The 72,089-nt window shown below is 33.4% G+C and overlaps 2 protein-coding genes and 1 pseudogene across 2 annotated transcripts; 1 reads left to right on the forward strand and 2 right to left on the reverse strand.

Annotated features, from left to right (window-relative positions):
* The first annotated feature begins 26,055 nt into the window (after positions 1–26,055).
* LOC139894418 (uncharacterized) lies at positions 26,056–26,651 on the forward strand. The gene has a single exon (XM_071877701.1). It carries the CDS (start codon positions 26,175–26,177, stop codon positions 26,649–26,651), a length of 477 nt encoding a protein of 158 aa, XP_071733802.1. The 5' UTR covers positions 26,056–26,174.
* Positions 26,652–27,844: 1,193 nt separating this feature from the next.
* Positions 27,845–30,635, reverse strand: LOC139868202 (uncharacterized). The gene has a single exon (XM_071856535.1). It carries the CDS (start codon positions 30,592–30,594, stop codon positions 28,018–28,020), a length of 2,577 nt encoding a protein of 858 aa, XP_071712636.1. The 5' UTR covers positions 30,595–30,635; the 3' UTR covers positions 27,845–28,017.
* Positions 30,636–45,069: 14,434 nt separating this feature from the next.
* On the reverse strand, positions 45,070–56,598 carry LOC139894423 (AP-1 complex subunit sigma-2-like; annotated as a pseudogene).
* Positions 56,599–72,089: the final 15,491 nt, after the last annotated feature.

A 72,089-nucleotide genomic window follows, 5' to 3' on the forward strand; every position in this document is an offset into this window, starting at 1 on the left:
TTATTCTGGTTGGTTTCAAATCTCCAAGGTCTAGTTTAGCGTATTGTGAATACGGCATTAAATTTATACTAGCACCTAAGTCTGCCAATGCTTCTATTGAACTAAGACTACCCAGAAAACATGGAATTGTGAAACTTCCTGGATCAGATAGTGTTTCTGGTATCTTATTCAACAGCACTGCTGAACAATTAGCATTCATAGTAACAGCCGAGAGTTCTTCCATTTTCTTTCTATTTGAGATTAGATCTTTCAAGAATTTAGCATATCTAGGCATTCCTGAAATTACATCAATGAAAGGAAGATTTACATTTATCTGTTTAAACATATCCAAGAATTTGGATTGCTCGGCTTCAAGTTTCTCTTTCTTCATTTTACTCGGGTAAGGAAGTGGTGGTTGGTATGGTTTAACATAAGGTTTATCCTTAGCTGTGTTATCTTCATTAACCTTTTCAACTACCGGTTCTTTTTCCTTATCTTGATCAGGTTGTGGTTCTTGTGGAGTAGGAATAGCTTCATCAGAAGTTACAGGTATTTCAGGTGGTTTAAGTGTTGTACCACTTCTTGTGGTAATGGCTTTAGCTGTTTCATTCCGGGGGTTAGCGTTTGTATCACTAGGTAGACTTCCCGGTTTTCTTTCACCTATTAACCTTGCTAGGTTACTTACTTCTTGTTCCAGATTTTGAATAGAAGCTTGTTGATTTCTAAATGCTTGAGCATTTTGTTCATTGGTTTGTTTTTGAGATGTGAAAAACTGTGTTTGAGTTTCAACTAGCTTCGTCATCATATCTTCTAAATTTGGCTTTTTATCATCGGTTTGTTGTGGTGGTTTATTCTGAAAATTAGGTCTTTGCTGGTTGTAAGTATTATTGGATACTTGTTGATTGCTAGGACCTTGTTGGTTGTTGTATGGAATATTTCTGTTATAATTCTGGTTTTGATTGTAAATCGGTCTTGGCGGTTGATAATTATTCTGATAATTATTTCCAGGCCTTTGGTTTATGTATGAAATATTCTCTCTTTGTTCCATTGTTAATTCAATACTGAGACAATCTTTTGTCAAATGTGGTCCTCCACACTGCTCACAACTAATTCGTATTGAGTGAATATCCTTAGTCATCTTTTCCATTCGTCTCTCGACAGCATCTATCTTTGCGAAAATGAAATCTAAGTCATGGCTAGAATCGGCTCTAGCTGCTTTAGATGATCTAACGATATCTTTTTCTTGGTGCCACTCATGTGAGTGGGAAGCAGTGTTATCAATAATTTTGTAAGCATCAGTTTCGGTTTTCTTCATAATAGAACCACCAGCTGCTATATCTATGTCTTTCCTTGTAGTGATGTCGCATCCTTGGTAGAATATTTGTACTATTTGACAAGGGTCTAAACCATGTTGCGGACATCCTCTTAATAACTTTCCATATCTAGTCCACGCCTCATATAGAGTTTCATTTGGCTTCTGTGTAAACGTAACAATTTCTGCTTGAAGTTTTACGGCTTTAGATGCAGGAAAGAATTGTTTAAGAAATTTTTCAACTAAAACATCCCATGTATCAATCGCCCCTTCAAGTAACGATTCCAACCAATCTTTGGCTTCTCCCTTTAAAGTCCAGGGAAATACATGATATATATCTGTTCATCCTCCACTTCTCGGATTTTAAATAGTGTGCAGATCCTATTAAAGGTACGTAGATGTTCATTTGGATCTTCCTTCGGTGCACCACTAAATTGGCATTGATTAGTCACCATGTGTAGAATTTGTCCTTTGATTTCATAATCTGGCGCATTAATGTCTGGATGAGTAATTGCGTGACCTTGGCCAGTGCGTTTAGCTCTCATTCGGTCTTCCATACTTAAAGGTTCCAGATTCTCCATAATTGAATTTGTTGAATCGGAATCACTAGAGGATTCTGATTTAATGGTTCGTTCCTCAACAATCTCTGTTTGAATGATTGGTGGTTCCGGAAGAAAGTTTAGTGGTTCAGGATCTATGAATCGTTCCTGAATATTCTCCGGATTCTCAATTGTGAGGTCGGGTTCAAAAAATGGATTATCGGAAATTTGAACTGGAGTACTTGGTCGACTGGATGACGATTCTAAAGAAAAATCAACGGCAGTAATATTTGCTAAATGTCTTGATCTAGTTACAGGTGGTGAACGTACAAAAGGTGGTGAACGTCTTGCTCGGTGCATTCACTGAATATCCTATTAGTTTTAAAAAGGAAAGAAAAATTATAATAAGTTATCCAATCAATAGACTTTTCTGATTTTGCCCACGTTTCGAATAGCCAAAAGATGCAGCAGAGGGGCAGGATTCGTTTGGTCTCAATATAATTGAGGACTGTTTGGCTCCAATAACCCGGTCCACGTACAAAAAAACTATTACTACGAACCAGAAAATTTTGATGTCTATCAATTTAACCACTTAAAATAAATTTTCGTAATTTTAATAAATTTAGATAAGAAGTAGATTAAAAATCTATGTCCTAAAACTAGAATAGCGAGAAATAAGAAAGAAAAAGAGTTCGTCGAAAAAGGTCGGAAAAGAAAAATGGTTGAAAAATAAAAGGTGACGGAAAAATAAAAGAAACTTATAAAACTTAAAAATACTTGACTAACCTAACCTTATTACTACAACTAACTTAAAATTATAATCGCAAATTGAGATTACTAATTGGAATGATAATTGATACATAGTAAAAGGTGTCTAAAAATATTAAAGCTTACAGGAAAAACTAAATCCCAAATGGAAATAACTTAAAAAGAAACTAAAACTTAAAAAGGCGTCGCAAAATTCTAAAGCACCTAAATCTTAGTCTAAAGAAAAAGCACTTAAGGAATTCTACGGCAAAGCCTAAAAATCTAGAAGTAAAAATAACTATGGCAAAAACTAAGTTTAAAACTAAATATGAGCTAAAAATACAAATTTTACGTTAAAACGATTGAAAATGGACAAAATATAAAAATATACAAAAAGTTGTAAAAAGTACAATTTTTATAAAAATATTATTTTTATATTATTTTATAAAAGTATTAATTTAAATATATAAATAAAACTAATTAAAACTTAATATAACTAAATGATTAAAATTAAATATTAATTTAATTAAAAACCTAAATCTTAATTAATTAATTAATAATAATATTTATTACTCCGTATTAATTGCAGTTAGGGTTTCTGGCAGGCGTGTCAGAAAAAGCTCCGCGAGTCGCGATATTTTAAACAGCAAACCCCGCGAGTCGCGGGGTTCCAGAATTCAGCTGACAGGTTTAAATATTCGACGCGTTTTTCTTTTTTATTTTTTTTATTTTTTATTTTCTGTTTTAAATTTTTCTGTTTTATAATCTAAAATTTATATATAATAAAAACTTATATTTAAAAACTAAAATAAAAATAGAATTACTTTATAATTTTATAAATAAAAATCGTAAAACTAGATTTATATATATTTTTTATTTTTTTTTGGTTTTTATATTTATAAAATAAATTAAATAAAACTTATATTTTTACAAACTAAAGAAACTTTATAAAACTTAAATATTTATCAAACTCCTAAAAATATTTATATTTTTCTTTTTCTTTTTATATTTTCGAATAATTAAAACGTATTTTTACAAAAATGAATTTTAATAAAAGTTAACTAAAATTTTTTTTTTTTATATTAGCGTTGCGCTTCCGGCTTTTAAGAGATTCCCCGGCAGCGGCGCCAAAAACTTGATGTCGTGCGAGGTATATAGAAAATAGCTATTAATTTTTACAAGGAAATACTATTAAATACGATATAATTTTACACAAGATATTTATTTATTTATAGAATGGATATACTTAAACCTTGCTACAACACTTATAGGCAGTGTACCTAATCGTACAGTAGTGTAGTTTTTAGTAAGTCCGGTTCGTTCCACAGGGAATCTTTTTTAAACAAAGCTTAACGCTATATTAGTTTACTTTTATAAAAATACAAATATATATATATATATATATATAAGTAATATTATTATTATAAAGGGGGGTTTTTACCGTTTAATGACCGGTTTGTCGATTTTAAAACTTTAGTCACAGTTAAAACCAAATGTAAAATATTAAAAATAAATACAAGACTTAAATTAAAGCGTAAAGTAAATAACGATAATGAAATTGCGAATAATAAAAGTGCGATAAAATAAACTTGCGATAATTAAAAAGTACGATAATTAAAAGTGCAATAAAATAACAATAAAAATGCGATAATTAGAAGTGCAATTAAATATAAAATAAAGGAAATTAAATATAAAATAAAAGAATTATGCTTATTTAAACTTCCGTAATCATGATGGTTGACGTGTTGATTTTAGTTTTATGCCCATGGGTTAATTGTCCTTTGTCCTGGATTATTTAATATGTCCGTCTGGTTTTTGTCCATAACAGTCCATCAGTCATAAATATAAAGTGCGAGTGTCCTCGTCAAATTAATCTTATACCCGAAGTTAAATATTCCAACTAATTGGGGACTTAAACTGTAACAAGATTTTAATACTTTGTTTAATAATTACACCAGGATGTCGACTGAGTGTAATCCAAGGTTTTAATATTTTGTTATCAATTATACCAAGTGTCCTTGTACATAATTTCAGCCCTGTTTTAATTATTCTAGTGGCTATTAATCCATTCTCGTGTCCGGTTAAATGAATGATTATTCGTACATATAAATACCCCGCCCATCGTGTCCGATCGAGTGTATATGGTAATTTATAGGGACGCCCAATTGTAAATCTTTATATTAACATTAACAAACTATCATTTAGTTAAACAAATATAAAGCCCATTAATAGCCCATAGTCTAATTTCCACAAGTGTCGTTCTTTTGTCCAAACTCCAATTATGGTACAAAGCCCAATTACCCAATTTTAGTAATTAGCCCAACATCATGATTACTTCGGATTAAATAGGCATAATAATAACTTAGCTACGAGACATTAAATTAAAAAGGTTGAACATAACTTACAATGATTAAAAATAGCGTAGCGTTACACGGACAGAATTTTGACTTACACCCTTACAATATTCGCTAACATACCCTTATTATTAGAATTATAATTAAAATTAAAATTAAAATTAAAATATAAATATAAATATTTACGTAGTATTATGAGAGAAGAAGAAAAAGATGATTAAAAATGCTCAGAATTCGGTTGCTTTTATAGGGACTTTCAAAACTTGGGGCTCCGCGACTCGCGGCATTTTTGGCCTTCAAACTCCGCGAGTCGCGGAGATTGAAATTACAGCTCAGTCCAGTTTGGAGTCTTTCTTGCCGACGGTTTTTATTATTTATTGTAATATATAAATAATTATAAGAATTATTTAAATATTATATTATATTTATGTGCATAGTTGACTTGTAATTTTTAGTCCGTTGCGTCGAGCGTTGAGAGTTGACTCTGGTCCCGGTTCCGGATTTTCGAACGTCCTTGCGTACAATTTAATATCTTGTACTTTGCGTTTTGAATCTTGTACTCTTGTAATTTCGAGACGTTTCTTATCAATAATTGGAACCTCTTTGATTGTATTTTGTACTTTTGAACTTTTTGGTCGTTTGCGTCTTCAATTCGTCGAATCTGTCTTTTGTCTTCACCTTTTATTATTTAAACGAATATCACTTGTAAATAGAACAATTGCAACTAAAAGCTTGTCTTTCTTGAGGAATAATGCTATGAAATATATGTTCATTTTTAGCATTATCAGTACTTCACTTTGTCCTCTTCAGTACACTTACTTATGGCAAACACCGATTCGACCTTCTCGGTCCACCATTTCAATCCGATCGGTCCTTCAGTTCCATCAAATTCTAAAGGTTTGCAGGCAGTGAATTCTTTGTAGGTGCATCCTACAAGATTTCATGTACTGGTAGATCTAAGGTTATTGTTGGTATGTAGCGCAGCCTATACTGCGGCTATGTTTGAAGCTAGAAAAGTATGGAATTCCTCTTCATTCATATTCACGGTGTGTCGAGTAGTCAGTGCCATTTCCTTCAAAATAGTCAAATGGAACAAGTTAATCATACAGAATATTAAGAGTAGTTAATAGTATTTCGTAGCATAATATGAACTCATTTATAAAAGCTTTTTCTTAATATTAGCGTTTTATAAGTTTAAATTCGGGTAGTACCTACCCGTTAAGTTCATACTTAGTAGCTAATATACAATTCAACTACTACAATTCTATATGAAAAACTGATTATAATAATATTTCGCGTTCAAACTTTTATACAATATTTTACAAACTTACAATACCTCTTATTTTACATAAAGCATGAAATATAGCACACAATAACTTTGATACAAGATAGTTGTGAAGATAATTCTAGCTAGTACCCAAGTCGTTCAGCAAAGGCAATAAAGACACGTAATTCATACGTCCAGAAACAAGTCATGCATTCTGGTTTTACCAGGACTACTTCCCATCCTTGCTCTTGTGGAACATAACCGTTATGGCCGTTGATAAGACAGCGTGTTGTAACATCGTCAAAGGGACGAGGGTTACGTAATGTCCAACAGTCCCGTAACAATCTAAAAACCTCATTTCTTACCCCAATTACCGACTCCGTTACTTGTGGGAACGTTTTGTTTAATAGTTGTAGCCCGATGTTCTTGTTCTCACTTTGGTGAGAAGCGAACATTACTAACCCGTAAGCATAGCATGCTTCTTTATGTTGCATGTTAGCCGCTTTTTCTAAATCATGAAGTCCTATATTCGGATACATTGAGTCAAAATAATTTCTTAACCCGTTGCGTAAAATAGCATTTGGGTTCCCCGCAATATATGCGTCAAAGTAAACACATCGTAAATTATGGGTTTCCCAATGTGATATCCCCCATCTTTCAAATGAAAGTCTCTTATAAACCAAGACATTCTTGGAACGTTCTTCGAATGTCTTACAAACTGATTTCGCCTTAAATAGTTGTGCCGAGGAATTCTGACCGACTCTAGACAAGATTTCATCAATCATGTCTCCGGGTAGGTCTCTTAAAATATTGGGTTGTCTATCCATTTTGTGTTTTTAAACTGTAAAATAGGCAAGAGTTAGATTCATAAAAAAATTACTTATTAATACAAGCAATTTTTACATATATCATAAAGCATAAGCACACTATATTACATATATTACACCACACGAATACAACTATCTTATTCCGACTCGCTCGTTTCTTCTTCTTCGGTTTTGGTTCGTTTTGCCAAGTTTCTAGGGATATATGATGTTCCCCTAATACGAGCCGTCGTTTTCCACATTGGTTTAGAAAAACCTGGTGGTTTAGAGGTTCCCGGGTCATTGTTACAACTTAAGGGCTTCGGGGGTTGACGATACATATAAAGTTCATCGGGGTTGGAATTAGATTTCTCTATTTTTATGCCCTTTCCCTTATTATTATCTTTTGCCTTTTTAAATTCAGTTGGGGTAATTTCTATAACATCATCGAAATTCTCGTCGGAATCCGATTCATCGGAGAATTGGTAATCCTCCCAATATTTTGCTTCCTTGGCGGAAACACCATTGACCATAATTAACCTTGGTCGGTTGGTTGAGGATTTTCTTTTACTTAACCGTTTTATTATTTCCCCAATCGGTTCTATTTCCTCCTCCGGTTCCTCCTCCGGTTCTAATTCTTCTTCCGGTTCTGACTCTTCTTCTGGTTCCTCTTCGGGAACTTGTGAATCAGTCCACGAATCATTCCAATTTACATTTGACTCTTCATTATTATTAGGTGAGTCAATGGGACTTGTTCTAGAGGTAGACATCTATCACATAATATCAAACGCGTTAAGAGATTAATATATCACATAATATTCACATGTTAAAAATATATAGTTTCCAACAAAATTTGTTAAGCAATCATTTTTCAAGTAAACACGGTCGAAGTCCAGACTCACTAATGCATCTTAACAAACTCGATAAGACACACTAATGCAAAATTCCGGTTCTCTAAGACCAATGCTCGGATACCAACTGAAATGTCCCGTTCTTATTGAAATGTCCCGTTCTTATTGATTAAAAACGTTCCATATTAATTGATTTCGTTACGAGGTTTTGACCTCTATATGAGACGTTTTTCAAAGACTGCATTCATTTTTAAAACAAACCATAACCTTTATTTCATAAATAAAGGTTTAAAAAGCTTTACGTAGATTATCAAATAATGATAATCTAAAATATCCTGTTTACACACGACCATTACATAATGGTTTACAATACAAATATGTTACATCGAAATCAGTTTCTTGAATGCAGTTTTTACACAATATCATACAAACATGGACTCCAAATCTTGTCCTTATTTTAGTATGCAACAGCGGAAGCTCTTAATATTCGCCTGAGAATAAATATGCTTTAAACGTCAACAAAAATGTTGGTGAGTTATAGGTTTAACCTATATATATTAAATCGTAACAATAGACCACAAGATTTCATATTTCAATACACATCCCATACATAGAGATAAAAATCATTCATATGGTGAACACCTGGTAACCGACATTAACAAGATGCATATATAAGAATATCCCCATCATTCCGGGACACCCTTCGGATATGATATAAATTTCGAAGTACTAAAGCATCCGGTACTTTGGATGGGGTTTGTTAGGCCCAATAGATCTATCTTTAGGATTCGCGTCAATTAGGGTGTCTGTTCCCTAATTCTTAGATTACCAGACTTAATAAAAAGGGGCATATTCGATTTCGATAATTCAACCATAGAATGTAGTTTCACGTACTTGTGTCTATTTTGTAAATCATTTATAAAACCTGCATGTATTCTCATCCCAAAAATATTAGATTTTAAAAGTGGGACTATAACTCACTTTCACAGATTTTTACTTCGTCGGGAAGTAAGACTTGGCCACTGGTTGATTCACGAACCTATAACAATATATACATATATATCAAAGTATGTTCAAAATATATTTACAACACTTTTAATATATTTTGATGTTTTAAGTTTATTAAGTCAGCTGTCCTCGTTAGTAACCTACAACTAGTTGTCCACAGTTAGATGTACAGAAATAAATCGATAAATATTATCTTGAATCAATCCACGACCCAGTGTATACGTATCTCAGTATTGATCACAACTCAAACTATATATATTTTGGAATCAACCTCAACCCTGTATAGCTAACTCCAACATTCACATATAGAGTGTCTATGGTTGTTCCGAAATATATATAGATGTGTCGACATGATAGGTCGAAACATTGTATACGTGTCTATGGTATCTCAAGATTACATAATATACAATACAAGTTGATTAAGTTATGGTTGGAATAGATTTGTTACCAATTTTCACGTAGCTAAAATGAGAAAAATTATCCAATCTTGTTTTACCCATAACTTCTTCATTTTAAATCCGTTTTGAGTGAATCAAATTGCTATGGTTTCATATTGAACTCTATTTTATGAATCTAAACAGAAAAAGTATAGGTTTATAGACGGAAAAATAAGTTACAAGTCGTTTTTGTAAAGGTAGTCATTTCAGTCGAAAGAACGACGTCTAGATGACCATTTTAGAAAACATACTTCCACTTTGAGTTTAACCATAATTTTTGGATATAGTTTCATGTTCATAATAAAAATCATTTTCTCAGAATAACAACTTTTAAATAAAAGTTTATCATAGTTTTTAATTAACTAACCCAAAACAGCCCGCGGTGTTACTACGACGGCGTAAATCCGGTTTTACGGTGTTTTTCGTGTTTCCATGTTTTAAATCATTAAGTTAGCATATCATATAGATATATAACATGTGTTTAGTTGATTTTAAAAGTCAAGTTAGAAGGATTAACTTTTGTTTGCGAACAAGTTTAGAATTAACTAAACTATGTTCTAGTGATTACAAGTTTAAACCTTCGAATAAGATAGCTTTATATGTATGAATCGAATGATGTTATGAACATCATTACTACCTTAAGTTCCTTGGATAAACCTACTGGAAAAGAGAAAAATGGATCTAGCTTCAATGGATCCTTGGATGGCTCGAAGTTCTTGAAGCAGAATCATGACACGAAAACAAGTTCAAGTAAGATCATCACTTGAAATAAGATTGTTATAGTTATAGAAATTGAACCAAAGTTTGAATATGATTATTACCTTGTATTAGAATGATAACCTACTGTAAGAAACAAAGATTTCTTGAGGTTGGATGATCACCTTACAAGATTGGAAGTGAGCTAGCAAACTTGAAAGTATTCTTGATTTTATGAAACTAGAACTTTTGGAATTTATGAAGAACACTTAGAACTTGAAGATAGAACTTGAGAGAGATCAATTAGATGAAGAAAATTGAAGAATGAAAGTGTTTGTAGGTGTTTTTGTTCGTTGGTGTATGGATTAGATATAAAGGATATGTAATTTTGTTTTCATGTAAATAAGTCATGAATGATTACTCATATTTTTGTAATTTTATGAGATATTTCATACTAGTTGCCAAATGATGGTTCCCACATGTGTTAGGTGACTCACATGGGCTGCTAACAGCTGATCATTGGAGTGTATATACCAATAGTACATACATCTAAAAGCTGTGTATTGTACGAGTACGAATACGGGTGCATACGAGTAGAATTGTTGATGAAACTGAACGAGGATGTAATTGTAAGCATTTTTGTTAAGTAGAAGTATTTTGATAAGTGTATTGAAGTCTTTCAAAAGTGTATAAATACATATTAAAACACTACATGTATATACATTTTAACTGAGTCATTAAGTCATCGTTAGTCGTTACATGTAAGTGTTGTTTTGAAACCTTTAGGTTAACGATCTTGTTAAATGTTGTTAACCCAATGTTTATAATATCAAATGAGATTTTAAATTATTATATTATCATGATATTATCATGTATGAATATCTCTTAATATGATATATATACATTAAATGTCTTTACAACGATAATTGTTATATATATGTCTCGTTTAAAAATCATTAAGTTAGTAGTCTTGTTTTTACATATGTAGTTCATTGTTAATATACTTAATGATATGTTTACTTATCATAGTATCATGTTAACTATATATATATCCATATATATGTTATCATATAGTTTTTACAAGTTTTAACGTTCGTGAATCACCGGTCAACTTGGGTGGTCAATTGTCTATATGAAACATATTTCAATTAATCAAGTCTTAACAAGTTTGATTGCTTAACATGTTGGAAACATTTAATCATGTAAATATCAATCTCAATTAATATATATAAACATGGAAAAGTTCGGGTCACTACAGTACCTACCCGTTAAATAAATTTCGTCCCGAAATTTTAAGCTGTTGAAGGTGTTGACGAATCTTCTGGAAATAGATGCGGGTATTTCTTCTTCATCTGATCTTCACGCTCCCAGGTGAACTCGGGTCCTCTACGAGCATTCCATCGAACCTTAACAATTGATATCTTGTTTTGCTTAAGTCTTTTAACCTCACGATCCATTATTTCGACGGGTTCTTCGATGAATTGAAGTTTTTCGTTGATTTGGATTTCATCTAACAGAATAGTGAGATCTTCTTTAGCAAAACATTTCTTCAAATTCGAGACGTGGAAAGTGTTATGTACAGCCACGATTTGTTGAGGTAACTCTAGTCGGTAAGCTACTGGTCCGACACGATCAATAATCTTGAATGGTCCAATATACCTTGGACTTAATTTCCCTCGTTTACCAAATCGAACAACGCCTTTCCAAGGTGCAACTTTAAGCATGACCATCTCTCCAATTTCAAATTCTATATCTTTTCTTTTAATAACAGCGTAGCTCTTTTGTCGACTTTGGGCGGTTTTCAACCGTTGTTGAATTTGGATGATCTTCTCGGTAGTTTCTTGTATAATCTCCGGACCCGTAATCTGTCTATCCCCCACTTCACTCCAACAAATCGGAGACCTGCACTTTCTACCATAAAGTGCTTCAAACGGCGCCATCTCAATGCTTGAATGGTAGCTGTTGTTGTAGGAAAATTCTGCTAACGGTAGATGTCGATCCCAACTGTTTCCGAAATCAATAACACATGCTCGTAGCATGTCTTCAAGCGTTTGTATCGTCCTTTCACTCTGCCCATCAGTTTTTGGATGATAGGCAGTACTCATGTCTAGACGAGTTCCTAATGCTTGCTGTAATGTCTGCCAGAATCTTGAAATAAATCTGCCATCCCTATCAGAGATAATAGAGATTGGTATTCCATGTCTGGAGACGAATTCCTTCAAATACAGTCGTGCTAACTTCTCCATCTTGTCATCTTCTCTTATTGGCAGGAAGTGTGCTGATTTGGTGAGACGATCAACTATTACCCAAATAGTATCAAAACCACTTGCAGTCCTTGGCAATTTAGTGATGAAATCCATGGTAATGTTTTCCCATTTCCATTCCAGGATTTCGGGTTGTTGAAGTAGACCTGATGGTTTCTGATGCTCAGCTTTGACCTTAGAACACGTCAAACATTCTCCTACGTATTTAGCAACATCGGCTTTCATACCCGGCCACCAAAAATGTTTCTTGAGATCCTTGTACATCTTCCCCGTTCCAGGATGTATTGAGTATCTGGTTTTATGAGCTTCTCTAAGTACCATTTCTATCATATCTCCAAATTTTAGTACCCAAATCCTTTCAGCCCTATACCGAGTTCCGTCTTCCCGAATATTAAGATGCTTCTCCGATCCTTTGGGTATTTCATCCTTTAAATTTCCCTCTTTTAAAACTCCTTGTTGCGCCTCCTTTATTTGAGTAGTAATGTTATTATGAATCATTATATTCATAGATTTTACTCGATTGGGTTCTCTGTCCTTCCTGCTCAAGGCATCGACTACCACATTTGCCTTCCCTGGGTGGTAACGAATCTCAAAGTCGTAATCATTCAATAATTCAATCCACCTACGCTGCCTCATATTCAGTTGTTTCTAATTAAATATGTGTTGAAGACTTTTGTGGTCGGTATATATAATACTTTTGACCCCATATAAGTAGTGCCTCCAAGTCTTTAATGCAAAAACAACCGCGCCTAATTCCAAATCATGCGTCGTATAATTTTGTTCGTGAATCTTCAATTGTCTAGACGCATAAGCAATCACCTTCGTTCATTGCATTAATACACAACCGAGACCTTGCTTTGATGCGTCACAATAAATCACAAAATCATCATTCCCTTCAGGCAATGACAATATAGGTGCCGTAGTTAGCTTTTTCTTCAATAACTGAAATGCTTTCTCTTGTTCATCATTCCATTCAAATTTCTTCCCTTTATGCGTTAATGCAGTCAAGGGTTTTGCTATTCTGGAAAAGTCTTGGATGAACCTTCTGTAGTAACCAGCTAGTCCTAAAAACTGGCGTATGTGTTTCGGAGTTTTCGGGGTTTCCCACTTTTCAACAGTTTCTATCTTTGCCGGATCCACCTTAATACCTTCTTTGTTCACTATGTGACCGAGGAATTGAACTTCTTCCAACCAAAATGCACACTTTGAAAACTTAGCGTACAATTCTTCCTTCCTCAATACTTCTAACACCTTTCTCAAATGTTCACCGTGTTCTTGGTCATTCTTTGAGTAAATAAGTATGTCATCAATGAAAACTATGACAAACTTGTCAAGGTATGGTCCACACACTCGGTTCATAAGGTCCATGAACACAGCTGGTGCATTAGTTAAACCAAACGGCATGACCATAAATTCGTAATGACCGTAACGTGTTCTGAAAGCAGTCTTTGGAATATCATCTTCTTTCACCCGCATTTGATGATACCCGGAACGTAAGTCAATCTTTGAATAAACAGACGAGCCTTGTAGTTGATCAAATAAGTTATCGATTCTCGGTAGTGGGTAGCGGTTCTTGATGGTAAGTTTGTTCAACTCTCGGTAGTCGATACACAACCTGAATGTACCATCTTTCTTCTTGACAAACAAAACAGGAGCTCCCCACGGTGATGTGCTTGGTCGAATGAAACCACGCTCTAAAAGTTCTTGTAATTGGCTTTGTAGTTCTTTCATCTCGCTGGGTGCGAGTCTGTAAGGAGCACGAGCTATTGGTGCAGCTCCTGGTACAAGATCTATTTGAAATTCAACGGATCGATGTGGGGGTAATCCCGGTAATTCTTTCGGAAATACATCAGGAAATTCTTTTGCGACGGGAACATCATTGATGCTCTTTTCTTCAGTTTGTACTTTCTCGACGTGTGCTAGAACAGCATAGCAACCTTTTCTTATTAGTTTTTGTGCCTGCAAATTACTAATAAGATGTAGCTTCGTGTTGCCCTTTTCTCCGTACACCATTAAGGGTTTTCCTTTTTCTCGTATAATGCGAATTGCATTTTTGTAACAAACGATCTCCGCTTTCACTTCTTTCAACCAGTCCATACCGATTATCACATCAAAACTCCCTAACTCTACTGGTATCAAATCAATCTTAAATGTTTCGCTAACCAGTTTAATTTCTCGATTCCGACATATATTATCTGCTAAAATTAATTTACCATTTGCTAATTCGAGTAAAAATTTACTATCCAAAGGCGTCAATGGACAACTTAATTTAGCACAAAAATCTCTACTCATATAGCTTCTATCCGCACCCGAATCAAATAAAACGTAAGCAGATTTATTGTCAATAAGAAACGTACCCGTAACAAGCTCCGGGTCTTCCTGTGCCTCTGCCGCATTAATATTGAAAACTCTTCCACGGCCTTGTCCATTCGTGTTCTCCTTGTTCGGGCAATTTCTAATAATGTGGCCCGGTTTTCCACATTTATAACAAACTACATTGGCATAACTTGCTCCGACACTACTTGCTCCGCCATTACTCGTTCCGACCCCATTTGTTCCTTTCGTTCTATTAACCCCTGGTCCGTAGACCTCACACTTCGCCGCGCTATGACCATTTCTTTTACACTTGTTGCAAAATTTGGTGCAGAACCCCGAGTGATTCTTTTCACACCTTTGGCATAGCTGCTTCTGATTGTTGTTGTTGTTGCGGTTATTATTGTTGTTGGGATGATTGTTGTAGTTACTGTTGTTGTTGTTGTTGTTGTTGTTGTTGGGCCATTTGTTGTAGTTGCGATTGATGTTGCGATTGTTGGGATAATTGTTGCGATTATTGTTGTAATTGCTGTTGTTGTTGTATTGGTGATTCTTATCACCGTTTTTCTCCCACTTTCTTTTGACTTGCTTCACATTGGCCTCTTCAGCAGTCTGTTCTTTAATTCTTTCTTCAATCTGGTTCACGAGTTTGTGAGCCATTCTACATGCCTGTTGTATGGAGGCGGGCTCGTGTGAACTTATATCTTCTTGGATTCTTTCCGGTAATCCTTTCACAAACGCGTCGATCTTCTCTTCCTCATCTTCGAATGCTCCCGGACACAATAGGCACAATTCTGTGAATCGTCTTTCGTACGTGGTAATATCAAATCCTTGGGTTCGTAACCCTCTAAGTTCTGTCTTGAGCTTATTGACCTCGGTTCTGGGACGGTACTTCTCGTTCATCAAGTGCTTGAATGCTGACCACGGTAGTGCGTACGCATCATCTTATCCCACTTGCTCTAGATAGGTATTCCACCATGTTAACACAGAACCTGTGAAGGTATGCATAGCGTACTTTACTTTGTCCTCTTCAGTACACTTACTTATGGCAAACACCGCTTCGACCTTCTCGGTCCACCGTTTCAATCCGATCGGTCCTTCGGTTCCATCAAATTCCAAAGGTTTGCAGGCAGTGAATTCTTTGTAGGTGCATCCTACACGATTTCCTGTACTGCTATATCCAAGGTTATTGTTGGTATGTAGCGCAGCCTGTACTGCGGCTATGTTTGAAGCTAGAAAAGTACGGAATTCCTCTTCATTCATATTCACGGTGTGTCGAGTAGTCGGTGCCATTTCCTTCAAAATAGTTAAATGGAACAAGTTAATCATACAGAATATCAAGAGTAGTTAATAGTATTTCGTAGCATAATATGAACTCATTTATAAAAGCTTTTTCTTCATATTAGCGTTTTATAAGTTTAAATTCGGGTAGTACCTACCCGTTAAGTTCATACTTAGTAGCTAATATACAATTCAACTACTACAATTCTATATGAAAAACTGATTATAATAATATTTCGCGTTCAAACTTTTACACAATATTTTACAAACTTACAATACCGCTTATTTTACATATAGCATGAAATATAGCACACAATAAATTTGATACAAGATGGTTGTGAAGATAATTCTAGCTAGTACACAAGTCGTTCAGCAAAGGCAATAAAGACACGTAATTCATACGTCCAGAAACAAGTCATGCATTCTGGTTTTACTAGGACTACTTCCCATCCTTGGTCTTGTGGAACATAACCGTTATGGCCATTGATAAGACAGCGTGTTGTAACATCGTCAAAGGGACGAGGGTTACGTAATGTCCAACAGTCCCGTAACAATCTAAAAACCTCATTTCTTACTCCAATTACCGACTCCGTCACTTGTGGGAACGTTTTGTTTAATAGTTGTAGCCCGATGTTCTTGTTCTCACTTTGGTGAGAAGCGAACATTACTAATCCGTAAGCATAACATGCTTCTTTATGTTGCATGTTAGCCGCTTTTTCTAAATCACGAAGTCCAATATTCGGATATATTGAGTCAAAATAATTTCTTAACCCATTACGTAAAATAGCATTTGGGTTCCCCGCAATATATGCGTCAAAGTAAACACATCGTAACTTATGGATTTCCCAATGTGATATCCCCCATCTTTCGAACGAAAGCCTTTTATAAACCAAGGCATTCTTGGAACGTTCTTCGAATGTCTTACAAACTGATCTCGCCTTAAATAGTTGTGCCGAAGAATTCTGACCGACTCTAGACAAGATTTCATCAATCATGTCTCCGGGTAGGTCTCTTAAAATATTGGGTTGTCTATCCATTTTGTGTTTTTATACTGTAAAATAGACAAGAGTTAGATTCATAAAAAAAAATACTTATTAATACAAGCAATTTTTACATATATCATAAAGCATAAGCACACTATATTACATATATTACACCACACGAATACAACTATCTTATTCCGACTCGCTCGTTTCTTCTTCTTCGGTTTTGGTTCGTTTTGCCAAGTTTCTAGGGATATATGATGTTCCCCTAATACGAGCCGTCGTTTTCCACATTGGTTTAGAAAAACCTGGTGGTTTAGAGGTTCCCGGGTCATTGTTACAACTTAAGGGCTTCGGGGGTTGACGATACATATAAAGTTCATCGGGGTTGGAATTAGATTTCTCTATTTTTATGCCCTTTCCCTTATTATTATCTTTTGTCTTTTTAAATTCAGTTGGGGTAATTTCTATAACATCATCGGAATTCTCGTCGGAATCCGATTCATCGGAGAATTGGTAATCCTCCCAATATTTTGCTTCCTTGGCGGAAACACCATTGACCATAATTAACCTTGGTCGGTTGGTTGAGGATTTTCTTTTACTTAACCGTTTTATTATTTCCCCCACCGGTTCTATTTCTTCATCCGGTTCCGATTCTTCTTCCGGTTCCGATTCTTCTTCCGGTTCCGACTCTTCTTCCGGTTCCTCTTCAGGAACTTGTGAATAAGTCCACGAATCATTCCAATTTACATTTGACTCTTCATTATTATTAGGTGAGTCAATGGGACTTGTTCTAGAGGTAGACATCTATCACATAATATCAAACGCGTTAAGAGATTAATATATCACATAATATTCACATGTTAAAAATATATAGTTTCCAACAAAATTTGTTAAGCAATCATTTTTCAAGTAAACACGGTCGAAGTCCAGACTCACTAATGCATCCTAACAAACTCGATAAGACACACTAATGCAAAATTCTGGTTCTCTAAGACCAACGCTCTGATACCAACTGAAATGTCCCGTTCTTATTGATTAAAAACGTTCCATATTAATTGATTTCGTTGCGAGGTTTTGACCTCTATATGAGACGTTTTTCAAAGACTGCATTCATTTTTAAAACAAATCATAACCTTTATTTCATAAATAAAGGTTTAAAAAGCTTTACGTAAATTATCAAATAATGATAATCTAAAATATCCTGTTTACACACGACCATTACATAATGGTTTACAATACAAATATGTTACATCGAAATTAGTTTCTTGAATGCAGTTTTTACACAATATCATACAAACATGGACTCCAAATCTTGTCCTTATTTTAGTATGCAACAGCGGAAGCTCTTAATATTCACCTGAGAATAAACATACTTTAAACGTCAACAAAAATGTTGGTGAGTTATAGGTTTAACCTATATATATCAAATCGTAACAATAGACCACAAGATTTTATATTTCAATACACATCCCATACATAGAGATAAAAATCATTCATATGGTGAACACCTGGTAACCGACATTAACAAGATGCATATATAAGAATATCCCCATCATTCCGGGACACCCTTCGAATATGATATAAATTTCGAAGTACTAAAGCATCCGGTACTTTGGATGGGGTTTGTTAGGCCCAATAGATCTATCTTTAGGATTCGCGTCAATTAGGGTGTCTGTTCCCTAATTCTTAGATTACCAGACTTAATAAAAAGGGGTATATTCGATTTCGATAATTCAACCATAGAATGTAGTTTCACGTACTTGTGTCTATTTTGTAAATCATTTATAAAACCTGCATGTATTCTCATCCCAAAAATATTAGATTTTAAAAGTGGGACTATAACTCACTTTCACAGATTTTTACTTCTTCGGGAAGTAAGACTTGGCCACTGGTTGATTCACGAACCTATAACAATATATACATATATATCAAAGTATGTTCAAAATATATTTACAACACTTTTAATATATTTTGATGTTTTAAGTTTATTAAGTCAGCTGTCCTCGTTAGTAACCTACAACTAGTTGTCCACAGTTAGATGTACAGAAATAAATCGATAAATATTATCTTGAATCAATCCACGACCCAGTGTATACGTATCTCAGTATTGATCACAACTCAAACTATATATATTTTGGAATCAACCTCAACCCTGTATAGCTAACTCCAACATTCACATATAGAGTGTCTATGGTTGTTCCGAAATATATATAGATGTGTCGACATGATAGGTCGAAACATTGTATACGTGTCTATGGTATCTCAAGATTACATAATATACAATACAAGTTGATTAAGTTATGGTTGGAATAGATTTGTTACCAATTTTCACGTAGCTAAAATGAGAAAAATTATCCAATCTTGTTTTACCCATAACTTCTTCATTTTAAATCCGTTTTGAGTGAATCAAATTGCTATGGTTTCATATTGAACTCTATTTTATGAATCTAAACAGAAAAAGTATAGGTTTATAGTCGGAAAAATAAGTTACAAGTCGTTTTTGTAAAGGTAGTCATTTCAGTCGAAAGAACGACGTCTAGATGACCATTTTAGAAAACATACTTCCACTTTGAGTTTAACCATAATTTTTGGATATAGTTTCATGTTCATAATAAAAATTATTTTCTCAGAATAACAACTTTTAAATCAAAGTTTATCATAGTTTTTAATTAACTAACCCAAAACAGCCCGCGGTGTTACTACGACGGCGTAAATCCGGTTTTACGGTGTTTTTCGTGTTTCCAGGTTTTAAATCATTAAGTTAGAATATCATATAGATATAGAACATGTGTTTAGTTGATTTTAAAAGTCAAGTTAGAAGGACTAACTTTTGTTTGCGAACAAGTTTAGAATTAACTAAACTATGTTCTAATGATTACAAGTTTAAACCTTCGAATAAGATAGCTTTATATGTATGAATCGAATGATGTTATGAACATCATTACTACCTTAAGTTCCTTGGATAAACCTACTGGAAAAGAGAAAAATGGATCTAGCTTCAATGGATCCTTGGATGGCTCGAAGTTCTTGAAGCAGAATCATGACACGAAAACAAGTTCAAGTAAAATCATCACTTGAAATAAGATTGTTATAGTTATAGAAATTGAACCAAAGTTTGAATATGATTATTACCTTGTATTAGAATGATAACCTACTGTAAGAAACAAAGATTTCTTGAGGTTGGATGATCACCTTACAAGATTGGAAGTGAGCTAGCAAACTTGAAAGTATTCTTGATTTTATGAAACTAGAACTTTTGGAATTTATGAAGAACACTTAGAACTTGAAGATAGAACTTGAGAGAGATCAATTAGATGAAGAAAATTGAAGAATGAAAGTGTTTGTAGGTGTTTTTGGTCGTTGGTGTATGGATTAGATATAAAGGATATGTAATTTTGTTTTCATGTAAATAAGTCATGAATGATTACTCATATTTTTGTAATTTTATGAGATATTTCATACTAGTTGCCAAATGATGGTTCCCACATGTGTTAGGTGATTCACATGGGCTGCTAAGAGCTGATCATTGGAGTGTATATACCAATAGTACATACATCTAAAAGCTGTGTATTGTACGAGTACGAATACGGGTGCATACGAGTAGAATTGTTGATGAAACTGAACGAGGATGTAATTGTAAGCATTTTTGTTAAGTAGAAGTATTTTGATAAGTGTATTGAAGTATTTCAAAAGTGTATAAATACATATTAAAACACTACATGTATATACATTTTAACTGAGTCGTTAAGTCATCGTTAGTCGTTACATGTAAGTGTTGTTTTGAAACCTTTAGGTTAACGATCTTGTTAAATGTTGTTAACCCAATGTTTATAATATCAAATGAGATTTTAAATTATTATATTATCATGATATTATCATGTATGAATATCTCTTAATATGATATATATACATTAAATGTCTTTACAACGATAATCGTTACATATATGTCTCGTTTAAAAATCATTAAGTTGATTTTAAAAGTGTAGTTAGAAGGATTAACTTTATTTGCGAACAAGTTTAGAATTAACTAAACTATGTTCTAGTGATTACTAGTTTACCACTTCGAATATGATAGCTTTTTTATGTATGAATCGAATGATGTTATGAATATCATTACTACCTTAAGTTCTTTGGATAAACCTACTGAAAAAGAGAAAAATGGATCTAGCTTCAACGGATCCTTGGATGGCTCGAAGTTCTTGAAGCAGAATCATGACACGAAAACAAGTTCAAGTAAGATCATCACTTGAAATAAGATTGTTATAGTTATAGAAATTGAACCAAAGTTTGAATATGATTATTACCTTGTATTAGAATGATAACCTACTGTAAGAAACAAAGATTTCTTGAGGTTGGATGATCACCTTACAAGATTGGAAGTGAGCTAGCAAACTTGAAAGTATTCTTGATTTTATGTAACTAGAACTTGTAGAATTTATGAAGAACACTTAGAACTTGAAGTTAGAACTTGAGAGAGATCAATTAGATGAAGAAAATTGAAGAATGAAAGTGTTTGTAGGTGTTTTTGGTCGTTGGTGTATGGATTAGATATAAAGGATATGTAATTTTGTTTTCATGTAAATAAGTCATGAATGATTACTCATATTTTTGTAATTTTATGAGATATTTCATGCTAGTTGCGAAATGATGGTTCCCACATGTGTTAGGTGACTCACATGGGCTGCTAAGAGCTGATCATTGGAGTGTATATACCAATAGTACATACATCTAAAAGCTGTGTATTGTACGAGTACGAATACGGGTGCATACGAGTAGAATTGTTGATGAAACTGAACGAGGATGTAATTGTAAGCATTTTTGTTAAGTAGAAGTATTTTGATAAGTGTATTGAAGTCTTTAAGTCATCGTTAGTCGTTACATGTAAGTGTTGTTTTGAAACCTTTAGGTTAACGATCTTGTTAAATGTTGTTAACCCAATGTTTATAATATCAAATGAGATTTTAAATTATTATATTATCATGATATTATCATGTATGAATATCTCTTAATATGATATATATACATTAAATGTCTTTACAACGATAATCGTTACATATATGTCTCGTTTAAAAATCATTAAGTTAGTAGTCTTGTTTTTACATATGTAGTTCATTGTTAATATACTTAATGATATGTTTACTTATCATAGTATCATGTTAACTATATATATATATCCATATATATGCCATCATATAGTTTTTACAAGTTTTAACGTTCGTGAATCACCGGTCAACTTGGGTGGTCAATTGTCTATATGAAACATATTTCAATTAATCAAGTCTTAACAAGTTTGATTGCTTAACATGTTGGAAACATTTAATCATGTAAATATTAATCTCAATTAATATATATAAACATGGAAAAGTTCGGGTCACTACACTTATTGATTAAAAACGTTCCATATTAATTGATTTCGTTGCGAGGTTTTGACCTCTATATGAGACGTTTTTCAAAGACTGCATTCATTTTTTTAAAACAAACCATAACCTTTATTTCATAAATAAAGGTTTAAAAAGCTTTACGTAGATTATCAAATAATGATAATCTAAAATATCCTGTTTACACACGACCATTACATAATGGTTTACAATACAAATATGTTACATCGAAATCAGTTTCTTGAATGCAGTTTTTACACAATATCATACAAACATGGACTCCAAATCTTGTCCTTATTTTAGTATGCAACAGCGGAAGCTCTTAGTATTCACCTGAGAATAAACATGCTTTAAACGTCAACAAAAATGTTAGTGAGTTATAGGTTTAACCTATATATATCAAATCGTAACAATAGACCACAAGATTTCATATTTCAATACATACCCCATACATAGAAATAAAAATCATTCATATGGTGAACACCTGGTAACCGACATTAACAAGATGCATATATATAAGAATATCCCCATCATTCCGGGACACCCTTCGGTAAATTCCGGGACACCCTTCGGATATGATATAAATATTATCTTGAATCAATCCACGACCCAGTGTATACGTATCTCAGTATTGATCCCAACTCAAACTATATATATATTTTGGAATCAACCTCAACCCTGTATAGCTAACTCCAACATTCACATATAGAGTGTCTATGGTTGTTCCGCAATATATATATAGATGGGTCGACATGATAGGTCGAAACATTGTATACGTGTCTATGGTATCTCAAGATTACATAATATACAATATAAGTTGATTAGGTTATGGTTGGAATAGATTTATTACTAACTTTCACGTAGGTAAAATGAGTAGTTTTTATCAATCTTGTTTTACTCGCTATTTCTTCGTTTCTAATCCGTTTTGAGTGATTCCAGTGGCCACGGTTTTGTATTGAACTTAACTTTATGAATCTAAATAGAAAAAGTATAAGTTTATAGTTGGAAATACAAGTTACAAGTCATTTTTAAAAGAGGTAGTCATTTCCGTCGAAAGAACGACATCTTGATGACCATTTTGAAAAACATACTTTCACTTTGAGTTTAACCAAGCTTTTTGGATATAGTTTCATGTTCATAAGAAAAATCATTTTTCCAGAAGTATAGCTTTTAAATCAAAGTTCTTCTTAGCTTTTAATTATCCCAACCAAAACAGCCTCCGGTTTTACTACGACGGCGTATATCCAGTTTTATGGTGTTTATCGTGTTTTCGGGTTTTAAATCATTAAGTTAGCATATCATATAGATATAGAACATGTGTTTAGTTGATTTTAAAAGTCTAGTTAAAAGGATTAATTTTATTTGCGAACAAGTTTAGAATTAACTAAACAATGTTCTAGTGATTACAAGTTTATAACGTTGAATAAGACAGCTTTTTATGTATGAATCGAATGATGTTATGAACATCATTACTACCTCAAGTTCCTTGGATAAACCTACTGGAAATGAGAAAAATGGATCTAGCTTCAAAGGATCCTTGGATGGCTTGAAAGTTCTTGAAGCAGAATCATGACACGAAAACAATTTCAAGTAAGATTTCCACTCGAAATAAGATTGTTATAGTTATAGAAATTGAATTAAAGTTTGAATATGATTATTACCTTGTATTAGAAAGATAACCTACTGTAAGTAACAAAGGTTTCTTGATCTTGGATGATTACTTGGAATGGATTTAGAAAACTTGGAAGTAAACTTGCAATCTTGGAAGTATTCTTAATTTTATGAAACTAGAACTTTTGGAATTTATGAAGAACACTTAGAACTTGAAGATAAAACTTGAGAGAGATCAATTAGATGAAGAAAATTGAAGAATGAAAGTGTTTGTAGGTGTTTTTGGTCGTTGGTGTATGGATTAGATATAAAGGATATGTAATTTTGTTTTCATGTAAATAAGTCATGAATGATTACTCATATTTTTGTAATTTTATGAGATATTTCATGCTAGTTGCCAAATGATGGTTCCCACATGTGTTAGGTGACTCACATGGGCTGCTAAGAGCTGCTCATTGGAGTGTATATACCAATAGTACATACATCTAAAAGCTGTGTATTGTACGAGTACGAATACGGGTGCATACGAGTAGAGTTGTTGATGAAACTGAACGAGGATGTAATTGTAAGAATTTTTGTTAAGTAGAAGTATTTTGATAAGTGTCTTGAAGTCTTTCAAAAGTGTATGAATACATATTAAAACACTACATGTATATACATTTTAACTGAGTCGTTAAGTCATCGTTAGTCGTTACATGTAAATGTTGTTTTGAAACCTTTAGGTTAACGATCTTGTTAAATGTTGTTAACCCAATGTTTATAATATCAAATGAGATTTTAAATTATTATATTATCATGATATTATGATGTACGAATATCTCTTAATATGATCTATATACATTAAATGTCGTTACAACGATAATCGTTGCATGTATGTCTCGTTTCAAAATCATTAAGTTAGTAGTCTTATTTTTACATATGTAGTTCATTGTTAATACACTTAATGATATATTTACTTATCATTTAACATAATTAACCAAGTGTATCAATCTCTTAATATGATTCATATGTACCTAGTAAGACGTTATAACGATAATCGTTATATATATCGTTTTCGAGTTTCTTAATTTAATAGTCTCATTTTTATGTATATAACTCATTGTTAAAATACCTAATGAGATACATACTTATAATAAAATCATGTTAACTATATATATAACCATATATATGTCATCTTATAGTTTTTACAAGTTTTAACGTTCGTGAATCACCGGTCAACTTGGGTGGTCAATTGTCTATATGAAACCTATTTCAATTAATCAAGTCTTAACAAGTTTGATTGCTTAACATGTTGGAAACACTTAATCATGTAAATAACAATTTCATTTAATATATATATAAATATGAAAAAGTTCGGGTCACTACATGAGGCATACCCAATGACCACCCAAGTCAATTTACCTTATGATGGTTTCCAGGGTTTGTGTTGTGTGGAGTCGTAAGTCTGGATTGTCTCAAATGTTTCAAGTGTATGGTTATAATTGTGTTTAGTGCTTGGTTAGTTTATTCAATGTAACGAGGTCAGGTTCAATTGATAGTTTAAAAAATAATAGAATCTAGTCAACCATCAACCATACTTGTTTAAATATAAATAGCTCGATCTATTATAATTTAATGAACTTTTTACCGTCGTTAACGTATATAAAAATGTTAATAATTATTGATGTGACACTTTAAAGTCGATACGTAATAGTCATATACATTACTTTTATGGCAATAAGTAAATAATAATAATAATAATAATAATAATAATAATAATAATAATAATAAATCATATTTTAATTGATGTTTTTCAATAAAAACCTATCAAATAAGTAAAAGGAACATAATATAATATAATCATCCAAGAATGCAAGAACACAATCCAAAACGCCTAAAAGTTTAAAATTTAAAAGTAGTATAAAAACTTCAAAACTTCAAGAGTGAGGGGGACGGAATGGTGAATCAAGATGTTCTTTCTTCTGTTACATTTCTCTTTCTATGTTGAGAAGGTGATAAAGATTATAAAAAAAATGTCTTGTCTTACGCCATTCTCTTTAATTACAGAGTACAATACCCGGTAGTGAATAGTAGTAATAATTTATCAAATAAATTCATATCCTGAGAACAAAATCTTGTTTAGCAATGGGTATTCTTTTTCTGTATTACCTCTTTCATTTACGAAGCATCTGTAATGTAATCTTGTATCAACTTTGTAAGAATCTTGAAAACCCCAATTCGCTTTTAGGGATTTAAGATTGATGGTGAGTAATTCTTGGTTAATGGGCTAGTGAAATGTTGTATTTGTTAGTTTTTTTTTTTTTCTTCTTTGTTTTTCAGATGAGTGATTAGTTGATGCAGAGTAATTCATGAGAGTTTTGTTCTGCAAGATCCATTGTCCTTCATTCATATGTTTCTGCAAACCATCAAATGCTTCTCATATTTACCATTCTGGTCCTTTGAAATTGAAAAATTCACATAATGCCCCATCTACTCCACCATTAGTTGTAAGTGTTGATCCATCTGATCATCATAAGAATCATGTTGAAGAAATTATTGAAGTCCATGATAAAGAGATTTTTGAGGAAGATAGAAAACTAGAATTAGAGATTGAGAATGTTGTTCATAGAAGTTGTATGAAGAACAAGGGAGATTTGCAATCAAGATCACAAATTGATAGAAAGAAAGTGCAATGGATAGATAGGTCAGGCAAACAACTTGTTGATATCAAAGAGTTTGAATCCAGGTTAGCGTCTGTACTTGTCTTGTTTAGTTGTCTTTTTGTAAATGTGGCATTTGAGTTAATGTTGCTTTATAATCATAAACAAACAATTGGATATTTTTAGATTCTAGAATAAATTGTAGAATTGTTTGAGGATAAGATTGAACAAAGGACTGATCACTGATTAATGTTAAAAGATCAAATCAAGATTAGTTCTGTATTGGGGTGATTGTGGAATCTATCAGCAAAGAAGTTTGATTAATCAAGTGTGTGATAAGTTGACTATTTAACATTTTAGCACCTAAATACTCAAATTAAAGTTACTGTATTTTACTATACTCAAACATGTGAAACTCTGCTTGAAAACCAAATAACCAGGTAATTAATAGTCACTTAATTATATTATTAGTAAAGTGTTTGAAAATGAAAATGTTAACCTTTGTTCGAATTTCTGTTTTACGCATCAAACTTTATAGATAGTACTTTACGCATCAAATTTTCAGTTATTGGTATTGTATGTATCCAATGACTTTTTCAACGGGTGACCAGCATTTTCTGCTGACGCTGCATCCATAGAATCCTACACAATTAAAGCTGATGATGCATCACCGGTAAACAAAGTAGAAGATAACAGATTCATAAATATTAAATAACGAATGTTTGATAATGGAAACGATTAAAGATGAATGCATACTATAGGGTTTTGGGTAAAGTCACATACATTTTCAGACACTCAACCCTTCTTTAAAAACGCAATGCTAAACACCTCTAAAAACATTATACTAGCACTTTACCCCTGTGTTGGTATGATGAATGTTGTATTGTTCGACTCTTTTTAAGACAGTGAAACAGGAGACACAGATAACAACGCTTGATTTTGCACGATTCTTTGATGCTTAATCATCCATCTCCATGTTTATAAATTAAGAAAAGATTTGCAGTAAGTTCATCCCTTCATTCACTTCAGTAAATTGGATATAAAAACCAAGCGTCCTGTAAATAGCTGAGTTCCATTTTTAGATTTTGTTTTCTAATTCTTGGCTCTTCGCCCTTATTTTTGTTATTAAAGAGCTTCCAAAACACTTAGTACTTAGGATGACAATGAAAATCATTGTAAAGTTTGCTGCTTTTAGTGTTCCTATTTTGTATTTTATTTACTTTATGAAGTATACTTCTGAGGGAAAATGGTAATATATGTAAGAAGAGAAACAAAAGCCGATTTCTTGCTAAATATATAAACTGGGAAGCGTACAATTCTTAGTCTGGTAATGAATTTTCATGTAAAGCTTGTTTCTTTTTGTTCTGTGTTTATTATTTTAACCAATGTTCTTGCTTTTATTAATTTACCCTTTTGAGTAAAATGGGAATTTATGCAAGAACAGAAACAGAAACCTATTTCTTGCTAATTGCTATGAACAGAAACTCTTAAACATACATTTTTAACTCGTACTATAAAGACTAGAACTTGAATTAGTTACTACATAATTTTATCAAACTTTGAATAATTTTAAATAGTCTAGTGAATAGCCCATGAGCAGCATTGATGAAATGAACCCAACCACAAAACCAACATAACCACCCTGCCACAAAATCCATGATTGTTCTTCGTTGTCATTCACTTCTTTTCCTTCCGACGGCTGCATATCCTCAGGACATATGATTCTAATCTGCATACCGCATAATCCGCTGTTGTTTGCAAAATAAATCAATTCGTTCATCGTGCTCATTTGTCCACCGACAGGAATCTTACCTGTCAGCTTGTTATTGCTCACATCAAGAAGCGTAAGCTGATTCAACTTCGACAAAGATTTCGGAATCAAACCTGAAATCTTGTTATGTGACAAATCCAACGTTTCTATCTCCTTCAAATCCCCGAATGTTTCCGGAATATTCCCTGAGATCTCGTTGTATGAAAGGTTGAGCAGTTTTAGGCCTTCTAGATTGCCTAACGTTGTTGGAACCTCACCGGAGATTTTGTTGTCCGATAAGTCCAAGAAAGAGTAGATATCGAGGTTTTTACTCGATAGTCCTTGAAACGTGTTCTTCCAGTTCAATATCAAGTCTTGAAATTCAATCGAGAATGAAAAAATGTCGACGGATGGTAATGCATCCGGAGTTTTAATCATTCGTTGTAAATTTCCCATCTCCGGTGGAATATTTTGTGTCAAATTGTTCCCGGAGAGATCAAGAATTCGAAGTGAACTCATGTTTGAGATTGTTTTCGGGATAAACCCTTGTAATGAATTGTTTCTCAAGCTTAGAACTTCAAGTGTCTGAATTTGAGGGATAACATCTTCAAAATTTCCAGTAATATCGTTATCATGAAGATCAAGATGTTCAAGATTGACCAAGTTACTTAAATTTCGAGGCAGCTCGCCGGAAAACTTATTCCCGCCCAAAGAAAGAATAAGTGTTTCCGTAGAAAAGGTCATCGGAATCTCACCGGAAAACTTGTTATACGATAAGTCAATGTATGCAAGAAGAGGGTTATCACTAAAAACCGGAAATTTCTCGCCTGAAAATTGGTTTCTTGACAAGTCTAAAAGAAGTAACCGGTAAATGTTGGATATAGAAATTGGAATCTGTCCGGAAAGATTGTTTCCGGAAAACATAAGAATCATGATCGCTTTGGCGTTGCCCAAATTCTCCGGCAACTCACCTGAAAAATTGTTTCTTGACAATGCAAGAATCGATAAACTTAAAGATTCGAACATGCGAGGCGGGAGTGATCCTGTTAGATTGTTATCTGAGAGAATTATGCTTCCTAAATCCATCTTGGCTAACCAATTTGGAAATGTTCCTTGCAATTGATTATCACTCAAATCAAGAAAACTCAATTTTGTTTGTGATGAAATCCATTCAGGAATTTCACCATAAATCTTACAAGAAGACATTGAAAGCTTTTCAAGATTACATTTTGGAACAATTTTTGCTTTGTTATTCCATATCAAGTTGTTACCTTTTCCACCAATGAATAGATTCTTTAAAGTCTTGATCTTGAATAACCAAGATGGTATTTCTCCATTTAACATGTTGTTTTTGAGCCTCAAAGTTTCTAACTTTGTCAAGTTTTGTACCGATGAGGGGATCGTACCCGTTAACTTGTTTTTGCTTAAATCGATTGTCGACAAGTTCAGTGATTCGCCTATTCCAACGGGAATTTGACCCGAGAAAGAATTTTCTGATAAATCAAACGTTTCGAGTTTCTTCATGTTCGAAACCGAAGTTGGGATTTCACCAGAAAACTGATTTGTTGCGAGGGAAATTTCGTGTAACTTTGTTAGATTTCCAACCGCTTCCGGGACTTTCCCCATAAAAAAATTCTCGTTTAGTTTCAATGATTCAAGATTTCGAAGCTTACCTATATCATAACTTAACCCACCTTCGAACGTATTGTTGCTTAGATCAAGAACACGAAGAGATTCTAGTTCAAAAAGTTGAGAAGGAAGCGAACCGTTAAATCGATTTGCACCTAACATTAAAGTTGTCAAGTTTTGTAAAAACCCGATTTCTGGTCCTAGCTCGCCCTCGAGTGAGTTAGTACTTATGTCAAGGTAACGTAAGCTCGTTAACTCGAAGAGTTTAACCGGGATCGAACCGTTAAACTGGTTCTGCATCATGTCAAGATGAACAAGACCGGTGAGGTTACCAAACCCGGTTCCCGAAATCTCTCCCACCAATGAATTCATCGAGATATCGAGTAGTTTCAATGAACGAATCTCGAAAAGTGGAGTCAAGATATCAGAGAAGACTGAAACCGGAAATAAAGGAACAACGGAGTCTAGGTGAAGTTCGGTAATAGTTCTAGGTTTGTTTCGAGTTATGGTGCATTTGACACGGGCCCACGAACAACAATCGGTTTTGGGGTTCCATGAATCGAGTTCTTCAAATGGAATGAAATCGGGCGAGTTGGGATCAGAGTTGGAGTTGAAGATGGTGGTGAGGGTGGATTTGAATTGGAGGAGTGATTGTTTTTGATGAAGTGGGCAAGAGAAGGATGGGGATTGAATAGAACCAAGTATGAACAAAAGTGATAGCATTGATAATGGTTTTGTTAGGGTGCCCATTGTGCTTTGTTTTTTTTGTTAAAATTAATTTGATGTGTGTTTGTTCCTGTATCTAGTGATGTGCTGCTTTTCTTGAATGAATATATAAGTGTAAATAGGTATGAAATTTGCAGTTGACTAGTTCAAGTCAATGGGTAGTGGTAAAAATAGTACTAGGAGTTGAAATTTGAGGATGAGTGGATCCCAAAACATGTAAACTCTACTTTAATAATTGATTGATATTGATATATATTTATTTAGCATTAATATTATTCTCTCTCTTTTATGAAAAGAAAATCATAGATGAAATTAGTTAAGCATTGGTTAGGTTGCTTAGTTTTGTTTTGATATTTTGACTAGACATGAAAATTGTCAAACTATAGCAAGCCTAGCTTAATCTGTTTTCTTTGATTTTGATCAAGTACACTTCTATAATTATTTATTACTCGTATTTGATTGATTTGTATATAATAATTGATAAAAATTGATTTGCGTATAAAGTTGCAATAACAATCGATAGATATACACATATATCTAAGAAAAACTAAATAAATTTATACGATGCTTTTTTTACAAGAGAAACTAAGAAATAAGAAGATCAGACCGAATGAAGTAAACGATATGAGTCAACAAGAAACCGAATTAAAATATTATTCCTTTTTGTACAGATCTCTAGGCCCATATGTTGACTTTGCTGTTATCTTTAAGGTTAGACAAAATTGGAACTATTCGAACATGTAAGTTTCATTGTATTTATCTATACTATCGACATGGTATATTACAAAAACTAGTGCAAATACTCGTGGAATCACGACATTTTAAAAGAATTTTTTTTAATGATACATTATATGATCAACATGTAAATAAACTATCATCAAGTTATAAGATAGAAAACAACAATGTTTAAACAAATATTTGAAAGAACGACAATTAAAATCATGAATCTAAAAGCATAATCTTGAGTTACAAAACGTAAACAAAAAAATGTAAACCATCTTAACAATTCATTACTTACAAAAATTATCACATTTTCTTTGTAGTAACAACCTCATTACTTTTCAAGTTCACCGCTTTATATTCAAAATAAAATCTCAAAAGTACTTATTTGAGAGCATCAAGTGTAGTGACCCGAACTTTTTCGAACCTTTCTATGATTATATGTTTAATGAAAACTATATTTACATGATTAAATGTTTTCAACATGTTAAGCAATCAAACTTGTTAAGACTTGGTTAATTGAAACGAAAATTTTGTAAACGTCTGATTACCCAGTTTGACCAATGATTCACGAACGCTATAAGTTGTATATGACATGATGATACATAAATGAATAAATATATATGTTTAACATGATATAATGATCATCAAGTATCTCATTAAAAATAGTAACAATAAGTTATATACTTAAAAAGGAGACTATTGACGTATGAAACTCGAAACGATACATATAACGATTATCGTTATAACCACGTCTTACTAAATATATATGAAGCATATTAATACATTGTTATATTATATATAACATGATAATATGATAATTAAATATATCATTAAGTGTATTAACAATGAACTACATAAGTAAAAACAAGACTACTAACTTAAGGATTTCGAAACGAGACATATATGTAACGATTATCGTTGTAACGACATTTAAATGTATATATCATATTAAGATATATTAATATATCATAATATCATGATAATATAATAATTTAAAATCTCATTTGATATTATAAACTTTGGGTTAACAACATTTAACAAGATCGTTAACCTAAAGGTCTCAAAACAACACTTACATGTAACGACTAACGATGACTTAACAACTCAGTTAAAATGTATATACATGTAGTGTTTTAATATGTATTCATACACTTTTGAAAGACTTCAAGACACTTATCAAAATACTTCTACTTAACAAAAATGCTTACAATTACATCCTCGTTCAGTTTCATCAACAATTCTACTCGTATGCACTCGTATTCGTACTCGTACAATACACAGCTTTTAGATGTATGTACTATTGGTATATACACTCCAATGATCAGCTCTTAGCAGCCCATGTGAGTCACCTAACACATGTGGGAACCATCATTTGGCAACTAGCATGAAATATCTCATAAAATTACAAAAATATGAGTAATCATTCATGACTTATTTACATAAAAACAAAATTACATATCCTTTATATCTAATCCATACACCAACGACCAAAAACACCTACAAACACTTTCATTCTTCAATTTTCTTCATATAATTGATCTCTCTCAAGTTCTAACTTCAAGTTCTAAGTGTTCTTCATAAATTCTACAAGTTCTAGTTACATAAAATCAAGAATACTTTCAAATTTGCTAGCTCACTTCCAATCTTGTAAGGTGATCATCCAACCTCAAGAAATCTTTGTTTTTTACAGTAGGTTATCATTCTAATACAAGGTAATAATCATATTCAAACTTTGGTTCAATTTCTATAACTATAACAATCTTATTTCAAGTGATGATCTTACTTGAACTTGTTTTCGTGTCATGATTCTGCTTCAAGAACTTCGAGCCATCCAAGGATCCGTTGAAGCTAGATCCATTTTTCTCTTTTCCAGTAGGTTTATCCAAGGAACTTAAGGTAGTAATGATGTTCATAACATCATTCGATTCATACATAAAAAATCTATCATATTCGAAGTGGTAAACTAGTAATCACTAGAACATAGTTTAGTTAATTCTAAACTTGTTCGCAAATAAAGTTAATCCTTCTAACTACACTTTTAAAATCAACTATACACATGATCTATATCTATATTATATGCTAACTTAATGATTTAAAACCCGAAAACACGATAAACACCATAAAATCGGATTTACGCCGTCGTAGTTACAACCGGGGGCTGTTTTGGTTTGGATAATTAAAAAGTATGAAAAACTTTGATTTAAAAGCTATACTTCTGGGAAAATGATTTTTCTTATGAACATGAAACCATATCCAAAAATCATGGTTAAACTCAAAGTGAAAGTATGTTTTTCAAAACATTCATCAAGATGTCGTTCTTTCGACGGAAATGACTACCTCTTTAAAAAACGACTTGTAACTTGTATTTCCAACTATAAACCTATACCTTTTCTGTTTAGTTTCATAAAGTCAAGTTCAATATGAAACCATGGCCGCTTAAATCACTCAAAAAGGATTAGAAACGAAGAAATGGCGAGCAAAACAAAATTTGTAAAAACTACTCATTTTAGCTACGTGAAAATTGGTAACAAATCTATTCTAACCATAACTTAATCAACTTGTATTGTATATTATGTAATCTTGAGATACCATAGACATGTATACAATGTTTCGACCTATCATGTCGACACATCTATATATATTTCGGAACAACCATAGACACTCTATATGTGAATGTTGGAGTTAGCTATACAGGGTTGAGGTTGATTCCAAAATATATATAGTTTGAGTTGTGATCAATACTGAGATATGTATACACTGGGTCGTGGATTGATTCAAGATAATATATATATCGATTTATTTCTGTACATCTAACTGTGGACAACTAGTTGTAGGTTACTAACGAGGACAGCTGACTTAATAAACTTAAAACATCAAAATGTATTAAAAGTGTTGTAAATATATTTTGAACATACTTTGATATATATGTACATATTTGTTATAGGTTCGTGAATCGACCAGTGGCCAAGTCTTACTTCCCGACGAAGTAAAAAATCTGTGAAAGTGAGTTATAGTCCCACTTTTAAAATCTAATATTTTTGGGATGAGAATACATGCAGGTTTTATAAATGATTTACAAAATAGATACAAGTACGTGAAACTACATTCTATGGTTGAATTATCGAAATCGAATATGCCCCTTTTTATTAAGTCTGGTAATCTAAGAATTAGGGAATAGACACCCTAATTGACGCGAATCCTAAAGATAGATCTATTGGGCCTAACAAACCCCATCCAAAGTACCGGATGCTTTAGTACTTCGAAATTTATATCATATCCGAAGGGTGTCCCGGAATGATGGGGATATTCTTAAATATGCATCTTGTTAATGTCGGTTACCAGGTGTTCACCATATGAATGATTTTTATCTCTATGTATGAGATGTGTATTGAAATATGAAATCTTGTGGTCTATTATTATGATTTGATAATATATAGGTTAAACCTATAACTCACCAACATTTTTGTTGACGTGTTAAGCATGTTTATTCTCAGGTGATTATTAAGAGCTTCCGCTATCGCATACTTAAATAAGGACGAGATTTGGAGTCCATGCTTGTATGATATTGTGTAAAAACTGCATTAAAAAAACTTATTTCGTTGTAACATATTTGTATTGTAAACCATTATGTAATGGTCGCGTGTAAACAGGATATTTTAGACTATCATTATTTGATAATCTACGTAAAACTTTTTAAACCTTTATTGATGAAATAACGGTTATGGTTTTTTTAAAATGAATGCAGTCTTTGAAAAACGTCTCATATAGAGGTCAAAACCTCGCAACGAAATCAATTAATATGGAACGTTTTTAATCAATAAGAACGGGACATTTCAGTTGGTATCAGAGCGTTGGTCTTAGAGAACCAGAATTTTGCATTAGTGTGTCTTATCGAGTTTGTTAGGATGCATTAGTGAGTCTGGACTTCGACCGTGTTTACATGAAAAATGATTGCTTAACAAATTTTGTTGAAAACTATATATTTTTAACATGTGAATATTATGTGATATATTAATCTCTTAACGTGTTTGATATTATGTGATAGATGTCTACCTCTAGAACAAGTCCCATTGACTCACCTAATAATAATGAAGAGTCAAATGTAAATTGGAATGATTCGTGGACTGATTCACAAGTTCCCGAAGAGGAACCGGAAGAAGAGTCAGAACCGGAAGAAGAATCAGAACTGGAAGAAGAATCGGAACTGGAAGAAGAAATAGAACCAGTGGGGGAAATAATAAAACGGTTAAGTAGAAGAAAATCCTCAACCAACCGACCAAAGTTAATTATGGTCAATGGTGTTTTCGCCAAGGAAGCAAAGTATTGGGAGGATACCAATTCTCCGATGAATCGGATCCCGACAAGGATTCCGATGATGTTATAGAAATTACCCCAACACAATTTAATAAGGCAAAAGAGAACAATAAGAGAAAGGGCATAAAGATAGAGAAATTTGATTCCAAACCAGATGAACTTTATATGTATCGTCAACACCCGTATTTCTTAAGTTGTGACAATAACCCGGGAACCTCTAAACCACCAGGTTTTTCTAAACCAATGTGGAAAACGACGGCTCGTATTAGGGGAACATCATATATCCCTAGAAACTTGGCAAAACGAACCAAAACCGAAGAAGAAGAAACGAGCGAGTCGGAATAAGATAGTTGTATTAGTGTGGTGTAATATATGTAATATAGTGTGCTTATGCTTTATGATATATGTAAAAATTGCTTGTATTAATAAGTATTTTTTTTTTATGAATCTAACTCTTGTCTATTTTACAGTATAAAAACACAAAATGGATAGACAACCCAATGTTTTAAGAGACCTACCCGAAGACATGATTGATGAAATCTTGTCTAGAGTCAGTCAGAATTCCTCGGCACAACTATTTAAGGCGAGATCAGTTTTTAAGACATTCGAAGAACGTTCCAAGAATGTCTTGGTTTATAAAAGGCTTTCGTTCGAAATATGGGGGATATCACATTGGGAAATCCATAAGTTACGATGTGTTTACTTTGATGCATATATTGCGGGGAACCCAAATGCTATTTTACGAAACGGGTTAAGAAATTATTTTGACTCAATATATCCGAATATAGGACTTCGTGATTTAGAAAAAGCGGCTAACATGCAACATAAAGAAGCATGTTATGCTTACGGGTTAGTAATGTTCGCTTCTCACCAAAGTGAGAACAAGAACATCGGGCTACAACTATTAAACAAAACGTTCCCACAAGTGACGGAGTCGGTAATTGGGGTAAGAAATGAGGTTTTTAGATTGTTACATGACTGTTGAACATTACGTAACCCTCGTCCCTTTGACGACGTTACAACACACTGTCTTATCAACGGCCATAACGGTTATGTTCCACAAGACTAAGGATGGGAAGTAGTCCTAGTAAAACCAGAATGCATGACTTGTTTCTGGACGTATGAATTACGTGTCTTTATTGCCTTTGCTGAACGACTTGTGTACTAGCTAGAATTATCTTCACAACCATCTTGTATAAAATTTATTGTGTGCTATATTTCATGTTATATGTAAAATAAGCGGTATTGTAAGTTTGTAAAATATTGTGTAAAAGTTTGAACCCGAAATATTATTATAATCAGTTTTTCATATAGAATTGTAGTAGTTGAATTGTATATTAGCTACTAAGTATGAACTTAACGGGTAGGTACTACCCGAATTTAAACTTATAAAAACGCTAATATGAAGAAAAAGCTTTTATAAATGAGTTCATATTATGCTACGAGATACTATTGACTACTCTTAATATTCTGTATGATTAACTTGTTTCATTTGACTATTTTGAAGGAAATGGCACCAACTACTCGACACACCTTGAATATGAGCGAAGAGGAATTTCGTTCCTTTCTTGCTTCAAACATAGCAGCAGTACAGGCTGCGCTACATACCAACAATAACCTTGGATCTAGCAGTACAGGAAATCGTGTAGGATGCACCTACAAAGAATTCACTGCCTGCAAACCTTTGGAATTTGATGGAACCGAAGGACCGATCGGATTGAAACGGTGAACCGAGAAGGTCGAATCGGTGTTTGCCATAAGTAAGTGTACTGAAGAGGACAAAGTGAAGTACGCTACGCATACCTTCACAGATACTGCGTTAACATGGTGGAATACCTATCTAGAGCAAGTGGGACAAGATGATGCTTACGCACTACCGTGGTCAGCATTCAAGCACTTGATGAACGAGAAGTACCGTCCCAGAACCGAGGTCAATAAGCTCAAGACAGAACTTAGAGGGTTACGAACCCAAGGATTTGATATTACCACGTATGAAAGACGATTCACAGAATTGTGCCTATTGTGTCCGGGTGCATTCGAAGATGAGGAAGAGAAGATCGACGCGTTTGTGAAAGGATTACCGGAAAGAATCCAAGAAGATATAAGTTCACACGAGCCCGCCTCCATACAACAGGCATGTAGAATGGCACACAAACTAGTGAACCAGATTGAGGAAAGAATTAAAGAACAGGCGGATGAAGAGGCCAATGTGAAGCAAGTCAAAAGAAAGTGGGAGGAAAACGGTGATAAGAATCACCAATACAACAACAACAGCAATTACAACAATAATCGCAACAACTATCCCAACAATTGCAACATCAATCGCAACTACAACAAACGGCCCAACAACAACAACAACAACAACAACAACAACAACAACAACAACAACAACAACAATCATCCCAACAACAATAACAACCGCAACAACAACAATAATCAGAAGCAGCTATGCCAAAGGTGTGAAAAGTATCACTCGGGGTTCTGCACCAAATTTTGCAACAAGTGTAAAATAAATGGTCATAGCGTGGCGAAGTGTGAGGTCTACGGACCAGGGGTTAACAGAACGAAAGGAACAAATGGTGTCAGAACGAGTAATGGTGGAGCAAGTAGCGTCGGAGCAAGTTATGCCAATGTAGTTTGTTATAAATGTGGAAAACTGGGCCACATTATTAGAAATTGCCCGAACCAGGAGAACACAAATGAACAAGGCCGCGGAAGAGTTTTCAATATAAATGCGGCAGAGGCACAGTAAGACCCGGAGCTTGTTACGGGTACGTTTCTTATTGACAATAAATCTGCTTACGTTTTATTTGATTCGGGTGCGGATAGAAGCTATATGAGTAGAGATTTTTGTGCTAAATTAAGTTGTCCATTGACGCCGTTGGATAGTAAATTTTTACTCGAATTAGCAAACGGTAAATTAATTTCAGCAGATTATATATGCCGGAATCGAGAAATTAAACTGGGTAGCGAAATATTTAAGATTGATTTGATACCAGTAGAGTTAGGGAGTTTTGATGTAATAGTTGGCATGGACTGGCTGAAGAAGGTGAAAGCAGAGATCGTATGTTATAAAAATGCAATTCGCATTGTACGAGAAGAAGGAGAACCCTTAATGGTGTACGGAGAAAAGGGCAACACGATGCTACATCTTATTAGTAATTTGAAGGCACAAAAACTAATAAGAAAAGGTTGCTATGCTGTTCTAGCACATGTCGAGAAAGTACAAATTGAAGAAAAGAGCATCAATGATGTTTTTGTCGCAAAAGAATTTCCCGATGTATTTCCGAAAGAATTACCGGGACTACCTCCACATCGATCTATTGAATTTCAAATAGATCTTGTACCAGGAGCTGCACCAATAGCTCGTGCTCCTTACAGACTCGCACCCAGCGAGATGAAAGAACTGCAAAGCCAATTACAAGAACTTTTAGAGCATGGTTTCATTCGACCAAGCACATCACCGTGGGGAGCTCCTGTTTTGTTTGTCAAGAAGAAAGATGGTACATTCAGGTTGTGTATCGACTACCGAGAGTTGAACAAACTTACCATCAAGAACCGTTACCCACTACCGAGAATCGACGACTTATTTGATCAACTACAAGGCTCGTCGGTTTATTCAAAGATTGACTTACGTTCCGGGTATCATCAAATGCGAGTAAAGGAGGATGATATTCCAAAAACTGCTTTTAGGACGCGTTATGGTCATTACGAGTTTATGGTTATGCCGTTTGGATTGACTAACGCACCAGCTGTGTTCATGGACCTTATGAACCGAGTGTGTGGGCCATATATTGACAAGTTTGTCATTGTTTTCATCGATGACATACTTATTTACTCAAAGAATGATCAAGAGCACGAAGAACATTTGAGAAGAGTGCTAGAAGTATTGAGGAAAGAAAAACTGTACGCTAAGTTTTCAAAGTGTGCATTTTGGTTGGAACAAGTTCAATTCCTCGGTCACATAGTGAACAAAGAAGGTATCCAGGTGGACCCGGCAAATATCAAAACCGTTGAAAAGTGGGAAACCCCAAAAACTCCGAAACATATACGTCAATTTTTAGGATTGGCTGGTTACTACAGAAGATTCATCCAAGATTTCTCCAAAATAGCAAAACCCTTGACTGCATTAACGCATAAAGGGAAGAAATTTGAATGGAAGGATGAACAAGAGAAGGCGTTTCAGTTATTGAAGAAAAAGCTAACTACGGCACCTATATTGTCATTGCCTGAAGGGAATGATGATTTTGTGATATATTGTGACGCCTCAAAGCAAGGTCTCGGTTGTGTATTAATGCAACGAACGAAGGTAATTGCTTATGCGTCTAGACAATTGAAGATTCACGAGCAAAATTATATGACGCATGATTTGGAATTAGGCGCGGTTGTTTTTGCATTAAAGACTTGGAGGCACTACTTATATGGGGTCAAAAGTATTATATATACCGACCACAAAAGTCTTCAACACATATTTAATCAGAAACAACTGAACATGAGGCAGCGTAGGTGGATTGAATTGTTGAATGATTACGACTTTGAGATTCGTTACCACCCGGGGAAGGCAAATGTGGTAGCCGACGCCTTGAGTAGAAAGGACAGAGAATCCATTCGAGTAAAATCTATGAATATAATGATTCACAATAACCTTACTACTCAAATAAAGGAGGCGCAACAAGGAGTTTTAAAAGAGGGAAATTTAAAGAATGAAATACCCAAAGGATCGGAGAAGCATCTTAATATTCGGGAAGATGGAAACCGGTATAGGGCTGAAAGGATTTGGGTACCAAAATTTGGAGATATGAGAGAAATGGTACTTAGAGAAGCTCATAAAACCAGATACTCAATACATCCTGGAACGGGGAAGATGTACAAGGATCTCAAGAAATATTTTTGGTGGCCAGGTATGAAAGCCGATGTTGCTAAATACGTAGGGGAATGTTTGACGTGTTCTAAGGTCAAAGCGGAGCATCAGAAACCATCAGGTCTACTTCAACAACCCGAAATCCTGGAATGGAAATGGAAAAACATTACCATGGATTTCATCACTAAATTACCAAGGACTGCAAGTGGTTTTGATACTATTTGGGTAATAGTTGATCGTCTCACCAAATCAGCACACTTCCTGCCAATAAGAGAAGATGACAAGATGGAGAAGTTAGCACGACTGTATTTGAAGGAAGTTGTCTCCAGACATCGAATACCAATCTCTATTATCTCTGATAGGGATGACAGATTTATTTCAAGATTCTGGCAAACATTACAGCAAGCATTAGAAACTCGTCTAGACATGGGTACTACCTATCATCCACAAACTGATGGGCAGAGTGAAAGGACGATACAAACGCTTGAAGATATGCTACGAGCATGTGTTACTGATTTCGTAAACAGTTGGGATCGACATTTACCGTTAGCAGAATTTTTCTACAACAATAGCTACCATTCAAGCATTGAGATGGCTCCGTTTGAAGCACTTTATGGTAGAAAGTGCAGGTCTCCGATTTGTTGGAGTGAATTGGGGGATAGACAGATTACGGGTACGGAGATAATACAAGAAACTACTGAGAAGATCATCCAAATTCAACAACGGTTGAAAACCGCCCAAAGTCGACAAAAGAGCTACGCCGACATTAAAAGAAAAGATATAGAATTTGAAATTGGAGAGATGGTCATGCTTAAGGTTGCACCTTGGAAAGGTGTTGTTCGATTTGGTAAACGAGGGAAATTAAATCCAAGGTATATTGGACCATTCAAGATTATTGATCGTGTCGGACCAGTAGCTTACCGACTTGAGTTACCTCAACAACTCACGGCTGTACATAACACTTTCCACGTCTTGAATTTGAAGAAATGTCTTGCTAAAGAAGATCTCACTATTCCGTTGGATGAAATCCAAATAAATGAAAAACTTCAATTCATTGAAGAACCCGTTGAAATAATGGATCGTGAGGTTAAGAGACTTAAACAAAACAAAATACCGATGGTTAAGGTTCGATGGAATGCTCGGAGAGAACCCGAGTTCACCTGGGAATGAGAAGATCAGATGAAGAAGAAGTACCCGCATTTATTTCCAGAAGATGAGCCAACACCTCCAATCGCTTAAAATTTCGGGACGAAATTTATTTAACGGGTAGGTACTGTAGTGACCCGAACTTTTTCGAACCTTTCTTTGATTATATGTTTAATGAAAACTATATTTACATGATTAAATGTTTCCAACATATTAAGCAATCAAACTTGTTAAGACTTGGTTAATTGAAACGGAAATTTTGTAAACGTCTAATTACCCAGTTTGACCAATGATTTACGAACGCTATAAGTTGTATATGACATGATGATACATAAATAAATAAATATATATGTTTAACATGATATAATGATCATCAAGTATCTCATTAAAAGTAGTAACAATAAGTTATATACTTAAAAAGGAGACTATTGACGTATGAAACTCGAAACGATACATATAACGATTATCGTTATAACCACGTCTTACTAAATATATATGAAGCATATTAATACATTGTTATATTATATATAACATGATAATATGATAATTAAATATATCATTAAGTGTATTAACAATGAACTACATAAGTAAAAACAAGACTACTAACTTAAGGATTTCGAAACGAGACATATATGTAACGATTATCGTTGTAACGACATTTAAATGTATATATCATATTAAGATATATTAATATATCATAATATCATGATAATATAATAATTTAAAATCTCATTTGATATTATAAACTTTGGGTTAACAACATTTAACAAGATCGTTAACCTAAAGGTCTCAAAACAACACTTACATGTAACGACTAACGATGACTTAACGACTCAGTTAAAATGTATATACATGTAGTGTTTTAATATGTATTCATACACTTTTGAAAGACTTCAAGACACTTATCAAAATACTTCTACTTAACAAAAATGCTTACAATTACATCCTCGTTCAGTTTCATCAACAATTCTACTCGTATGCACTCGTATTCGTACTCGTACAATACACAGCTTTTAGATGTATGTACTATTGGTATATACACTCCAATGATCAGCTCTTAGCAGCCCATGTGAGTCACCTAACACATGTGGGAACCATCATTTGGCAACTAGCATGAAATATCTCATAAAATTATAAAAATATGAGTAATCATTCATGACTTATTTACATGAAAACAAAATTACATATCCTTTATATCTAATCCATACACCAACGACCAAAAACACCTACAAACACTTTCATTCTTCAATTTTATTCATCTAATTGATCTCTCTCAAGTTCTAACTTCAAGTTCTAAGTGTTCTTCATAAATTCTACAAGTTCTAGTTACATAAAATCAAGAATACTTTCAAGTTTGCTAGCTCACTTCCAATCTTGTAAGGTGATCATCCAACCTCAAGAAATCTTTGTTTCTTACAGTAGGTTATCATTCTAATACAAGGTAATAATCATATTCAAACTTTGGTTCAATTTCTATAACTATAATAATCTTATTTCAAGTGATGATCTTACTTGAACTTGTTTTCGTGTCATGATTCTGCTTCAAGAACTTGAGCCATCCAAGGATCCGTTGAAGCTAGATCCATTTTTTTCTTTTCCAGTAGGTTTATCCAAGTAACTTAAGGTAGTAATGATTTTCATAACATCATTCGATTCATACATAAAAAGCTATCATATTCGAAGTGGTAAACTAGTAATCACTAGAACATAGTTTAGTTAATTCTAAACTTGTTCGCAAATAAAGTTAATCCTTCTAACTACACTTTTAAAATCAACTATACACATTATCTATATCTATATTATATGCTAACTTAATGATTTAAAACCCGGAAACACGATAAACACCATAAAACCGGATTTAGGCCGTCGTAGTTACAACCGGGGGCTGTTTTGGTTTGGATAATTAAAAACTATGAAAAACTTTGATTTAAAAGCTATACTTCTGGGAAAATGATTTTTCTTATGAACATGAAACCATATCCAAAAATCATGGTTAAACTCAAAGAGAAAGAATGTTTTTCAAAACAGTCATCAAGATGTCGTTCTTTCGACGGAAATGACTACCTCTTTCAAAAACGACTTGTAACATGTATTTCCAACTATAAACCTATACCTTTTCTGTTTAGTTTCATAAATTCAAGTTCAATACGAAACCGTGGCCGCTTAAATCACTCAAAACGGATTAGAAACGAAGAAATGGCGAGCAAAACAAAATTTGTAAAAACTACTCATTTTAGCTACGTGAAAATTGGTAACAAATCTATTCCAACCATAACTTAATCAACTTGTATTGTATATTATGTAATCTTGAGATACCATAGACACGTATACAATGTTTCGACCTATCATGTCGACACATCTATATATATTTCGGAACAACCATAGACACTCTATATGTGAATGTTGGAGTTAGCTATACAGGGTTGAGGTTGATTCCAAAATATATATAGTTTGAGTTGTGATCAATACTGAGATATGTATACACTGGGTCGTGGATTGATTCAAGATAATATATATCGATTTATTTCTGTACATCTAACTGTGGACAACTAGTTGTAGGTTACTAACGAGGACAGCTGACTTAATAAACTTAAAACATCAAAATGTATTAAAAGTGTTGTAAATATATTTTGAACATACTTTGATATATATGTACATATTTGTTATAGGTTCGTGAATCGACCAGTGGCCAAGTCTTACTTCCCGACAAAGTAAAAAATCTGTGAAAGTGAGTTATAGTCCCACTTTTAAAATCTAATATTTTTGGGATGAGAATACATGCAGGTTTTATAAATGATTTACAAAATAGACACAAGTACGTGAAACTACATTCTATGGTTGAATTATCGAAATCGAATATGCCCATTTTTATTAAGTCTGGTAATCTAAGAATTAGGGAACAGACACCCTAATTGACGCGAATCCTAAAGATAGATCTATTGGGCCTAACAAACCCCATCCAAAGTACCGGATGCTTTAGTACTTCGAAATTTATATCATATCCGAAGGGTGTCCCGGAATGATGGGGATATTCTTAAATATGCATCTTGTTAATGTCGGTTACCAGGTGTTCACCATATGAATGATTTTTATCTCTATGTATGAGATGTGTATTGAAATATGAAATCTTGTGGTCTATTATTATGATTTGATAATATATAGGTTAAACCTATAACTCACCAACATTTTTGTTGACGTTTTAAGCATGTTTATTCTCAGGTGATTATTAAGAGCTTCCGCTGTCGCATACTTAAATAAGGACGAGATTTGGAGTCCATGCTTGTATGATATTGTGTAAAAACTGCATTAAAAAAAAACTTATTTCGTTGTAACATATTTGTATTGTAAACCATTATGTAATGGTCGCGTGTAAACAGGATATTTTAGATTATCACTATTTGATAATCTACGTAAAGCTTTTTAAACCTTTATTGATGAAATAAAGGTTATGGTTTGTTTTAAAACGAATGCAGTCTTTGAAAAACGTCTCATATAGAGGTCAAAACCTCGCAACGAAATCAATTAATATGGAACGTTTTTAATCAATAAGAACGGGACATTTCGGACCACCATCCTTTAGGAGTAGGAACTCCTTCATAAACCTTAAACTTTGCAAGTGCAACTGCTCCACGCTTGGTCTTGTGGGGAATCATCCTACATTATACCAAAAAACATATTAGAAAACAATGCCTTAACCCTTAAAAACCCTTAGAAGATCAAATCATAACACATGTTAATATCAAAACAAAAACTCCCCATTCAACAACTCCATAATAAAACAATAAGACTATTACTTGGAATATTAAACAGCAAAACATCTTAATTAAAATAATTAATAATTAATAACAAAAAGACCCATTATCCTTTTTAATCAACATCAAAGGCACATACTTTAAACCATATCAAACACTGACCTAACTTCAATTTAAATTCATAAACAGGTCCAAACAGTATAAACTTCTGTAAACCATTTTTTTTATAGGCTAAAAGATATTATTACTCAGGCTATAAGTCAAAATTGTACACCAAAGTTCACTGGAGAATATTGAACAGGCTTCTATAAACCACTTGTTGATTTTATATATGATAATTCACAAATAAAATTACATACCAATTATGTACCTATCGTAGTTGCAATAATCCTTTTGTCTCACGTTTTTTTATTTATATACTTAGTGTGTCAAATATGAATAATAGAAATATTCTATTATATTTTGAATTAACTTATTTAGGGTTTTTTTTTAATGTATAATACATTCATTTTGGATGACTTTCAATTTCTTTTACCCATTGGCTTGTAAGTTATGTACTTGTTTGACCCGCCAACTATAAAGCAGAACCCAAATTAACCCATTTGTAATTAGTGGGCTGACATTTCAACCAAACCAAGATATATGCTTTAACATTTTTATTTTTACCTGTGCATCTATTAAGCGGTGAATTGCCTTCTTGCTTGATTCTTGAAGTTCGCCAGCTAAATATATTTCATCTAATACATAATAAGTCTTCAACACCATGAATAATAAGGAATTGATCAAGTGTGAAAAACCGTAAAGGACTACAAAAAGTATACAGCAACTAATATACATAAGAGTTTAGTAATGATGCCCATATTTAAGTCAATATCAAGTTGGGTCGAATTCATAAATATGCAAACCAATGAACACCAAGATATAAGAAAATATACCTTATGAAAATGGAAGATCAAGTCTAGCTCACAAACCTAGCAATAGATGTTTAAAAAAAGAATCAACATCCAAACAACAAAGCAAAACGTAGTTATGACATTTCATTCTTTAAAATTTTGGTGACTTACACTTCCAAAGTAATGATCGAGAGTTTCAACAAAATATTGAATAATTTCAAGGATCTCCAATTCATGGTCATCCTGGTTAACGCACATACAGAAGTACAGGCTGGCATATCTAAGACAGTCAAACACAAAAACTCTCACCACATGAAACTCCACATGAAACTGTTGACTTTTGGAAAATTGACAACCTGTTTAACCCATGCCACCCATTTGACCCATCCTTTTAGCATAACGTTTTCAATTTTGACCTGTTTGAGTTAAAACACATCCCAAAATTCACCTATTCAGTAGTAAATGAGTCAAAATTACCACCTCCAATGCAGATAGAAGGAAAAGATAGTCCAGTGATACCTCTTATAAACAACTATAAATCCTTTCCACTCAACAAAGTTGCAAAGCTTTGGGCCTCGTGATAGAATCACCCCACTGAGCTCTCGTATAACCTTTATATATATATAGTTTACAACAATAAATACCATACAAATTGAGTTATCGAAATATCAATCAGTAGTTTAAAATTGCTATCAGTTATGGTTGTAAAACCTTTGTTTTGTCATGAATCAAACACATTTATGGAATTAGACAAATAACTAAACCTTTATAGGCAAAAGAACCGGATTTGTTAGTTCATAAATTCTAAAAACATATATACCTTACTTCTTTCTTTCTGGGAATAAGGTGAATACCATTTTGTTAACCTAACTTTTCCTTACCGGCTTAATAATTGAACAAAATGAATCTGCAATGAAGAACAAATATTAGATGTAGGCATATGTTGTAGCATGTATGTAACATAATAAATATCTACTGATTCCGTACAAAATAACAACACCACAAAATATACCAATGCTCCGAACTTAAGAAATAAAAAAGTTGGAAATCTTTGTTGGGAAGAGAGGATCGCCTGGACGTTGGGATATACAAATTTGAGAGAAAATAACTCTATTACTTACAAGAATAGATTTACAGAGTATTACAAAACTCTTACAAAAAACTCTCAAACTCACACACACTCTCTAGGTTGTGATTACACTTCTCTGAGTGATTTGGGATGATTTACAATGAAAGTTTGCATCTCTATTTATAGCAAAAATTCTATGGCAGTGAATGGTGTGAACGAGGAAGGTTGGCAAAAGTTGGCGGCCGTCGTCGTGTTCAAGTTTGCTACTTCCGTATGAGTTGTCAAGGTTGCCTTCTTTGAATATCTAGAAACAAATCTTGATTACGGCATCTAGAAGGTGAAGCTGGATTATGGCTGGAAACTATCAATTCTCCCCCTCCAGCCGAATCCACGAACATTCCAGTTATGTCTCTGCATAACTCCAACTTCTCTCGAGTCACCACCTTCGTTAACATATCCGCAGGATTCTCCTTTGTATGGATCTTGACTAGTCTCAACAGTTGTCGATCAATTACCTCGCATATCCAATGATAGCGAATATCATTATGTTTTGTACGGGAATGGTACATGGAGTTCTTGCTCAAATCTAGAGCACTCTGACTGTCACAATGTACCATGTACTCCTTTTGCTTGATTCCAAATTCTTGAAGATAACGCTTTAACCACAACATTTCTTTTCCAGCTTCTGCGGCAGCAATATACTCTGCTTCAGTTGTGGATAATGCAACACACTTCTGTAGTCTTGACTGCCATGAAACAGCTCCTCCTGCAAAAGTGTAAATGAATCCTGAAGTTGATTTCCTACTATCAGGATCTCCGGCCATATCCGCATCTGTATAGCCTTCCAAGATTGGATCAGCTCCCCCGTAACAAAGAAATAGATTCTTTGTACCTTTAAGATATATGAGAATCCATTTTACCGCATTCCAATGCTCTTTCCCGGGGTTGGAGAGAAAACGACTCACCGTTCCCACTGCATGAGCAATATTGGGCCTTGTACACACCATCGCATACATCAAACTTTCAACTGCTGAAGAATATGGTACTGAAGACATCTCCCCGATCTCTTTCTTGGATGAGGGACAAGAACTCTTGCTTAACTTGAAATGGTTGGCTAATGGAATGCTAACAGGTTTGGCATTGTTCATATTGAAACGTGAAAGCACTCGTTCAATATACTTCTTCTGAGATAGCCATAACCTTTTATTCTTCCTGTCTCGGGTTATATGCATTCCCAAAATCTGTTGAGCCTGTCCTAAGTCTTTCATGTCAAAAGACTTAGAGAGTTCCTTCTTCAGCTGGTTGATCTTTGTTGCATCTTTCCCTACGATCAAAATATCGTCTACATATAGTAGAAGAGCAACGAAATCTCCTCCAGAAAACTTCTGAATGTAGACACACTCATCTGCTGCAGTTTTCTTGTACCCTTGACTCACCATGCACGAGTCAAACTTCTTGTACCACTACCTAGGTGCCTCATTCAAACCATATAAACTTTTCTTCAGCTTGCATACGAGGTTATCTCCTGAAACCTCAAAACCTTCCGGCTGCTTCATGTAAATTTCTTCATGTAAATCTCCATGAAGAAAAGCTGTCTTTACATCCATCTGTTCAAGCTCCAAGTTCATACTTGCGACCAATCCAAGTATGACTCTAATTGAAGTCATCTTGACTACTGGTGAAAATATTTCGTCAAAATCAATCCCTTTTTTCTGTTGGAATCCTTTGACTACAAGCCGTGCTTTGTATTTCACCACTTTTCCGCTGCCATCCTTTTTCAGCTTGAACACCCATTTATTTTTCAGTGCCTTCTTCCCGCGTGGAAGTTCTACAATCTCATAAGTTTGATTTTTCTACAGATAATCCATCTTATCCTGCATTGCGAGCAACCATTTTTCTTTATCCTTATGAGATACTGCTTCATGAAAACTCTCCGGTTCTCCATCTTCAGTAAGTAGAAGGTACTCGGATTCTGGATATCTACTCGATGGAATCCGACCTCGTTCAGATCTACGAACTTCTGGAACATTCTGAAGAGATCCACCACCATCTTGACCTTGTGATGGTGATGGAACGTCTGGCAGATGGGGTTGTGGCTCCCCCTGCTCAGCACCGTCATTTTCCTCATTATCTTCTACTTCTGGCATTTCTTCTTGCACTGAAAGTTCATTTCTCATGAATGATTCCGTTGTTGCCTCTGGCACCTGAGCAGCAACATTTGTCTTCTGAGATATTGTGGGCTTTTCAATATCTTCTATTGTCTGAATTTCATGGAACACCACGTCCCTACTTCTGATCACCTTTTTCTCCTTTGGATCCCGTAATCTGTATCCAAATTCTTCATCTCCATAGCCTATGAATATACATGGAGTGGTTCTTGCATCCAGCTTCTGCCTGAGCTCCTTGGATACATGTGTGTATGCCAAACATCCAAATACTCTTAAGTGAGAGTATGATGGATTCTTTTCAGACCAAAGTTTCTCCGAAACTTCAAAATTTAGTGGTACTGATGGAGATCGGTTGATCAAGTAACATGCGGCTCTGACTGCTTCTCCCCAGAATGGCTTTGGTAGCTTAGCCATACTGAGCATGCTCCGAAAACGTTCCATGATTGTTCGGTTCATTCTTTCTGCTATACCATTGTGTTGAGGGGTACGTTGAATTGTCTTCTCATGTCGGATGCCATATGATCTGCAATAGGCATCGAACTGCCTGGAAGAGTATTCACCGCCGTTGTCGGATAGAAGACACTTTAACTTCTTTCCTGTCTCACGTTCTACCGTGACATGGAACTTTTTGAAGTAATCGAACACCTGGTCCTTCGTCCGTAAGAAATATACCCACACCTTTCGAGAAGCATCATCGATAAACGTTAGAAAGTATCGGTTGCCGCCAATTGATTCAACCTCCAAGGGACTGCAAACATCAGAGTGTACCAGACTGAGTAACTCTGATCTTCTCGTTGAAGAGGAATTAAACGAGACTCTATGCTGCTTACCAAACAGACAATGATTGCAAGGATCTAGTGCAGTGTCCTTGTCTACATTGATAAGCTTCTTCATTATTAGGGTAGACAACCCTTTCTCACTCATGTGACCGAGTCTCTGGTGCCATAAATTTTGTGAAGCCTCCTTTTCTGTAACATTAATGCTGTCTGTGCAGATCTTCACATGAGTCTTGTACAGTGTGCCACAAATGTGTCCTCGAGTGACTATCATAGCGTCTCTTGACAACTTCCATGTGCCTCTACTGAAATAACTATCATAGCCCTGTTTATCGAGAGCTACCCCAGAAAGTAGATTCAGCCGAAGATCTGGTACATGGCGGACATCTTTCAAAGTAATTGTGCTCCCGAAACTTGTCTTTATCTTGACATCACCAAATCCGACAATCTCAGTGAAAGTGAAATTTCCCATCTTCACTGCTCCAAAGTCACCAACTTTGTATGTTGTGAAGTATTCCTTATATGGAGTCACGTGGTAGGAAGCTGCAGTATCTACCACCCATTCTGTTTCTTCTCGTGAGACGTGAAGGCATGTCTCATCATGGGTTGAACAATAAGCTACATCACCAGAGATAGTCACTAATGTTTCTCCACCCTTATTCTTCGGATGTGAACTGCTTTGACCTTGTTCCTCTTTCAATCTATAGCATTTCTTCTTCATATGTCCCTCTAATCCACAATGATGGCATTTATATGTTGGTTTTCTGCCATCAGCTGACCTGCCCCTGCTCTTGCTTCTGCCTCTCCATTTATTTTTGCTACTCATTCCTGTCTCCCCCAATTCTCTGTGACAAAGGCATGGGTCTGATCTGTGCCCATGTCCTTTCTCCTTGCCTCTTCACTGAATAGGGCATCCTTGACCATTGACATGGTAAGTTTGCCATTCGGTGCTGAGTTGCTGAGTGTTACTACCAGCGTTTCCCAACTATCGGGAAGGGAACTAAGTAGCAGTAGCGCCTGAACTTCATCGCCAAGAGGCATCTCTACAGACGATATCTGGTTGACCAAGCTCTGGAACTCACTGGTATGCTCGGCAACTGAAGTTCCACTTTTGAGCTTCATGTTGACTAAACGCCTCATCAGCAGGGCTTTATTCCAAGCAGTCTTGGCCTGGTACATGTCCTCCAACTTTTTCCAGAGGACATATGCGTCTGTCTCTTGTGAAACATGGTGGAAAACACTATGATCAATCCATTGACGGATCTGACCAATAGTTTTTCGGTTTGATTTCTTCCAATCTATCTCTTTGGCGGAATCAGGGTTTATACCCTTCAATTCAATAGGATCGAACAAATCTTTACAGCTGAGGAGATCTTCCATCTGAGGTTTCCACAGCGTGTAGTTTATGGCTGTGAGCATAATCATAGCTCCGAAAGATGATGTTGACTCTTCTGTGGACATTATCACCTTACAAATAATTTTTCAACACAAACGGGGTTGAATTGTAGAAAACAGAGATCACCGTTACGTCTGGAACGGTTGAAAAGGGAGGAATAGACACTTCGCGGCTTAAATTCCACTTATGGGGCAAAATTATAATTTTCTAAACTTTCAGGGACCAAAAATGAATTTCTGAAAATTTCAGGGACCAAATTGTAAAATTTCAGAATTGCTACAGTACTGCTACAGTACTGCTATAGGAACTTGCTACAGTACTGCTACAGGAACTTGCTGCAGTGCCGCCAGCTGCTACAGTGAATTGCTACATGACTGCTACAGTGAATTGCTACAGGCCTTTCTTCTCCGGCGAAAATTCCGGCACCGGTTGTCTTCTCCGGCGAGTTGACCAAACTTTGACCGCGATTTCTGGGCTCGTTATAACTCCGTTTAAGTCACCGTTTTTTGCGTTGGACTCGGTTCGACGAGACGAATCCAATGGTACACTAAAAATTGAATTTTGAGAAAACTTCAGAAAACCCAAAACTCGACCAACGTCTCTAACCAAGCTCTGATACCACTTGTTAGGAAGAGAGGATCGCCTGGACGTTGGGATATACAAATTTGAGAGAAAATAACTCTATTACTTACAAGAATAGATTTACAGAGTATTACAAAACTCTTACAAAAAACTCTCAAACTCACACACACTCTCTAGGTTGTGATTACATTTCTCTGAGTGATTTGGGATGATTTACAATGAAAGTTTGCATCTCTATTTATAGCAAAAATTCTATGGCGGTGAATGGTGTGAACGAGGAAGGTTGGCGGAAGTTGGCGGCCGTCATCGTGTTCAAGTTTGCTACTTCCGTATGAGTTGTCAAGGTTGCCTTCTTTGAATATCTATAAACAAATCTTGATTACGGCATCTAGAAGGTGAAGCTGGATTATGGCTGGAAACTATCAATCTTAACTAATTTTTCATTACCAAAGTAAGCCCGAGTACATACTAAATATCAAAATCAACATACGTGACTTCCTAAAAAATATTCACAAAATCATAATCGAACAACATATACATATGGAAACAATAACTAATACAGAGAAAGACAGAACCTTTCTTCTTTGATCAGGCTGCATCTCAGGGACAACACATCAAACACCTCTCGGGCAAATTGCATCAAACGCCTGTCGAGAAATTGTTGAAATTTTCAATTTTAAAAACAAACTTATGCATTAACATAAAAATATCATAATAAAATTAGGGAAATTGAAAACCTCTTTTTCGTATCCATAATTGTTGAAGAAATCGTTGGCAAAATGAGGAGATTAAGGAATTGAAAGAGGATTCAAAGTTCTTATGGATTCAAAATTTAAATTCTTCATATAGATGGCGTACAAGAAAAGAGGTAAAAGAGGATGAGCATGCGTGATTTTGACTCACTTCCCTCTGCGACTCAAATTATTAAATTTGTTCCTCAAATTATTAAATTTGTTCATTTTGAACTTCCCTATTTGTTTAATATTCATTTTAGCTCTCTAACTCCATAGATATTCAGTTTCTGCTCTTATTCTAACTAATTTAAATTAATATAACTCATGATAAAACTAAAAACCGAATAATATATATATATATATATATATATATATATATATATAGTCATATAAATCTCTAAAATGATGATGTCATCATTAAGCTAATTACCCTTTAATTTTTTCATAATGATGATATCATAATTATATATTAATTTAATTAAAAAAAATAATACAAAATCTTTTATAAAAAAGAAATACTAATCTCTCTTAAATTGTAATTTAAAATTATAAAAAAATTTAAAAAGCATTTATTATCACTAATAATAATTATTATTATTAAAAATATAAATACCCAACTTTGAGCGAACTTTATTATTATTATTATTATTATTATTATTATTATTATTATTATTATTATTATTATTATTATTATTATTTACTTTTAATATAATAATTATAATTATAATTATTATATTATTAATATTCAAATATGGATTCTTTTTACGAAATTAATTACGTTACATATGTATGCGAAAATACATGTCTCTATATATTTATAAAAACAACGACAAGTTTCTTAGTCAAACAGGTCATTAAAATAAATAATTTTAGCATTTACATTAACTTGATACCTAAAACATGTCATTAAATTGTTTCGTTTAAACAAACCCGTGATTTTACGGGTCATTTTTGTGAATTGTGATTAAAAGTTATTTTAGGATGTTTGTATCTATATATTATATCTATATTTCTATATTATATATACTATTAAATTAATTACAAATCAAATAATGGTAAATTTAATAAACAAATTTGCAATCAAAAATTACATAACCGTAATCTCAAATTATCATATTCGTTCATTGTCATTGTATTCATGTATACAATATAAAATTAAAATATATATTTGATATTTTAAGTTATCCATGTTTTTGTCTCTAGATTGCTATTATTATTATTATTATTATTATTATTATTATTATTATTATTATTATTATTATTATTATTATTATTATTATTATTATTATTATTATTATTATTATTATTATTATTATTATTATTATTATTATTATTATTATTATTAAATTAATTGTCATTTAAAACCACTTTTAAAATTTGTTAACACCAAAGCTATTTAACTTAAAAGAATTTTTAAAATTTGTCAATATTACGGGCTCTTAAATTTAAAAGAACTTTAAAATTTATCAACATCACGAGCTCTTAAATTCAAAAGAATAATTGTTGAAAAAAATTAATTAATTTTGCACGATTATTTTACCCACTCGTGCAACACACGAGCTCTAACGTTTTATTTACTTTCACTATTTACATACTTGAATGATATAATCTGTTACGGTTTTTGCAAGACTAGGATAGGGATATTTGTATTAAATATATAATAACCTATACGGATTATGTTTCATATATATGGATATTCCGTATTTATTATAATTTAAATTTATAATTGTAATTAAGGAAAGTATATTATATGTTTAAGATTTTTAGAAAAAAAAATTATAGACATTAACTTACTAACACCATACAAAACCACTTTTAAATTTTTTCAACACCACGGGCTCTTAAACTTAAAAAACTTTTAAAATTCGTCAACACTACAGGCTCTTAAACTCAAAAGAACCTTTAAAATTCGTTAACACCATGGGCTCTTAAACTCAAAAGGTTAATTTTAAAATTTGTCAACATCGCGACCACTTAAAATCAAGAGTTTTTAAAATTTGTCAACATTACGGGCTCTTAAATCATTTTTATACTTTTTCTATTTTTTAGTATTGCTATTTACATATTTTTTGCACGATTTTTTTGTGACGACCCAGAAAATTTCGACTAATTTTGAACCAAATTCACGATACGATTTCATAATTTTGATAAGATAAGCAAAGTCTGTAATGTTGAGTCTCAAAAATTTTGAACTGTTTCCTATGTTCAATCGACCTTCGACCATTCCCGATGATTCACGAACAACTATTTGTAGATATATATATATATATATATATATATATATATATATATATACATACTTTAATTTGAAATATAATACGATTTAACTGTTAGAAATAATTATGCAAAATAAAATAATATAAGATGTAATGATAAATATTATTATATGTAAATATATATATATATATATATATGTGTATATATATGAATATTACTTGTAAATATATAAGATTATATTTTAAATTTATTTATATATATATATATATATATTTAATATATTTATTTATGTAATAAAACATGTTACTAAAATGTATATATATATATATATATACATACATATATATATATATATATATATATATATATATATATATATATATATATATATATATATATATACATACATATATATATATACATACATATATATATATACATATGTATGTATATACATACATATATATATATATATATATATATATATATATATATATATATATATATATATACACACACACACACACACACACACATATAGTATATTGAAAATAAATGATTTCGAGCTTAATTGTAAACGGTTGTAATACTCGGTTGACTTTTCGTTAGTGTTCATATAGATCTAATCCGAGTTTATGAAGGTTTAAAATAAAAGTTGAACCGTAAATCAATTACGAAGATTTTAGGTTTAATAATTATATTTTTACCTTTTTAGATTAAATGTTAGTACTCCGTACATATTAAATGAAACAGAAAATAAATAATTAATGAACCTTTTTGATCAGGTTTCAAACATTTAATGACCAGAATAAATAAATGGACTTAATTTAAAAATTGGGAATTTTTCGGAAAACTTTTATCCGTAACTCTTTAGCAATGGACACGATATAGCACTCCGCAAATAGAAAATATCTTAAGTGTCGGTAGAGAGTGAGCTGTAATCATATTGTTGCACACTTATTCAATGAATGAATGATTAAAGTGGGTACAGTTTTCTCACTAACTATTACTCTATATAGACATATGCATATATACTTGCATATAGATTGCATACACATACTCAATCACTCTACACATTCTTCATTCGACCTTCACTTCCAATATTCTCCTTCTTCGATAACTCGCCACCACTGGAGAATCATCACAACCCGGTCACCATCACAACATACAAACCACCCACATGAACAACCACCACCTTGTATTTGTTTTTGTCTCCTGTGTCCATCATAAACCACCTCTAAACAGCTATCTCTCTACTTTTCTTCTCTCTCTCTCTACTAAACGTGTTCATCGATTAACCTGTGATCAAACACCAACCACTTCATCAACGAAACCCCATGAGAAACCATCACCTTCGACCACCAATTAACTACCATTGAACCACCTTCACCACCCATTTGCTACGTCTGCAGCCCAAACCCAAACCTATTCTTGGTTCGTTTAAACTCGCCAAGCACCCCAACATCGACACATCATTAAATCATCTACTGTTGCTGTTTCTATCCTATTTTGAATCACCACCACGAACAACAAAAACCACCTGCGTGTTAGTTTTCTTTTCTGTTTTCTTTACACCACCCATTAACTAGGTCACTACTACATGAGTTGTTTAATAGAATTACAACTACAAACCCATCAAATTTATAACCTGCAAACACCATTCAAACTGCTACAGTACAACCGAAAACCACCACTTGATCAACAAAGGCTACGTTATTGTTTCTGTTTCAGCTAACTACTATTGTGCTGCTACTCGCTACCATTTCCTGTTTCTGGTTACAGGTCAGCTGAAAACGTTAAAGCATGATGAAGATGACGATGAATAGTGATCATGAAGATGATGAAGAATGATCCTGATGAAGCAGTCCTACTGTCTTGTTACCGTTTGAACGCCACCACAACTCCTCCTCTTCATTCTTCTTCTTCGATCAAACCACCACAACCATCGTTAACCACCACTCCACCTTACCACTTACAACCCTCACCTTCAAGAACACCCTCTCTCTAAATCCCTCTCTCTCTCTCTATATTTTTTTCTTTCTTTCATTTTTTGGTTCTTCTCCCTGTTTCGGTGTCAAGTACCGATTTAAATACATCACACATTAGCATCGACCTCTTTCCTTTTTGTCAAACTCAGCAAACCCCACTTGTATTATTAAAGTTACTTTTGAGGATAAAATTTGAGTGGTTTTTGACGGATTAAAATCTCGGCTAAACGAATTAAAGTTGGGCCATTAAATCATGTAATTGGACTACATATAAATTAAGATGTTGGGCTTGTGAGGTTGGGCAGACATCAAATTACTAATCGGGCTTTCCTTTTATTCTGTTGGGCCATATTCTAATTTCTGTTATTGGGCTGAGGTTAGCTATTTTCTGCTTGGGCCAAGTTCATATATATGTTATTGGGCCAAAACCAATCCTATGTTGCTGTACGATATTGATGAAAACGAAAATAAGGTTGGTGTTTGTTATTGTTGATGATATCGTAATGCTTAATGATGTTGAGGAGAATGATGTTGAGCGATATTGATAATGATATGTTGAAGGTTGTCGATGATGATGTTCATAGATATTAATGACGATTGATACGGTTTCGATAATGTTAACGATGACGATATACGATATTGATTGAGGGTATAAATCTTATCATTTTATTATTAATATTATTTTTATTAATTTGATTATTATTATTATTATTGATATTATTAGAATTATCATTATTTGTATCTTTATTATTATTATTAACATATAACATTTTATTAGTATTATCATTAAAATTATCATCTATATAAAAGTATCATTTCTAAAAGTATTATTATAAAATTATCATTATTATTATTTCTTTTTTATTATTAGTTTTTTCATTATTATTATCATAATCATTAATTAATATTAATATTATTATTAAAATCATTAACATTATTATTAATATTATTATTAATATTTTTTATTAAGATTATTATAATTATTATCATTTTTTTTATTTATCATTACAAATACATATTATTTATATACAAATATATTTATTACTTACTAATGTTACACACTATTATATTTATATATTAGTATTACTTATATTTTTATATAATATTACTTATATATTGATATAATATATATTCCAAAAGGTTAATATTATATTAATAAAAATTATATATGACATAAGTATTAATATATAGGCAATCATTTTAATACAAGCATAAATACATAATATCATCATAAATAATATATATAAATAAATTGATTAGTAAAATAATTTAATGAATAATTACTATATAAATATTTATAAAGGTATTATAATAAATACATTTAATTTATTAATATAACGTATAAATTATTAATATAAAAAATATATTAATAATATTAATATATAAACTTGTTTAAATGTTGTTATATGTTTTAATATATATAACTGATATAGGTTCGTGAATCCGCGGCCAACCCTACACTTGTTCAATGCCATCATATGTATTTTTACTACAAAATACAGTATCTTGAGTTTCATTTGCTGCCTTTTTAAATGCTTTTGCAATATATATTTTTGGGACTGAGAATACATGCGCTGTTTTTATAACTGTTTTATGAAATAGACACAAGTAATCGAAACTACATTCTATGGTTGGATTATTAAACTGAATATGCCCCTTTTTAGCTTGGTAGCCAAAGAATTAGGGAACATCACTAATTTTGAGAATTAGTGCACCACTAATTGACGCGAATCCTAAAGGTAGATCTACGGGAACTAACAACCCCCATTCTGAAATTTAGAATGCTTTAGTACTTCGATTTTATCATGTCCGATGGGTGTCCCGGAATGATGGGGATATTCTATATGCATCTTGTTAAGGTCGGTTACCAGGTGTTCAATCCATATGAATGATTTTTATCTCTATGCAGCTTGCGAAATGCCTGATATGAGATGTGTATTTATGAGAAATAAAAATCTTGTGGTCTATTAAAATGATGAAAATGAATGATTATGATAAACTAATGAACTCACCAACCTTTTAGTTGACACTTGAAAGCATGTTTATTCTCAGGTATGAAAGAAATCTTCCGTTGTGCATTTTCTCATTTTAGAGATATTACTTGGAGTCATTCATGACATATTTCAAAAGACGTTGCATTCGAGTCGTCGAGTTCATCAAGATTATTACTAAGTCAATTATAGTTGGATATATTATGAAATGGTATGCATGCCGTCAACTGACGATGTAATGAAAGTTTGTCTTTTAAATACGAATGCAATGTTTGTAAAATGTATCATATAGATGTCAAGTACCTCGCGATGTAACCAAATGTAATGTATTCGTCCAGATGGATGATGTTAAAGCGAAGGGGTACAAAATACTTTTAATTTTTACTAGGAAATACTATTAAATACGATACAATTTTACACAAGTTATTCTTCACACTTTGTACATAAGTGATTTCTATACGACGGTATGAACAATGGTAGTAACATTGTGGTTTACAGTCCCACATGACTATAAAAATTTAGATCCTTTAGGAAATTGGATCTTTATGAAAACATTTGATCTTTTGAAAATTCAATCTAGCTTTTGCTCTAGATAAGTTTTCTGGAATAACCCTTCACCGGTGTTTCTAAATTGTTTTTGTGGGTTTTGTGGGTTTTGTGGGTTTTAGATTTGAAAATTTTAGCTCAAAACTTATGGTTTTGTGTCACCCACTTGCTAACCTTGTATTGGGAAAGCAACACGTCCAGTATACTTGCTCCGTATATTACCTTTCGGTAAACTACCGTCCGGTTGTAAAGGAAAGCGTTGAACAAGCAACTGTTGAGGCAATGTCCCGTGACATGCTTTTGATTATGGTCTATATCATGTCGGATGCAATTACTATCCTTTGTAGGAGCAATAGTAAAGATCACCCTATAATTTTTCGGTCTGGCACAAGCTCCTGTCTTCGACCATGCTATGCAACCACCGTTCTTACGGTTGACACCCGATTTGGTTCAGGTGACCTAATGAATTCCAGGTGAATTCCTAGGATTTTACGTTCAATGGTAATGAACGCATTGAAAATGGGTTTTCAGAAAACAAATCGGTTTTAATTTGATCAAAATATTTTCTCGTTCAAGCTCGAGTTTAGATATCATCGAATTTCATGAGTTTGTAATTCTCAATCTTTAAGGTCAATCTCAAGGATTGAGTAATATCAGGCTTACAAGCTGATTTTTGATCTTTAAGGAGATTATCCTTTCTGGGGATCTGATTCATTAGTCTTATAAGCTAATTTGCATGGTGCCCCTCATTGTACGAGACAGATCCTCTCATGGTTAGGATAAGTCTGACCACTTGGCGACCCTGTTTGATGCTGAGATCCGTGGATTTTCAGCTGATTTTCGAGAAAACTTTTCAAGGTTTTTCGTAAACTCTACAACTGGTCTGGACGACAACTTCTTGAACTAAATCAAGAAGCGCGTTTCTTTTCCTCTCGGAAGACTTTACTTCCTTTTAAATCAAGTGGCACATTTCTTTTAAATATATTATAAGAAATTGGGTAAAACTGATAAAATTGTCTAAAACAAAAGTATCTTCAATTATTTGTACAAAAATATGTGATATATGTTCTAAATAACTTGGTAAATTTTTCCCACACTTGGCTTTTATTTTCCTTTCTTTGCCTTTTTATTTTCTCTATTCCATTTTAAATGAATTCTAACATTTTGGGTTGTTTCTCAATTTATGTCCTTTCCGAGATAACAATAATTTCGGTGTTAACACCTAGTTTTATCGTTCATAAATATGTATAAACATGATTTTGAGTTCATTTAGTTGAAAATTTTGAAAATTTTTACTAGAATTGGGTAGTCAGTATATAAGACTAGGGCTGTTCTTTATTATCAGAGAGCACTAGATTCTAATACAACTACTGCATTACTAGTATTTTTAATGGTAACCAAGTGTTTAAATTTAAAATTTTAAAAATCTGAAAGAATTTAACCCCTTCCCACACTTAAGATCTTGCAATGCCCCCATTTGCAAGAAATCAGTAACAATTTAAATTATTGAGGGTGATTAGCGTAGAAAAATGATTAAATTTTACCAAAGTTTCCAAACATATTGTTGTTTGTGTTGAATGATAAATGGTGCACATCATTTGTTCATTCCTGCAGTTGTTATTTCACATATATTTTGCATCTTGTCGTCAAAATTAGTTGCTTTTGCTGAACTTAATGTCAGTCTTTGAAAATGCGCTGTTTTACCCTGTTTTGTACATGAGATAAACTACAAACATATATATACATATTTTTGAAGTTGGGTATATCACCCCACATTCAAAAATTATTAAAAATCTAATAATAAAAGTTAGAAATTTATAAAAATTATTATAGTATTAAAAGAAATATTAAAAGTATAAAATTACAAGTTACCAAATAAATAAAAATAGGCATAAAAGAAAATCAGGGTTGATGAGGATGGTGCCAGTAGGGATCCCATTCATAGCCGTATATGCTGTAGAATGCTTGAGCTGGGTCATATGTAGGGTACGGTGGTCGGGTCTGTATAGTCCAGGGAGGAAATACGGGCATTGAAGTAGGAATATAGTTTATATTTATGTGTGCACAATGACTTATGATTTGGTTTTGATGATACTGCCAATCTTGAAATGCTCGTTGTCTAGCCATTTCATACTCATGTTGAGCCATAAAAATTTGCATTTCTGTCATCTGATTCCCCCCTCCCGCATTACCTTGCTGCTGATCTCTTTCGACCTGTGGATGCTGTCCATCATATGGTGCTGCAGCGTTATGTCGTTTCTTTAAAACATTAGCACCATGATATACTTTCAAACCAATTGTATCACGGGGTTCTGGTGCTGCAATTATTAATCCCCCCTGACTTCTATCGACACCTTGATACTCAGCAATTAAAGTAACAAAGATACCACCTCCTATTATACCATTAGGCCGTATACTCCTAACCATAGCCGATAAATAATAACCCACACAATAAGGTATACTAACAGCGCTCTGTGGGTCTCGAATACACATGAGATAAAATAAGTCATTCTCATTTACTTTCTCTTTGTTCTTACCTCGCTGTGTAATTGAGTTTGCTAAGAACCTATGGATTACTCTTAGCTCAGCTCTATCAATATCAGTATAAGAGTTATTCCCCCCGCGAAATCGGTTATGCCTAGTCATTCTACTCCATATTCCATTCATATCAAAATTTTCATCAACCCTCCTACCATTAACTATCAACCTTTGACAATCAGTAGATGCTAGTTCCTCAGGCGTATATATACACAAAGCCTGAGCCATGTCTAATAGAGGCATATGGCGCATCACACCTCCTAATAAAAATCTAATAAAACTACGATCGGTTAAGGTAGCTACCCGATCATTTATTTCAACACTACATAATAATTTCACACACCATTCTCTATATACACACCTACGTATATTAAACAAACGTTCCCAATCATTAAAAGTAGAATTACCATACCTTTGTGTAAGTAATTCTCTGATTGGATCGGCCAAATTCACTGTTTCTAACGGTTCCCAATCTATTACCCTGGGTACTTCAACAACATTAGACTGAAGGGTGTGTAAGTTCCTCTGATATTTTGGATAATCTATCCAATGTCGGTCAAACCTTAAATTAGGATGTAAATCTGCCAATTCTATATTTAAGTATGAAATGAATTGATGCGGTAGATTTTGTCTATATTGGTCGTTAATCTCCTGTTCTTCTGCATTCTCAGGAGGAGCATTGTGAGCCTGAGATGCGGATGAAGATTCACCCCTTTCAGTCTGCAAAACACATTAAACACAATTTTTGTGCATCCAAATATGCATTAGTGTTAGCAAAATCATAAATCAAAACAATTATAATGACATGTTTAATCCATTTTAAACTTTATATGCATTTTCACAATATTAACAATTCTACACTTTTACAAATAAACATATATGAAAATGTATACAATGTTCTTTAGCTTTTATCTCAAATAACATGTCAAAATAGTCATTACTAGCAATTAAACAAGTTCCAAATGGCATTCATATCAATTAAATTGAGTTCATGCATTTTTGACTCAAAAAGTCTACTTTAATACTTAAAAATCATGTTTAGGATCAAAGTTTTGATCATTTAGCAACCTAAACATGTTACACTACTCAATTTAGTATAAACTAACAACAAAATTCAGCCATAACCCGTTTATATCAAAAAGTCTCAATTTTGCTCAAGAACACAAACCCTAGATTATTCAAAATTTGAAGTTTAAGGCTTCTAATCGTGTTAAATAACATCAGTCTAGGTTATACAAGCATAATACACAAACAATTTGAGCATAATTAAACTAGAAATCATCAAAATCAAATTAGGTATATTTTTGCTCAAGAACATTAAAAATTCGAATTAAAGAGTATTTAGATGTAGAAATTACCGTTCTCCTTGAGAAACTTCTTGGTAGGATCCTTCTCAACATGATTTTAGCAAAAAATTTGATGTTTAACGGTGAAAAATTTCGAGTTTGAGAGCGTTTTTGGGTGTTGTTTCGCAGAAAATATGGGTGTGGTGTGTTGGGGACTGGTCTGTTCGACCAGTTAACCCATCTGGATTTTGATATCTCCGCGAGTGCGGATGTGGGACCCTATCAAGTTCCGCGAGTGCGGTTTTTTTTATTATTATTAAAAACCTTTAACTAATAAAACATAAATTAATAAATTTTAAAAATTTGTTTCTTTTAAGAATAAGGGCATTTCTGATCGGTGTCCTAGTCCGTCTCTCGACAAAATTTTAAAATTTGTCATTTTAAAGCGTTTGTTTTAAAAGCAAAGATTTTTTGGTTTTTTAAATGTTTTTGGCATACTTTAAATCAATAAGATTAAAAATAATGATAACAAAATTTCTCGTCCCTCCCTTGGTAAAGCAATTTCGGTTCAACGACCTAGTCTTCAACTCACGACGAATTTTAGATATCAAATTTTTAACTTAATGAAATAAAGTAAATTTTTGTTTTTAAAATCACACCAAACTTAAATTTAAAATGCATAAAATTAAAAATTCATATTAATATTATTAATATTTTTATACATTAATTTTACAAACTTATATTAAAAATATTAATTTTTAAAATATTTAAAAACTTAAATATATTGGTTCTAAAAATTTACAATATTAATTTAATATTTATATATTAATTTTAAAAACAAGTTAAAAATTAAAATTAAAAATCTTTTTGGTCTTTTGTCCCATTTTAATCAATCAAATATTATCAAAAATATACGCCCATCTTTTGGGCAAAGTAATTTCGGTTCCATAACCTAGTTTTACTCCTGACGAATTTTTGAAATATTTTAGGTTGATTGATTAAAGATATTTATACCTTAAAAATAAACGGTAAATTTCACAGTGATGTAATAAATTTTTGTATGATATCAATAATTTCGGTTTCGCATACCTAATTTTATTGAATATTAATTTAATATTTTATAGTGAACGATTCAGCGTTTATTATCAAAATGTTAAAAGCAATAAATAAAAACAAAAATAAAAACTGTACATACTTACCTGTAAGATAGAATTCTCAGAGACCTGCTTTAGCCGACTCATAGGAGAGTCGTGTGATTTGGTTTTCCATAGCTACATAAGCGTAACCTCGATTCTTTAATAACTTTTCTTCTAAACATATGAACGGTCCTTCTCTGCATAGAGTAACAAATTCGGTATTTGAATATGTTTGATTGTTTGAACATTTACCTTCGTGTGACTATTTTCCGCATTTATGACATATTTGTCGTGCTCTTCTTTTTGTTGCGGATTTTGATTTTCCTTTACCAAAATGTGTCTTATGATAATCTTTCCTGAGTTCTTTCCTCACTTCGTCCATTTTTCCTCTTACGAATGATACCAGTTCACTCGGGAAGATGTTATTATTACGTTTAGTAATCATAGCGTGTAGTAGTAGACCATGGTTCAGATCAAAGGAATTCTTCATCTCATAAAACCTAAAAAAATAAAAATTCAGAATGGAGGGAGAAGACTAGTTCTTTAGGGTCTGCTAGGGAAAGACCATGCGGATTCCATTCTCGAGAACTACACGAAAACAAAATATCTAACTCTAACAGAAATACATATTACCCTTAAAAGATTCGAATTTTCCCATACTTAGTTAGCTGTGGTGTTGAAATTGTGATCAACTTCATCTTCAACTTCCATTGGATTATCTATGTAATGTGTAACTCTGTGACCATTAACTTTAAATTCAATCCCATTTGAATTTATTAATTCTACTGTTCAGTACGGGAAAACTCTTTTGACTATGAATGGTCCAGACCATCTTGATTTCAATTTTTCAGGAAATAGCTTGAATCGTGAATTGAAAAGAAGGACTCTGTCTCCTTCCTTAAGTTCTTTTAAACTTCTGATTCTTTTATCATGCCATTTCTTCGTTCTTTCCTTATAGATTAACGAATTTTCATATGCTTCATGTCTTAGTTCTTCTAATTCGTTTAGTTGACTTAACCGTAGACGTCCGACTTCATGCAAATCAAGATTACATGTCTTCAAAGCCCAAAATGCTTTGTGCTCAATTTCTACTGGAAGATGACATGCTTTTCCGTAAACGAGTTTAAAAGGTGTGGTTCCAATTGGGGTTTTGTAGGCTGTTCTAAAAGCCCAGAGTGCATCCTCCAATTTTATGGACCATTCCTTCGGAGTACGGTTTTCTCTAGAATACGTTTTAATGCTCGGTTGGTATTTTCAACTTGTTCACTTGTTTGTGGATGATAAGCGGTTGAAATTTTATGAGTTACTCCATATCTTTTGAGAACTTTCTCAAGTTGATTATTACAAAAATGAGTACCCCGATCACTTATTAAAGCTTTCGATGTTCCGAACCTTACAAAAAGACGTTTTAAGAAGTTGACTACAACTCGTGCATCGTTAGTTGGGAGAGCTTGTGCTTCCGCCCATTTAGATACATAATCAATGGCAACGAGAATGTAGAGATTATTATGAGATTTTAGAAATGGATCCATAAAGTCAATACCCCAAACATCAAATACTTCACATGCTTGAATGACATTTTGTGGCATTTCATCACGTTGACTTATTTTTCCGACCCTTTGACAAGCATCACAGGATTTGCAAAAAAGGTGTGCGTCTTTGAAAATTGTAGGCCAATAGAATCCAGCATCATAGACTTTCCTTGCTGTAAGTTGAGGCCCATAATGCCCTCCTGTTGGTCCTGTGTGACAATGGTTTAAGATTTGACTGGTTTCATCCCCGAATACACATCGGCGTATTATTCCATCGGGACAACTTTTAAACAAATATGGATCTTCCCAGAAATAGTATTTTATATCACTAAAGAATTTCTTTCGTTTTTGGTACGATAACACTTTTTCAAGGAATCCACATACTAAGTAGTTTGCATAGTCTACAAACCATGGAATTTCATTATAATCGATCTTCAATAGATATTCATCAGGAAAGTTATCTTGTATGGCCGATTCATTTAGAACTTCTAATTCAGGATTTTCAAGACGAGAAAGATGATCAGCTGCGAGATTTTCTGCTCCCTTTTTGTCTCGGATTTCAATATCGAACTCTTGTAAGAGTAAGATCCAACGAATTAATTATGGTTTGGCATCTTGTTTCGAAAATAGGTATCTAAGAGCAGAATGGTCGGTATAGACCACCGTTTTTGCTAGAACGAGATATGAACGAAATTTGTCAAAAGGAAAGACAATAGCAAGGAGTTCTTTTTCAGTAGTTGTGTAATTCGTTTGTGCTCCTTGTAATGTCTTACTAGCGTAATAAATAGATTGAAATCATTTTTCAATCCTTTGTCCTAAAACAGCTCCCATTGCAAAATCACTTGCATCGCACATGAGTTCAAATGGTAGATTCCAATTTAGAGTTATCATGATCGGTGCATTAGTGAGTTTTTCTTTAAGAATATTAAAAGATTTGATGCATTCATCTGAAAAGATGAATGGAGCATCTTTTTCTAGGAGTTTATTCATAGGAGTGGCAATTTTAGAAAAATCTTTTATGAAACGTCGGTAAAAACCGGCATGCCCTAGAAAACTCCTAACTCCTCTAACATTGGTGGGATGTGGAAGTTTAGCAATTACATCTACTTTAGCTCTATCCACTTCAATTCCTTCCTTTGAAATTTTATGACCAAGAACGATGCCTTCTTTAACCATGAAATGGCATTTCTCCCAATTAAGAACTAGATTTGATTGTTCGCATCTAATAAGCATTCGTTCAAGATTAACTAGACATGATTTAAAAGTATCACCGAAGACTGAAAAGTCATCCATGAAAACTTCTATGCATTCTTCTATCATGTCGTTAAAAATTGCCATCATGCACCTTTGAAAGGTTGCAGGGGCTTTGCAAAGTCCAAATGGCATGCGTTTGTAAGCAAAAGTACCATAAGGGCACGTGAATGTGATTTTCTCTTGGTCCTCGGGTGCTATTGGAATTTGAAAACATCCGAAAAAACCGTCAAGAAAACAATAGTAATTGTTCCCGGCTAATCTTTCCAACATTTGATCAATGAAAGGTAAGGGAAAGTGATCTTTTCTGGTGGCGTCATTTAATTTTCTATAATCAATACAAACACGCCATCCTGTTACAGTCCTTGTGGGAATAAGCTCATTTTTTTCATTTGTGATGACAGTTATGCCACCTTTCTTAGGTACGCATTGAACTTGGCTTACCCATGGACTATCAGAGATTGGATAAATTAAACCTGCATCTAGCAGTTTAATAATTTCTTTCTTAACAACATCTTGCATATTAGGATTCAGTCTTCGTTGGCGTTGCACATAGGTTTTATGACCTTCTTCCATAAGGATTTTATGTGTGCAATACGAAGGACTTATACCTTTAATGTCATGAATCTTCCATGCAATAGCTGGTTTATGAGCTTTTAGCACAGAAATGAGTTGAGATTTTTCATTTTCAGTAAGAGAAGACGATATTATTACAGGTAATTCTGATTCACCATGTAAATAAGCGTATTCCAAATCGTTTGGAAGTGGCTTTAACTCTAATATCGGTGGTTCTTCTATCGATGATTTGTATCGATATCTGTCTTCTTCTTTTAGCATTTGAAGTTGTTCTGTTGTTGGTTCATATTCATTAGCCATAAGTGCGGCTAACATTTCAGTTTCATCAATTGGTTCAGTTCCTTCTCCTAAAGAACGTTCTCCTGTTCCTTGTAATTCTGGAAATTCTTCTAACAATTCTGCATGTGAATCTATAGTTTGAATATAATAACATGTATCATCTACAGATTGCGGTTGTTGCATGGCTCTATCAACAGAAAAGGTAACACTCTCGTCCTCTATACTTAGGGTCAGTTTCTTACCGAACTCGTCTATTATTGCTTTAGCCGTGTTTAAGAATGGTCTTCCTAATATGAGAGGAACTCGAGAATCTTTTTCCATGTCCAGAAATACAAAATCTACTGGAAATACTAAAGTACCAACTTTAACTAGCATGTTCCCCATTATCCCTCTAGAATATTTTACTGATCGATCTGCTAGTTGTATACTTATTCGTGTTGGTTTCAATTCTCCAAGGTCTAGTTTAGCGTATAGTAAATACGGCATTAAATTTATACTAGCACCTAAGTCTGCCAATGCTTCTATTGAACTAAGACTACCCAGAAAATATGGAATTGTGAAACTTCCTGGATCTGATAATTTTTCTGTTATCTTATTCAACAGTACTGCAGAGCAAGTAGCATTCATAGTAACAGCCGAGAGTTCTTCCATTTTCTTCCTATTTATGATTAGATCTTTCAAGAATTTGGCATATCTTGGCATTCCTGAAATCACATCAATGAAAGGAAGATTAACATTTATTTGTTTAAACATATCCAAGAATTTGGATTGCTCGGCTTCAAGTCTTTATTTTCTCATTTTACTCGGGTAAGGAAGTGGTAGTTGGTAAGGCTTAACATAAGGTTTAGCCGTAACTGTGTTATCTTCATTAACCTTTTCAACTACCGGTTCTGTTTCCTTATCTTGCTCAGATTGTGGTTCTTGTGGAGTAGGAATAGAGTCATCAGAAATTACAGGTATTTCAGGTGGTTTAAGTGTAATACCACTTCTTGTGGTAATAGCTTTAGCTGTTTTATTCCGGGGGTTAGCATTTGTATCGCTAGGTAGACTTCCCGGTTTTCTTTCACCTATTAACCTTGCTAGGTTGCTTACTTCTTGTTCCAGATTTTGAATAGAAGCTTGTTGATTTCTAAATGCTTGAGCATTTTGTTCATTGGTTTGTTTCTGAGATATGAAAAATTGAGTTTGAGATTCAACTAGCTTCGACATCATGTCTTCTAAATTTGGATTTTTATCATCGGTTTGTGGTGGTTTAATTGGAAAAATAGGTCTTTGCTGATTGTAAGTATTGTTGGATACTTGTTGATTGTTAGGACCTTGTTGATTGTTGTATGGAACATTTCGGTTATAATACTGATTTTGATTGTAGATTGGTCTTGGCAGTTGATAATTATTCTGATAATTATTTCTAGGCCTTCGGTTCATGTATGAAACATTCTCTCGTTGTTCCATTGTTTGTTCAATACTGAGACAATCTTTTGTCAAATGTGGTCCTCCACACTGTTCATAACTAATTCGTGTAGAGTGAATATCTTTCATCATCTTTTCCATTCGTCTCTCGACAGCATCTATCTTTGCGGAAATGGAATCAAAGTCATGGCTAGAATCGGCTCTAGCAGCTTTAGATGATCTAACGATATCTTTTTCTTGATGCCACTCATGTGAGTGGGAAGCTGTGTTATCAATAATTTTGTAAGCTTCAGTTGCGGTTTTCTTCATAATGGAACCACCAGCTGCTATATCGATGTCTTTTCTTGTAGTGATGTCGCATCCTTGGTAGAATATTTGTACTATTTGATAAGTATCTAAACCATGTTGCGGACATCCTCTCAACAACTTTCCGAATCTTGTCCACGCCTCATATAGAGTTTCATTTGGCTTTTGCGTGAACGTAACAATTTCTCCTTGAAGTCTTACGGCTTTAGATGCTGGAAAGAATTGTTTAAAAAAAATTTTCAACTAAAACATCCCATGTATCAATCGCCCCTTCAGGTAACGATTCTAACCAATCTTTGGCTTCTCCCTTTAAAGTTCAGGGAAATAACATGAGATATATCTGTTCATCCTCAACTTCTCTGATTTTGAATAGAGTACAGATCCTATTAAAGGTACGAAGCTGTTCGTTTGGATCTTCCTTCGGTGCACCACTAAATTGGCATTGATTAGTTATCATATGCAGGATTTGTCCTTTGATTTCATAATCTGGCGCATTAATGTCTGGTTGAGTAATTGCGTGACCTTGGCCAGTGCATTTAGCTCTCATTCGGTCTTCCATACTTAGAGGTTCCAGATTTTCCGTGATTGAATTTGTTGAATCTGAATTACTATAGGATTCTAACTTAATGGTTTCTTTCTCGACAATCTCTGGATGAGTAATTTGTGGTTCAGGAGGAATGATTAGTGATTCAGGATCTCTGAATTGTCCCAGAATATCCTCCGAATTCTCAATTGTGAGGTCGGGTTCAAAAAATGGATTATCGGAAATTTAAATTGGAGTACTTGGTCGACTAGATGACGATTCTAAAGAAAAATCAACGGCGACAATGTTGGCTAGATGTCTTGATCGAGTTACAGGTGGTGAACGTATAAAAGGTGGTGAACGTTTTGCTCGGTGCATTTACAGATGATCCTATTAGTTATAACAGATAAAAATTATATAAGTTATCAAATTAATAGACTTTTCTGATTTTGCCCACGTTTCGAATAGCCAATAGATGCAGCAGGTAGCCAGGACCCTTTAAATCGGAAGCCCACAACTCGCCACTAACAAATCCAACTATTACTACGAACCAGAAAATTTTAGTTGTCTATCAATTTAACCACTTAAAATAATTTTTCGTCGAAATTTTGAATAAAAAAATCTATGTCCAAAAAACTAGAGCGGCGAGAAATAAGAAAGAAAAAGAGCGCGTCGGAAAACGTCGAAAAATAAAAGGTTGAAAAATAAAAATAAGAAAGTAGCGCGTCGAAATTTAAAAATCTAAAAACTAAATATTAAAACATGCGTCTAAAGGTATTAAAACTTAAAAGAAATTCTATATCCGAAACGGCAATAAATTAAATAGGTACTAAAATATATTAAAAACTAAAGCGATAAGCGACGTCGTAAAATTCTAAAGCGCCTAAGTCTTAGTCTAAAGAAAAAGCACTTAAGGGATTTTACGACAAAGCCTAAAAATCTAGAAATAAAAATAACTACGGCAAAATACTAAGTTACGAACTAATTACGAAAAATATAAATATTACGAATAAACGATTAAAAAGATATAAAATTTACAAATAAAACTTAAATTATAAAAAAATAATTTTTACAAAAAAAAATTATTTTTATAATTTTATTTTATAAAAATATTAGTTTTATACATTAAAACTAATTAAAACTTAAAATTAATTAAAACTAAACTTACACTAATTATATTAAATTAAAACCCTAATTTTAATTAATAATAACTAATTTTAACCCTAATTTCGTAATTAATGCTGTCCAATGTTTAACCTGTCAGAGAACTCCGCGAGTGCGGATACCAGCTGGCAAAAAGCTCCGCGAGTGCGGATGATACAGATTCAACTGAGGTGCAGGTCGAATTCGTGCAGGTTCAGTTGTTTTTTTTTACTTTGTTTTTAATTTTCTGTTTTTATTTTATACAAAATATAATTTAAACAAAACTTATATTTTTTTCAAATACTTATTAGTTTGTTGTAACTTAAAAAAAATAAACTTTTTTTTATTAAAACACATAAATATATATATATATATATATATAT

Source organism: Rutidosis leptorrhynchoides, chromosome 1 (assembly GCF_046630445.1).
Source record: "Rutidosis leptorrhynchoides isolate AG116_Rl617_1_P2 chromosome 1, CSIRO_AGI_Rlap_v1, whole genome shotgun sequence".
Lineage (NCBI taxonomy): Eukaryota > Viridiplantae > Streptophyta > Magnoliopsida > Asterales > Asteraceae > Rutidosis > Rutidosis leptorrhynchoides.

What these genes read in the sequence shown, in the direction of transcription:
- LOC139894418 (XM_071877701.1), top strand. Translation starts at nt 26,175, where the DNA reads ATGAGAGTTTTGTTCTGCAAGATCCATTGTCCTTCATTCATATGTTTC.
- LOC139868202 (XM_071856535.1), bottom strand. Translation starts at nt 30,594, where the DNA reads ATGGGCACCCTAACAAAACCATTATCAATGCTATCACTTTTGTTCATA.